Raw genomic sequence first — 70882 nt, forward strand, 5'->3', positions numbered from 1 at the left:
CAACTATCCCCTCTTCTTCAATGCCACTCAACTTTCTCCTTCTTCTACACTGAATATCCTTGGTCTGTCCTTTACTCATGATCTAAACTGAAAACTTCACACCTCATCTACTATAACAGCTTCTATGAAGTTAGACATTCTGAGGTGTTCCCATCAATTTTTCCTTAACCCTTCAATTGCTAACTCTGTACAAGGGTCTGATCCACCCATGTAATGGGGGGGGGGAGGACAATTTTATTTGATAGGGTAAAATCAAAAGATTTTTGTCTTATCAATTCCCTTCCTTTGACTGACTGTCTTCAGCCTCTTTCTTATTGCCGAAATGTTAAATCTTTTGCTATCTTCTACAGTTCTTTTCATGCTAACTGCTATTCTGATCTTGCTAACTGCATTCCTCACCACCTCCTGCAGCCTCACTGCACAAAGCTTTCTTCTTCCTCTTACCCCTACTCTGTCCAACTTTATAATGCAAGAATTAACCTGTACTCTCAACTTTTTTTTTTATTTATTTATTTATTTATTTTTTTTTTTATATACCATGTGGGCTTTTCACAGGAATTTATGGGCTAAAGGGGATACTTTTTAGGGTACCTCCTATCTCAAAGCTCACACGCTAGGAAACCGTTGCTCCGAGTGAGGAAGCCCAACCTACACTCAAACCGTGGACAGGATTCGAACCCGTGCGCTTGGAGACCCCAAAGCACGCATGGTTCCACTGTACCACTGGTAAACTCTGGAACTCAATACCTGCTTCTATATTTCCAACTTTCTATGACTTGCCTTCATTTAAGAGGAAAGCTGTAAGACATTTATTCCTATTATACTATATCTCTCTCAGACCTGCAAGGGGACTGGCAACTAAGTGGGGTTTTTTTTTCTTGGCCAACTTTTCCTTCTTACATAAAAAGCAATTTAATAATTTAACTAATTTATATATTTCTTTTTCTCTTCTCATTTTTTTTTTCAGAATATGCATCCATTTCTTATATAATTCATAGTTCACTTAGTAACTCTTACTCTCACAACTCTGATCTATACTAAAACTAGAATAACATACACAAAGCAGAGAGAGAGAGAGAGAGAGAGAGAGAGAGAGAGAGAGAGAGAGAGAGAGAGAGAGAGAGAGAGAGAGAGAGAGAGAGAGAGAGAGAGAGAGAGAGAGAGAGAGAGAGAGAGAGAGAGAGAGAGAGAGAGAGAGAGAGAGAGAGCACCATTAGAGATTTGTGAGCTGTTGAAGACAAAGGCCCATTAATATAAAGCTCAGGAAACAACAATGCCATGTTCCTCACCACCAACAGCCAGGTATGGGCGATACTTGAGTATGAGGTGGTGGTGGTGGTGGTGGTGGTGGTGGTGGTGGTGGTGGTGGTGGTGGTGGTGGTGGTGGTGGTGGTGGTGGTGGTGGTGGTGGTGGTGGTGGTGATGATGATGATGATGATGATGATGATGATGATGATGATGATGATGATGATGATGATGATGATGACAATAGTAGTAGTAGTAGTAGTAGTAGTAGTAGTAGTAGTAGTAGTAGTAGTAGCAGTAGCAGTAGCAGTAGCAGTAGCAGTAGTAGTAGTAGTAGTAGAAGAGATATGCAGTTAGGAAAGTACGGTGTTACACAAACTAAAGCATTATAAAGATAAAACAAAGCATTTCAAGGAACTTCTGGCTAAAAGAAAACATTTCTCCAATAGCATAAAAAAGGCAATGTACAAATTAAAAAACTTAGCAAAAGGCACTAGTTTCATACTTTCAAGAGCAATCTTATGGTTAGGATTGTTATCCACTGAAATCTCTTGACTTTTCAAAAGCAGCCGTGGTACAGTGGGACCATGCGCGCTTTGGGGTCCGAGGAGTCTCCAAGCGCACCGGTTCAAATCCTGTCCACGGTCCAAGTGCAGGTTGGGCTTCCTCACTCGGGGCAACGGTTTCCTAGCAGGTGGGCTTTGTGATAGGAGGTACCCTAAACAGTATCCCCTTTAGCCCATAAATTCCCATGAAAAGCCTCCATGGTAAAAAAAAATAAATAAATAAAATAAAAAGCCTAACAAGACCAAAACTAATCATTATATTGTCATATCTGCATAAACAAAAGAAATCAAAAAGAATAAATTACTGTTAATGTGATATTTCTACAAATTATAGCTCAGTAATAAAGGAATTTATGATAAAGCTAAATAATTAATGGTTATTTTTCAAAACACATGGGATACCGTCATGAAAAAGTTAATACAGTTCCCAGTGATAGGTGTTGTCGGTGGCACTCTGCAGGTGAAGTGGAAAGATACCGCCACAACATTCTGTCTTTTCATGACAACACAAAGGGGTTAAGCAGACGACAGTTAAACTTCCATTGAGAAAAAAAACTGAGCCATTTCTCTCTGTGAGGATCTCAGCCAGGTGTATAAGTAGATTAGATAGATAAAAGAGAATGTAGTGCATACTGAATAAATAAATATATAAAAAAATACGAAATAAAATGGGGGAAAAATGAGAAGACAATGAATTTGAATTTTCACACAGAAAAGTCAGAAACTAAGATCATAGTAGCATGGATGGTGGATTGCACATACAAATTTACGCAAGACTGAAATCCCAAGCCAAGACAAGACTCGTCTTCACACAAGTCAGAAGCACACAGGTGATGCACCATCCCTTCACTCTGTCCTTCCAAGTTTTCTTTTATAATACACTATAAATATTACTGCAGTATTCCTCTGAACCAACTGCAGAATGTGGAGTCACACTGCATCCCTCTTTTTTTTTCTATTTCTTTTGACAAATATTATGTTGACAGCAAAAAAATAAACAAATCATAAAAAATACTACAGCCAGAAGTTCCTCCTTTTTACATGATGCAGTACATGAAGGAGGTTACTAAGGAAATCAATCAGGTTATTAAACCTTAAACTGCAATAAACTAAGTATTACTATGTACTGTACTTACAATAAACATTCTCCAAACATTCTCCAGTCACTTCCAATTGTCACTTACCTACAGACAAACCCAGAAAAATTCAGTGCCATTAAATGCTAGAAAGAAAGATATTAGTGAATGTGTGTGCCTCTGTGGTTAGAGAGGCTGCTGCAGCCACTGCTGGCTCCCCTTCTCATGACAGCCTCTTCACACACCACCACACTGGCTGCCTTGCTCTATCTTAGGAAGACCTATAACCAAAATCTCATTAATGCTCACAGAAGACATGGTTCTCACTAGTATATCTTCAACCCGAACAAAGTGATTGATTCATTCTAAGTAAATGTGTGTCTTTTTACTTAAAATGAAATACTTCCTTTGTTAGGGCAATGCAGACAGTAAGAACCATATCATATGTCAGCTGTTTAGAAACAATGAAGCAGACATGATAAAATATGCAAGGATTTATTCAATCAATTTAAATGAATAAAATTATCAATAATATTTAAGTGAAGCTTTTCAATAACAATTTTTGTTCCCCTTACACAATGATGAACTTATTGCAAGTATTATTCTCATCCAGCAAGATTCCTTTCTTCCTTATCTTTTATTTCTTTCACACCCCTTTCCTTTTCTAAACATAATGATCAAGAAACAAAATTACCTTCTCAGACTTTCATTTGTAGATCTCTCTTCCAAGAATCATCAAAAATTTTTCTATTTTTACATATTCTCTTCTTCCTTCACATATTTCAGTGTTTATTCCACTTTGCAACAGGTTACCCTCCCATAGCCACACCATCCAGCCTAGACTGCCCTCTCATAACCACACCATCCTTCATGTCTTCTAAACTCTTTCCATTATTCAATTTTGCACAGGTATCCAAACCAGTCTTTTATTTTACATTTCACTACTCCCATTACCATTTAATTACTACTTCCACTCTACATACACCAGTTTCAATATACTGTGAAATTACTCAACCATCAACTTTATTCACACCTTTGCTATCCATCAGGCAACTCAACATCACAGCCTAGAGATCAGTGATATCTCTGAACATCTAAGTAATCATCTACTTTATAGTATACATGTAATGATTATATTAACCTCATTTACCCATTCTAAATATTCTTTCAACTACACTCATCCACGACCCATTACTACCAATTTGTTTGTTGCCATATTGGTCCAACTAAAAGTGAATAAATAAATAAACAAATAATAGGTGTGACTTTAAAACTTTTGACATTATTTATGTTTAAAATGGATTTTTTACTTACCTGATACATAATCTGAAAGAAATCAACTATCTAATAGGTTACACTATTTAAGAGGCAGAAAAATAATAATAAATATATAAATTAACCAATTACTAAAGAAACAAGTGGTACTGAATTTTGACCTGGAAAAGACAAACCAAGTATATACAGCAGGTGTGTGGCTGGGGAGTGTATTATCTGCATCTGTGCTGTAATAGGGGACAATGATGCTGTGCCTAACCTGAAATGCCAACAAATTAGTGAAGAAACTAGCTGTACAAAATACACTGTAAAATTGACTACAAAATTATTATCATACTTTAGCAAAAAAATAGCATTCACACAACACTTAAAAACTTAATTATTTCTACTGGTTCAGCTGTTCCACTATGTCTTTTTATGGTGAGTATTTCACAATCAAATAGCACGGCAGTGTATACCGTGGACAGTGGAGTCAACCTTCCGTGGTGGAAACACTTATTTTGTCCTTTTTTAGATGACTGATTTGTTCAAAGTAATTCCACCTGTATGGGAATAAAGTTTTTTTTTTTTTTTTTTTTTTGTCAATGAAATGTATAAAAAGTGAGAAGCCTGAACCATGATCCCCCAGCAGGCCGTGGCCAGCACACAAAGGTAGCACGGTGACAAGCTCTGAGCAGAGTGACATCTCATGCATAAAGCTACAGACACTAAAACTTCCTGGCACAACTTGATTTAACTAGCTGACCCCATTTCATTATATTCCGGTCTTAAATACAGAGAATGACCACAGCATCATGTGCTATTATGTCTCAAATATTCTCAAAGAACAAGATAGGCATAGGTGCCATTGTTTAGTAATGATTTGGTCTTTGATTGAGTCAAGTGTCTCATGATACTTTCTTGGGGTTCACACATTAATATTTTGTGATTATTGAACCCTCCACACAACTTCTTGTCAATATAATGGCCTATGCACATTGATTAGTATCAAATTAAGATTGAATTAATATTAGATCATGTTTTCATAACCACTCACAATGAATCATAAGCATTTCTATATTCTGGATGCCCATTTATTGAGAGGTATTTAATCTTCATATCATGTGGTTTAAGACAAGTTCCAACATGTTCATATTTAAGTTGTCCATGCCAAGAAGCAGAAGTCACCATTACTAAGAATGAATTATGAAGAGTTTGAGAGAGCAGACTACTAAACCACACAACTAAAACTCCATTTAAATGCTTTAGCATGCTTTAGTTAAGATGCTCCTAATAAGGGAATATTATCATTAATTTAAAATATTTCATGTGCATATTTTCTAAATAAACACCACTGAAATCAAATAAAAATGCTAAGAATGCCAGATTAGGTAACTGTGTGGCATGAATGTAATATGCATTAAGCAGTTATCTCTCTTAAGTTTAGTATCAACATTTAGAGCAATTAAATCTTAGGATTATGAACTACGAAGCTGTAACATTATACCAAGTTTTCTCATGACAAACTATTCCACTTTGGTATCTGCATCAGTATTCAGCCTGTGGGGATAAAATCCAGTGAAATTATTTGCATTTTCAAAACTCAAGGTAATCACTGACACTACTGAATTCATGTTTGGGGAGCTGATTTCAGCTTTATCCATCCATTCAAGTCACCTCTTATTTCCTCCCATTGTTCAGTCCTGTAAGGAATAAAATTTGGCCATCCGCAAATAAGTGACATTAACTTAATACCTATTAATTCATATACAGATGAATACAAGGACTAGTAGTGCATAAAGATGCCCACTTAGTGCATGGTGCCAAGAGATAGCAGAGTATTCTTACCTCTCATATACACCTAAATATTTTTGCTGCTCTCTCCTTCACTTTGGACTGAGGACCTGACATTTTCCTTTCTTAAAGTTTCATAAAAGAAGCTTTCAATAACCAAACAAGTACATTTGGAAGACTCGCTAGCTACATTAACAAATACTTTACCTGCACCAATGACACCTTTCATATTATTCTTTTTTTCTTTTTTTCTTTTAGTCCTTGTTTCTGATTGGGAGGTTGGGTGATGAATGGGGTCAGAACACTTGTTTATTTTATGTTTTATTGTACTTGGTTAGCTGCAAGCCTACCTGCTAGCAGCATTCACTTACTACAAAGGACAAACATTATATCATGACCAGGACCTTCCTACTTTGTAGAATATTCTCAGTATTGAGAATTTTGTCATAAAAAGGGTTGAATTCAATTATCCTTTGTCAGAGCTTTCAGTATGAAAAAATAATACTTCTATTTCATGAGACACTTTTCAGTGTTGAAAGAAATGAAAACCCTAGAACTGCAGCCTAAGGTCTATGATACAGGTATTTTGTTAAACACTAATCCACTTAGTACACACAAACTTATTTTTCTAATATGCCCAGAAATGTGAACAAATTATTAATGTGGCATCCAGAGCTAGTACAGACATTCTTCTTTGGACATTTATGAGGCCATCTCATCATCAGTTGTCACTTTCATGTCAATATTTTCCACAGCTTTGTCCCCTTCGTTTCTCTTTTAGCACTATATTAATGCATATGTGATATATTTCTCCATGACCTACCATTCTTTGTTGTAATGGCCAACTTTGCTGTCATTATCAACAATGGTGTATCATTGTACTTATTTAGTTTTGGGGGGCATCCTCTTATTAACTGTTTTTCTTCCCTTCTCATGTCACTTGACTCTTTTTTGCTATTCCACTGACTCCACTGTCTATGTGTGACTTTGTAGCAGCACAGCACCATCACAAGTCCCATTTCCAGACACCACTAGCAGATAGTACTTGCTCCCCACAAATGTCCAAAAACCTTGCCGTACGTACTTGGTTCCTGTACGCACTACTTGGCAGTGCTGGGTCTAGGTAAAGTGCCTCAGTACGTACCATTGTTGTAGCCTTGGGAGGTGTTGTATCCCCCTCCCCTGCTATCATAGTTGTCATAGCCACCTCCTCCTCCATAGCCTTGGTTATATCCAGAACCTGTAAGTACAATGTGTGACTCTGATAAACACAACAATGCTACACCTTTTCTTCCTACCATTAAATTTTAATTCATTTTAAAGCTAAAAATTCAGTTCCAGTGTCACTACCAACAATATCTAGTCTTTTCTATCCCACAAATAAACGTAAGCGATAATTATCTAGTTTAGGAAAAAAGAATATGTAGTTAGACATGGTGTACACTTGACCTGCAAACCATCAACCATTTTTCACTGCCACAGGGAAAGAATCAAGGTATACAATACAGCAAAGACAAGGCACCAGAATGTGTAAAAATTCAACTTAGTCCTTGGTCCCCTATAGAAAACAGATCAATAAACAGAAAGAGGGAGCTGTACTCACTAGATTTGTAGTCATAGCCATTACTGCTGTAGCTTGGTCCATTGTTGTAGTTTTGACTGTTGTAGCCGCCGCCGCCACCACCACCACCACCATAGTTTGAGTTGTAGCCTCCCCCATAGCCACTGCAACAAAAAGAAACATGTAAATATAAGATGATGTCTGCTACTTTCAACATATTAACAAATAAAAAGATGCATCAATTGCTAAATTGTTGAAAAACCCAAATAAATTACTTCCTAAATACAAATCAATGCAGAGATGAAGTACCTTGCTAAAAGAATGACCAAGTCTTCTTTTAATCACTTTCATAAACAATAATCAAACAATAACACTGATCAAAGCTAAAAATTAGCATGACAAGCCAAAAAATTAAAGATAATAAAGGAAGGATATTGGCATCTGCAAGTACATAAATGTACTATGTAAAAAGAAAACATTTCTCAGTCTTATTCTTATCACAGATTTAACACTTTCTATCTATGACAGGAATAGAAATGAACACTTGTATGTCTCTAGGCACTCAAGGAAATAATGGTGGCAATGTTGTTTCAATAAAGGCATTGTGTATCATTGTACATTATCAATTCAGTGATATTGGCACTGCAACACCACAGCCTGTTCGACTACAGGGTATCAAAGAGGTGTAGAAGCAAGCAGCAAAGGTTAAGGTGGTGCATTTCCCTAAAGATTAAAAAAAAAGAAAAGAAAAAATTCATACATTTAAGGAAAGATCAGAATGTTTTTAGGACATAACAGGAAATTTTTCTTTTAGTACTATATGTTTTTCCAGTGACTTCACTTTAAAGTTTGCTTCATATTATCACATGCTTATTATTAACAAATAGTTGGAATGATATAGAAAATATAAATCAACTATTTCTTTGTCAAGATCTTAGGCTGATATGTAGATAAGCTTATTGTTTTGACTTTACTGTCCATACTGTTTTCAAATTCTTCATGACTACAAAATATGATGAGAAGACTAAATTATTATAGGCTCAAATATTTTTATTAATATGGATCAAAACCAAATCTTTGAGCCTTTAGGGGATTCAAAAGTGAGGCAAGTCAGGTCTATACTACCTACCTGTTATAGCCACTCTCCCCATCCATCCTTGGCCGCTTCATGGGAGGGCCGCCGTGGGCACCACGTGAGGCCCTACAAAGAGATGGTAGCTAAGAGGTGATCCTACAGACAGTTCTTTCTCTTTCCCATAATGGTGGTAAATGATGCCTTCACCTTTGCTACAAGTCTTACACTGAACCCAATACAAAGTGTCATTGCTCAACATCATGATCCGAGTGTACATCAAAAAATTTCTTGTGGTCACCACCATGCAATGATTTGTATGAAAATATTTTCAAGAATACCACCAATGTGGCCCTCATCCATGGACCTCAACACATCTCTGCACTAGTTCCACCCAACATTATAAATGTAAACAATGCTTAAGCTAAAATTAAGGAAACAAAATGAAGCTACACAAAAATTGCTCTTTGATAACATTAAGGAGACCAACCAAGCTAATTTCCATTTTTGTTATTTAAGAACCAAACTGCAACATTTTTTTTTTTAAAGTTATCAAGTTCTTTTAGATGAGTCACAACCAGTTTCATTAAATCTAGCTCAGATTTTGCATATTTCGAGGAGTTTTTCTGATTTTCTTGAAAACTCGTGACAAGATACTTTGTTACTTTTCTGAGAAATTGCGATTTTTTTTTTTTTTTTTTTTTTTTTTTTTTGTGATCATGAAAACAAAATCCAAATTTTTTTCTCATCCAGATATTTCTTTGAAGCTAAAAAAAAAAAAAACTAAACACTCAATCACAATTCTGTCACCATTTTCTATGTATCTTAATTTCCTTTCTAATGACACCACTCATCAAAATGAACAAAAAATGGAGGAGAAATATGCCTTGATAGCACAATAAATTACTTTTGATGTGAGGTTTTGAAGTTTTATGGGACACTCAAGCGCTTTTCATCCATACGCTCCAACACAATAGTGGAATATCTAGGTGTCAAGTATTATTATGTATTTGTTCTGAGTTGTAGATGATTTTGAGCCATAATTGCAGTTGCAGTGACGGAAGACTTATTTTGTTGACATAGCTAGAACATTAAAACACACTTCATTTTTACAATAAGGACATGCCATACTGATCCATGTGGACCATTCATTGTTGCCAGGGACTTTTACAGTACATGCTTTGGAATGTATGTTGCCAACAGTGCCTCAAACTGCTGCACTGAAACTAAAACATTATCTCCAGTTAATTAAATTTCCTCATTGCTGTAAAAAATATGCAATATCTTCTTTTGCAAGTGGAAACAATGATGTTGAAAGCAGAGCCTGTAATAACACAGCAGCAGATACATAGAAGTAGCAGTGAAGGCAGCAGAGGTAGAAAACATAACTTGCATATGGAGTGGGAGGTATGGAAGGACAGACCAGCTGACATGCCATGAGGCTATAATGCTCACCCTCTTGTTCTCTGCTCTTGCTAACATCTGGCATACTTTTGCCAGTACCTCACTGCTTTGGGTAAAGTGAGATTTCCTCTTACCCATTGTGAAGAAAGAGAGCAAAAAGTAGAGTGTGAGTGAATGCTAAGTTGGTTCTAAAGTTGGTGAGAGCGAGAACATTGTTTATTGCTTCCCTCTCTCTAAGCACATACAACACAGAGACTCTTCCCCACCACACTGAGAACCTTCTTCCATACTCCACCATGAAGAAAACTGTTTCTTGATAACTTTAATTTTCTTTATGAATATTTTCTCCAACCATTTCTTACCTATAATGACCTTGAATGAGCAACTCAGTGTGAGCGGGGTCCACTGAATAGGTATTTAAATGGTACAGTATTAAAATGTGGATGACGAATCATCACGTGCATTGTGAAGGCCTAAGGATGCCATGCGATGCTTTTACCAATATTTCTTAAAAGATTTTCAACTTGGTTGGTCCCCTTATGACAGGTGTGATTATGGTAACAGTGTATCCTTTATAAAATTAAAAATACATATATTTCTGATATCAGATAAATTGGTACCTAGGAACTTAAACACTATTTAATCAGATAAATTTCCAATTCATAAACAGCATTTGGCCAAGAAACCACATCATCATTCCAAGCAACTGTGATTTTAAGAATTGCATTCCAATACATCAGTACTATATAATGATTAATTAATATAAAGATATCCTAGGTAACTATGCAATAATAACAGTATCAGTACAATACAATACCATGTTAAAAAGACAAAAATCACTGCCCATATGCAATTCCTTATTATAAATATTCAAGAAAGAATGAAAAATAGAGTTGATGAGATTCACAGCTATGCCTCCCATGGATTCCCTATTATGTCCATTACATCATCCATTCTGAACAAATGCAGCCTGGCCATACGCTGGGATCTCTAATGTAAACAGAAATCAGGAAAGCAAGTTACCTATCTCCCAAAAGTTACATACCTTCAAAACTCTAGAGAAAAAATATTACCATTGAAATTTAAAGAATGAAAATCATAATAAATGAGTTGCCAATAATTCAATAGTAATGCGAGTCATTCTATAAGACCAGTGACAGCTTGACAAAAAAAAAAAGGATCTCCTAGTAAAAAGGGTCAAGGTAATGGTAATATAGATCAAACAGGCTTTTCATGTGTCATATAAGCTAGAAGCAAAGAGCATTTATAAATACCTGTCTCTATTAGGCTATACACACATGACAGTTCTTTCAGGTGCTGATCCCTCTAACTTTCAGCATCTTGTACTTACCTTCAAGTCTGTCTCTAATACTGACAACAGCAAAGCAAACTCACCCCCTCTTCTGGAAGCCACCATCATATCCACCATTGCCGCCGCCACCGCGTCCTCTGGGGGCTCCACGGAAGCCTCCTCTGTAGCCACCGCCGTCTCCATAGCCACCACCCCCATAGCCACCACGTGGACCACCAGCACCACGGCCTCGGAAGCCACCTCGGGGTTGTCCGTAGGAATTCCCTCGCGGTGCTCCTCTGAAGTTTCCTCTAAATCCTCCACGATAACCTCCATCAGGCCCACCCCTGCAGCACATCAGTGAGAGATGCTTAGAAAACATGAGTACTGCCAAGATATGCATACAAACACAAATCTAGACCAAGTTTCCTGTCTTCTATCATCTCATATCTATCTTCCTATATATCAGTTTAGAAGTCCCCCCAACACACACACATTCACTTTTTTAAGCTATGTATGCACTGGTAGCAAGAAAGTGGATGAGTGAAAAATTTTCTACATGACAACCAGCACAGGTGGCCACACTGACAGCAGCTAGAGGATGGCTTCTAGCAGGTTGTAAGGCACAAAGGCAAGAAGGGTCAAAGGTTAACTTTTCATGAGTTTACTAGGTGGAAATATGTGACATAGTAGAGAAGTTTGTATATTATCTGCTGTATCTCACCTCTAACTAGATAGGATATTTTAGTTGGCAGTATTAGATTCAGTAGTAATTGTAGAACTCGGATATACAGTACGTACTTATAAAACTTCCAGTTTCATGGCAAACATGTATAGAGCTTTAGTGATGACCTTGTCTATCATGACCTTGAACTCACTGTCCAGTAAATCAGCTGATGTGAGTGGGGGAGGTCTGGGAAGAAGTTCTATAGAGGGAAGCTGGGAAGAAGTTCTATAGTCTATCAGAATTTAAATTTTGCAGTTAATATTCCAAATGGATACACGACACATCTTGATGTAGCCAAATAGTAATCAAACACTATTCAGAAAGTTTAACCATTGGTTTGGATATAGCAGCATTAAAAATAGGAGGGGAGGCTTCATCATCTAGAAAAACAAACAGCAAATTTTGTGATGAATTTAGTAGTTTACTGAAGAAGGATAGTGTTTGTCATGTCAAGTGTTAACAAATGTGAGTCACTATGTAGGTGGAACCCCACTGCCATGGCAACTCGCGTCTGAAATCGCTTCTAATGCAACCAGTAAAATTTATCTGATGTTGGTTCCTGCCCACTTTCTCGCTCCCAGTGTAGCTGTAGCCTGTTGGTTGATCCTCGGTGGAAAGGCACAGAGACCACACTATACTTGTATAATTAACACAACTAATATAAATGCAGCATTTCTGAAAAATTTATTATATTTTCTACACCTGAACTATGGAAATACTTTTAAAAACCATATTGTTCGAGTAATCAAGGAGACAAACAAAATCATAATCATTATCTACAGTCTTAGTTCACGTGCAGAGGACATGGGTGGGTCATCCTGTTTCAGCAATATGACAGTTGCTATTTCAAATAAGCTTAGGATCCAAACTTTTGTTGTAATAGCAAAGCACTCACATCCAGTGACCTGCCATAACATCTGCGTTAAACATCTTCACAACCTCACCTGCCCAAGCCTACCCCACAATCAAGTGCAAATGCTAAGTATGTGCACATCTCACTCACCTTCCACCCCTGAAGCCACCCCGACCTCGGAATCCACCTCTCATTGGTCCACTGTGCAGTAACACAAAACAAAAATGTTAAATATCTTTTCATATTCGTATGCTATTACTTCCTAGTATATATATGAAGGAGATTAGTTAACAAATATAATTCCGACACACAATACCTGAAATAATGCACATTTTGATCTAGATAACTTTCCTTCTCATGAATATTCAATATAATATGATTCACAGCATAAACTTAAGATAATCTGCTCATTTCTCTTTTTGTTTTCCTTTAAACATAGGTTATTTTGAGAAATTTTTCTTAGCTGTAAGATTCTCTACTTTAACCATATCTTGATTTACTTTATAAAACTGTAGAGACTTATTTCTAGTATCCACCTCAACTTTCTGCAAAATATCTTCTTGGGAAAAATGCTACAGCATTAGAAAGACCAATGTCCAACATTGTTCATCAGGGAAGCATTCTACTCAGGTCCTCTAGTTATGAGCAAAGTACTAAATATTGCACCAATGGGCTACAGATTTATCTATTACTTATTTATTTTCTTGAAATTGTTTCTCTTGAAAACACTTTCTCAAATTTAACAAAACTTGGAACTACACAAGAAATGTAAAATTTCTGGCCATTGTCACACAAAAACTTACGGAACTACTTGCTAAGGTTAAGTAAATACAAAACACCAACCAGCAAATAAGTATCTTGAAGTTATAGAATTAATTATATCTACAGATAAAATTTCAACCAATCTAAAGTAATCACAGAATAAGAATAACAAACAGGCAAAGGAATGAACCCAACCTACTCCTAGTTTCAGAAAGCTTCATTACTACTTGAACTCCTAATTATTCTACAAGCACTTAGTTAGCCTGAGCAAACCACAATATTTTTCAATACTCACCCTGAATTTGGAGAGTATCCTGGTCCTCCTCTACCTCGAAACCCTCTACCCCGGCCTCTGAATCCCCCACGCCCTCTGTAGCCATTGTCAGAACCTTGATATTCATCCTCGTCATCATCTCTGCCATTTCTCATATCCATTTTTGCTCTGAAAAGAAAGGAATTATCCTCACCTTACAAATACCTATATGAATTCTGGAACTCAGTGCAATTATTCTACTTGTTTTTAACTGTTTTTAACAAAAGTAATGATGCAGTACATTGTATGATTATAAAGTAATATGATGTACACTTCTTTTCTAGAGTAAAAGCATATATGTATGCATGTATGTACTGAGTGAGTGAATAATGGTGGAGATGGGTGGCACCATTCCACATAACACCCACCATAGAACTATCTATGAGCAATTCACTGCCTCTGATAGAAATTCATGTACAACAGACTATATATGATCATACTTTATTATGCACTTTAGTATGTATTATACTTGTCAGTACGATGATTATACTTGCCTTTATATGCAACTAAAAAGCAAAAATAACAAATAAATTCATAAACTTGTGTATGATCAAACCACAAATATTTTTATCTGTCAACATTTTCAAACACCAAGTTAACTGTAAAGATGAACAGCTAAACAATGCGCATATTGAGAATACTTACTATACCAAACATGTGTGGGGGCCTTATTTAGGGGTCACACATGGTTATGCTATAGTGACGTGATGCATCTATATACATGTAGCAGCCGCACTAATCAGCTGACTAATGGCAATGGTAGCCGGTGTCACAACGGTAGCAGAGTACAGTAGATGTAAATTCAAATAATAGGATTTTATAGTTGAGTTCCACTAGCAAGATGACTTGGGTGTACATTACATAAGATTACAAGGTGTGTTGCTGAAATCAATTGAGTGTTGAACTCAGTGATGCCAGTACCCTTAGAAGAGGGTAACCAACTACACCCACCCTGGACCATCCACTTCCTATTACGGTATATGGTTAATTTAAGTTAGTGTCCCTAAGAAGACACCTAACTGGAGGCAAACCCCCTTGGTTAAGCTACTTCAGGTTACTCGTCTTAAGGAAGGCAGGTGGTGTACAGGTGAGCCAAACAGACAATGGTGATAGTTATATGACGTCGTATACATAGATTTTAGTAAAGCGTTTGATAAGGTATCACATCAGAGGCTCTTGAGAAAGGTTAGGGCACACAGGATAGAGAGAAAAATATTAGGCTGTATCAAGAAGTGGTTAGGCAATAAGCAGCAAAAAGCTGTAATAAACAGCTCTAATTCCGAGTGGGGTGCAGCAGGGATCAGTTTTAGGACTTGTTATTTCTCATATACATTAATGATCTGAATAGTGGAATCAGTAGCGATATTAGTAAATTTGCAGATGACACAAAGGTTGGTATATTGATTAGGTCAGATTTGGATGCCATCGCCTTGCAGGCAGATTTAGATAAGATGAATGAATGGATAGACAGAGGGCAAATGCAGTTTAACATTAATAAATGCAAAGTACTGAGTGTAGCTAGAGGAAATCCACACAATAAATGAGGCCTCAGTAGGTTGAGATTTAAATCATAGTAAGCTCCAATCTCAGTCTAAGAAAATAATGCTTAAATGCTAGAAATAAGGTAAACTGGGTAAAAGAAGAACTCCCAAAGTAACATCAAAGTTATATTTGGTGCTGGTCAGGCCACATCTATTATGTTGTACAGTTCTGGTCCCACATTATAGGAAGGAAATAGGTCTATTAGAATCAGTACAAAGGAGTGTCTAAGAGGATACAGGGGATGAGGGTTATTCCCTATGAAGCAAGATTGAAGATGCTAAATTTACATTCATTAAGAGGGTACCCGATACAAGTATTTAAGTGGTACAGGGGTTATAACAAAGGGGACATGAGCAAAGTTCTTAGTATCAGTAGTCAGGATAGAACCAGAAATAAAGGGTTCAAGGTTAATAAATTCAGGTTTTGGGAAAGAAATGGGAAGTAATTGGTTCTCTTAACAGAGTGGTTGGTGAACAGAATGGACTCAGTAATCAAGTTGTTAGTGCTGAGTCAATAAGGAACTTTGAAAAAAAATTTGACAAATTTATGGATGAGGATGATCAGAGAGAGGCCTGATGGCCTCTTGCAGCACCCTTAGCTTTCCTCTGTTCGTATGTAAGCCACATCTCAGTTAGATTCAGTTGGATCAGTGTTCTCAAGGGACCATCCATGGGAGACAAAGCCCCTTCCTTATAACAGCTTAGATTAGGTTAGTGTCATTAAGGGCAGGTCACATATTCTGTCTATTAGTTTGGCTAGATAAAGTTGGTGGGGATGAAAAATTCCCCAGTGTTAAAAAAAAATAAACAGCAACTCATCCTTACACTTTTTCCATGAATGTCAAAATTTTGCTTTATTTGTACATATACTATGTCGTGTAAAAATACAATTTTACCCATTAATATAGTGTAGCAGCGTGGGCTGTAAGAAGTTCACAAAATTAGCCTAGTTAGTGACTTCAGACATTAGGATAGCATAGAGAGGATATGTGGGGGATATATATATATATATATATATATATATATATATATATATATATATATATATATATATATATATATATATATATATATATATATATATATATATATATATATATATATATATATATATATATGAGGAACAGCTGGCCAAGGGCAAAAAATATGAAAAAAAAGGCCCATTATGTTGCCAGTTCCTTAAGACATGGGAGTTAGCCAAAATTCAGGGACAAATGTCTCGACACCTCTCTCTTAAGTTAAGTCAAAGAAAGATATTCCATTTGCTTTTTTTTTTTTCTAAAAAGTGGTTTTCTTCTTAAACCTTAAGGTATTCCAAATCTGGCCTATACTAGCTCCCCCACTATAGAATCCCACTTTCCCTACAGGTAATACCCAAACTTGCTTGTCCTTGAGAGGGGTGGCATTAAATACCTAAGGTGCTGCTGTTGGAAGGATTTATCCAAATTCTAAAAATTCAATTAAAATTCTTTTATCCCTGCTTTTAATGAATCAACTCCTGTAACAAAACCAGATGAGAGAGAGAGAGAGAGAGAGAGAGAGAGAGAGAGAGAGAGAGAGAGAGATTGTGTATGCTATCGATTACTGAACTTTCAAATAACATCAGCGGCCACAAACATGCTTGCCGTCACTCTTTGAGAGAGAGAGAGAGAGAGAGAGAGAGAGAGAGAGAGAGAGAGAGAGAGAGAGAGAGAGTATACAAACAATGCAGGTAAGCACGAGGACACCTTTTCACACCTGCACCTGGCCACTTCCACCTAGACGCGCCCACTCACCGCTCTTCCCACGCCCCCACACCCATGCCCCGTGCCCCTGTTCCTACCACGTGCTCTAACAACAAAGCAAAGGGCCTGTAAACACACCTTAAATAGTACTGGAGATTTGCCGCCCTTCAAAATGGAGTCCCTGAAGTTGAGGGAGTGAAGGGAACTTTACAGTGCGAGCAGGACAGATCTCTCCCCGGCGAACTGTCCTTCTTCTAGTCCCCGTTTGCCACTATTTAGAGATTGACAGTCGCTTTTGTGATTATCTATGAGTTTTCCTTGCTATCCTAGACAAATTAAGTAGTTATATTGAATTTTCAGTGGTTTGATAATATGTAAGGAGAGTGATATGTTAAAAATAATGTTTAGGAGGATGCTATAAGTATTTTTCTTTCATTATCATGCAATTTTCAGTTCATAATTGATGACTGAATGGTTATCTTATTATTTTTCCAACAAATTAAACAGGAGCGAGGTGAAAAAGTCCCTGGTGCGAGTGTGTCCGTAGCGGCCGAGGCACGGGGGCGTCCCAAGCCTCGCACGGCGTCGCACGCATCGCTCCTTATTTCATTTTTATCGATTGATTACCTACGTCCTTCAACGTCAGACAGCCTGTGATTAAAATTATTAGAATCTGGAATAATTACGATACAATTTGATTTCACTTATTCAACCACTGTAATACTACATAAAAACATGATCTTTGAAATTTACAATGGCTATAGTCACGGTCCAGATATATACTTGTATTTATAATTTTTAAGCAACATCTGCAATAAGTATCCTTCCTCCAAGATAATTAATTACAGTGTTATAGCTGAAGAGTGCGTGCCTGGAAGTTATTAGGTAGACCATTCACTCCACAGTCCCACTTCCCTTGTTTCTTATCTGTCTATACATCTTTTTGTGACAAACGAGTCATTTCAGTAATACTAGCCTGTAACATGCAAGGTAGCGCCACGGATGTACTATGTCTAACGTCTATTACTATAGCCATGGTCCATATATATATATATATATATATATATATATATATATATATATATATATATATATATATATATATATATCTGGACCATGGCTATAGTAATAGACGTTAGACATAGTACATCCGTGGCGCTACCTTGCATGCTACAGGCTAGTATTACTGAAATGACTCGTTTGTCACAAAAAGATGTATAGACAGATAAGAAACAAGGGAAGTGGGACTGTGGAGTGAATGGTCTACCTAATAACTTCCAGGCACGCACTCTTCAGCTATAACACTGTAATTAATTATCTTGGAGGAAGGATACTTATTGCAGATGTTGCTTAAAAATTATAAATACAAGTCAGAGCAAGTACGGAATAAGTTCATTTCAATCTGTCGAGTCGATCATCCTGGCAACAAGCGGGGAACGGCGGAGCGCAACATGCAACAAATAGTAAACAATAAACGTGATGAGTGATGTGATGAGCAATATCGGTAATACTAATATCCCTGCCGTGTTTGCAACGTCATCTTACTCTACATTGCAAGACTTTTATAGACGGAATATTTATTTGATTAAATTTCAATTAGTTTTATTATATAACATGTATTTTTAGTTCTTCTTTACTTTATATTTTTTCCGCTCAATAATTACTATATAGTTGTTTTTTCGTCTAATTGTGTGTATAGCCTCTATTTATTTTTTTCCCATAAACCACATTTTGTAATTGAAAATGGTATAGATCTAACACGCACACACACACACACACCTTCTATCTTCTTTTCTTTTATCCAAACCAAAGAAAAAATTAGGGAGCACCCGTGTGATAATTCAAGCTTTTCACCTGGAGTTAGAAATCAGCTGACATCAACATTATCACTGCACCGCAACCACCACCACCAACCGCCGCCACTTCATCCTGTTGTGTGCCAGGTGCTCGTGGGAGTGTATGCGTTGCGTGGAAATATTGAGGTAAGAGTGACAGAAAAGACAGGCAAATGTAATAAGAGTGTAAGTCATAGGTGGATGTTATGCAAAGGAGTGAGAGAGAAAGAGTGTGTGTTGTCATAGTAAGGGAGATGTGCTGGTGAGCGGTGTATCCATTTCAGCTTCCCCCAGCAGCCACACCCCAGTACAGCAGGTTTATGAGAAGGTCTCTCTCAATATATAGTGTTCCGTGTTGTTATGAAAGTCGATGTGGCTGTGGTAAATACGGAACAGATTGAAGGACGGTGCATCGTCATTAATTTCTAGCCCTCTCAGATTCAGAAGTGACACCCTGCTGTCTCACCTCCAAGTGGTATTTTTCTGCTTAATGATGCCGGGTTGATGATGTAGAGAGTGAGGGAGAGTGGTGGTGTGTGGAAGGGAAGCAGCTGTAGTGCAAACATAGAACCAGTTGTTGTTTTTTTCAGATTGTATAAAAAAAGATGTCTTCAAAGCTTACATAAGTTAACAACTACATGTCACTAATTTAAGTACAATGACGCTTACGTATAATTGTATCCCATAATAACTGTATTTATTTTTGTTTGCAGTATTTCCTTTAAAGAGAGCTGAGGGAGGGAAATAAGAGGTGGCCACAAGTGAGTGGCCTTCATGCTGGGAACAAGGGGAGTTGTGCTCAGGGCAGGAGGGCGACAGTTCACCAGAGTACTAAGTGGACTAAACCCGAGTGAGGGCAGTCCAGACCAGTGCTCTGGGCCAATGGTAGCAACACGGAGCCTCTCGTCTGAAGCCCCACCCCAAGGCCCACGTGTCCCCCCAGCCTCAGGAGCCACCATGCCGGACACTGAAGCATCCTACCCAACACTGGAGAAGGTGCACCTTTCAGGAAAATGTTAATGCCACATTTAATCTTTATCCATCTTTATCTGAAACCATTCCTAAGGACTCCCTCAGACTATAACTATGGGTTCTTCTCCTGTTGGTGATCTAAGATGTTTAATCCTTTCTGCAGCAAGATCTTAATAAGCATAAAAAATAAAGAAAAGGAGAATTAAAGTATATAGGTAATAGATTTAGTTATTTTCAGCCAGTAGTATAATACTGAGAGATAACTGTAAAGCAAGAAGAAAAACCTCAGAATGGTTAATAATTAGAAAAGACCATGCTAAGTTGCTTGTAAAGTTTCAGTGTGGTTACTGCTTACTTGACCTGACCCTTTTTCCCATCTTGCCTTTAGCTGGGACTCATTGCGGCAGAGCATGTGCGCATCAAGGACCCAGCCAAGGTTGAGGAGTTGGTCAACACCATCATAAGTGGAGGCTTCTCAAGGCTGCAGGTAAGGAATACAGTGTTATGTGATCATTGTTTGTCAAGATGATGACGTTCGTAGTTAAGTTTGCACAAATATTTTTTTGATGGTTCACTTTTTGTGAATGCACAGTGGTACCCTGGAAAAAAGCAAAGGAAATCACAGTGTAGAAAATAACAAGGAAAACTTGATTTTATGCAGTTAGCACTCACACTTACATGGTAATTTCTAAAACTAAGAAAAGAAAAATGTGCGCATAAAATTTTATCAAGTTGGAATTATATGACTAAAATGAATTAGTAAATCATTGACACAGGTGTTCATCATTCCATAATTTCATAATGTCTCTTTTCAGTAAACATTCATTAAATTTTTCCCATATTCTAAACTTTTATAGATTTGTATGGTCTAGTTCTTATCTAATTCTGAGTCTTCCAATAACTCAACTTTATACTATAGATACTCTGAACATCATCTCAAAGTTCAAGAATAGAACATATGTACTTCACTCTCTTATCTCACTGGCCATCCATTATATATACAACATCATTGAGTTCTAAGTCTCTTCATTTCCTTGCCAATTTTATTATACAACATCTAAGTAACCAGTCAAAAAGCTACACTAATTCACTTATCATTTATTTCAACATTTCAGCTCTTGTCATGTGTGTTATGATATGAAAAAATGGTCTCCTTTTTTTGAATATCAAGGAATGGGAATATCAAGCTGACACAACACAGGATAGAAGTTTAGAGCAGTCAATCCCAAGTCTCTTCACTGTTTCTTGGCCATTTGTTTATTATTATTTTTTGTACAGTTGCAGGAAATATGGTGTCAGTGTTCTTCCAACCTGGCAATCAAGTACACAACTTTACTAATTCCTGTTTTCACTAACATTATAACATTCAGTCTACATCCTCAACCTGTTTCATCTTCTATTCTCAATTCAACATGTATTTATTCATTCTTTTCCATAATTCTTAGAAAAAAAAACTTTCCTTTAAAGTTTGAAGTTTAAGAATAATGATTTGGCATTTTTTGAGTATCTGCTTTCTAGTGACCCTGCTCTGTAATAGATAAATAAATAAATATATATATATATATATATATATATATATATATATATATATATATATATATATATATATATATATATCTTTCTTCTTGCTTTTGGGAAATTGATATTTAAGAAAACTTTTGAGAACCTCCTTCATCATTTCTTTTATCCATATTTTTATTACATACTAATTCAACAGGGTTCATAATTGCATGGGAATGTTAAATACAGAAGTTAACTCCTCCCAAAAGATCTTGCTAATGTGTACGGACATATAAGCAATGAAAAAAAAAAAAAAATCATTTTGATGGATGGCTGAGGCTCTCTCTCTCTCTCTCTCTCTCTCTCTCTCTCTCTCTCTCTCTCTCTCTCTCTCTCTCTCTCTCTCTCATTAAGCATTGAGGAATTTATTTTGAAAAGTTGGCTTGAGAAGCAGCATCTACAGATAGATATCCTACTGATAGATATTCATAAATATTTCCTTCAAGAGTTATGTTGCCTGTTGTATGATGATGTACATAATGAAACTACTAACTCTGATTATATGGAGATTGGTTGGTTGTAAAGGAGACATTGATTGTGAAGCTGCTGGGTGTTAGTGAGTGGTCACAACGTTATTTGTGACAAATGATGTTTGCTTGTGTAACTGTTTTTCACTGAATTAAATAAATTTTGGTCTACTGCTGTGCTTGCACTATTTGAGATCAGTTTTGCTCACACACTCAGGTATTTTTTTTTTTCTTTCAATGTTTTGCAGTAACATTACCCATGAATCACATCATTTGATCCTGCACTAACCAGGACTATTATAATTTGTTTTTGAGGAAAGAAACAATCCATGAATCTCACTTGAACCACAGGACAACTATGTGCAATAAACAAGATAGAGTTGGATGTAAAAGTATGTAAAATGTATGTAAAAGTATCGCTGTAATCAGATAGAAAATATAATGGGATGCAGTATTGGATTATGCATTCTGACATGTAATGTAAAAGGAAAAGAGTAATGCATCACATCCAGCACTTCATTGAAACACAGGAGAGTAGAAATGTACTTACATGTTTGACATTATCTGAGTGATCCTCCTTTCACTATCTGGTCATTCCTCCCTTTCACTGTCTTCACCTCAGTCCCCACTCCCACCAGTGTCTCACCACTAGTCTGCCCTCAGCTTGTGGTGGATTTTGACTTCACTCTCACCAGGGTTCACATGGGAGGACAGCGCTGCCACTGCTCTTGGGGTAAGTGGTCATCTCAAAGAGGGCAAGCCAAATATATAATGTATACACTTGCTTCTAAGTAACTTTGTAATTGAAAAATGATCTTGAAACAAAATTGTGTGACAAAATTTTTACCAACATTTTTTTTTTATTCTTTATTTTTACATAGAAAAGAAAGAAAATTAAGCTAAACTGTGTTGTTTGTTACACAGGAAGTCAGATTTGCATGGAAAGATGTTGCATCCCTACTAACCCTTAGTCCTAGTTTAGGAAAAGGCAGCATAGTCCTTGTCTTTTTAAAACTGTTATAATTATATGGTATGTATATATTCTCTTGTATATAATTCTTATTTTGAGCATAACGCTTGGAACAACTACTGTAGTGCTTCTTAATGCAAAGCTAGAGACACACACACACACACACACACTCACACATTTAATTCTTTGATAGACCAACATTTTCTCAATCCATGAACAGTGGTATCTTACCATAAATGTTTTATTCAGATTAATGTAAATAGTCTCTCTCTCTCTCTCTCTCTCTCTCTCTCTCTCTCTCTCTCTCTCTCAGTGGTATCCACTATCTTTGTATAGTGTAGTAAACTGTAGATGAATTAAGAGATGATACTTCACTAATATTAAACACCCTTGTATCTGCTATTGTTCCTTATAAAGGGAATGAAATAGTGAGCTTGTCTTGACTTATTCTCATAACTTGTATATTATAGCTATTACAATAATCAGGCAGACTAATGAATCTTCTCATCTATATTCTTACGAATGGCATAATGTTTGCTCCTTTGTGATCTTGTAAAATGATGCTCATTTAGGGAACCCTGAATAATATTGTGAATCGACCTTGCTGGTTATCCTGCACTCTTGTTTAGGATCCATTTCATCTCACCTTTATATCATCACATCATCTTCCTCACTTCTTCATTTGCATATCCACGTCCAGTCACACATTCTGTGTTTGTATGGATCTTACCTCATCCTCAGGCTCTGTAAGCATCTCTTCTTTAAAAACTGATTGAAGCCTGTTAATAATTATTTCATTATTAGCATCTTTAATGGCCCTCTGTTGTAGGGGGCGCGGCCTGGCCACACACCTCGGCCAGGTTGGAAGAACACCGCCACTGCATTTCCTCTGTGTTGTAAAAGGCAACTAAAAAGGGATGGAGTGATGGGGCTGGGGACTCCTCTTCCATTGTTTTTTTATTTTTAGGGGAAGGATCTAAGCCCAGCATATAGATACATTAAACCCAGTCAGGAAAATTTAGGTAAGTGAATTATTTGGAGAATTAGGTTTTTGTTAAATGAGATTTTATTGTGTACACACACACACACACACACACACACACACACACACACACACACACACACACACACACACACACACACATTCCATTAACCATAACAGTAACTATCTAAGTACATGCACCCCCCCACACACATGCAAATAGACTTGCTTTGGTGGTTTCATAGGATCAGAATTTTTGATAGAGCAGTTTGTCCAATGAGAAATTATTTAATGTTTTTAGTGTAAATCAAAATATACAAAAAATAATCTGATGTGTGGGAACATGTGATGCTAGGCAAACACTTTGACTAATTTCGGCCATAGTAATCTTCCTCCCCTACTGTACCTATCTGTCAAACTATATTTTGTATATGCAAATGAGAGACAGTGCATACTACTGTTTCCTAGCCAGCATGTGTACCACAGCTTCTCACTCATGGGTGTTGAGTGTACAGCCTCTCTGGGATGTTGCGTCATTAAGAGGCTGTACGTACCTACCTAAAATTGTCATTCCCTGGGATGCAGTATGAAACTTACATCCTATACTGTACTTGCAATGACATCTTTATGCGCACTGTTGTATACTGTACATGTATACTAATGTACATACATACATATATGACTTCTAGGAGCATATGTGGAATGAAGCTGAAGGATGAAATAGGAAAGAAAAGCCACTAGTAAAGTAACTAAAGAGAGGATGAATGTTGTAGGGAGAGAGAGACGGCAGGCAAAACTTCAACCACACAGTGAGGGAATGATTGAACTGTATAAGATGGAAATTTTTCTGCCACAGCAACTCATGTGAAGGAAGTGACTGGAGAGGGGACAAGAAATCTCATGCATAGATAGAATTGCAGATATTATGAAGAGGAATTTTAAATAAGAGTTATTTTTCTGTTGTTCTGTGAGATGGAAGCTTGTGAATCTAATGGAAATGTGAAAATTGTGATTGGGTTTAAAAACTAATTGATATACATTCTTTAATGTCAGTTTTTGTCAGTGCTTCCTATTGTTTAAGATTCATTCATCAGGATAACACACAACTTCCAGGTCATTGTGGACTATGACATGACATTGTGCAGGTATCACGTCAATGGAACACAAGCAGTATCTAGTTTTGGTGAGTGTTACTTGAGTCCTCAGTTTTGCACCCTATGGTATGGTACAGTCATGCTGGTAACATTTTGAGTCTCATATTTGTAACAAAGTTTCATACCAATTTATGGACAAAAGAAATGTACTGTATATATCTAAATCTCACATGTCCTGGATGTACTACTTGCAATGGTATTCAAATCAGTAGGTTTTCCTTGAAAGTCTGAATGAAACACATTTTGTACAAAGGCTTTTCAATTCAACCTAACAACTTTCAGCTTTAGTACCCTTAGGAATTTGTAATGAATGTAGACAAGACAAAATTATAATGGAAAATAATGTGACTTGGTAGGACTGGTTATGTATTTGTTCAGATTTTTTTTCCCTCCACCTATTCCTAATCCTGTCCAGAAAACATTGAATCTATAGGATAGTAGCCAGCAAAAATTGCCAACAGATTTTTTTTTATTTGGTTTAAGTAAAAGCTTCAGAAAAAACCTCTGTAGGATATTTTGCTGCAGTACTCATCATATCTTTCAATATTATTCATTCCTGTTTTGAATGTGAATGGATGTGAGTGGATGTAGTTTCTTCTTTACATTTATGTACACAATAATTCTACCTGGAGCTGCATCTTATCCTTTGGTTCCAAGTCTCAGACACTTGATACACATCAACATGTCAGGCACTTTGCTGTGTAGAGGTTGAGAATCTCTTCCAGTGTTTTCTGTGGTTTTCTTTCTGGCACTATACCTTCTACTCAAAAAACTTTCAACATACTTCACTTCATCATTCAGATTTTTTATGTCTGCAAGACCAAACCTGTGCAATTTGTCCATACCCATTGCTTTGCTGATGCTTTCAGGCTTAAGTCTGCCTTTTCATTCCACATTTGTTTCCTCATATGTCACAGTAGCATTGAATATCTAGTTCACCAGTACATTTCACCATGTTTACAATATCACTTTGAATGGCCCAAGTTTCAGTGCCATAAAACATTTATGTGCATTATTTTTTTTTTTCATGTATGCATTACTATTTATGATTATTAAACAACAATTTAATAAAATCATAAGGTAGTAGTACTACTGATAGTACTGAGATTATTATTTGTCTATCTGTATACTAGGCTGAAGGCCCATAATTGCAAATAGCCAAGACAAGGCACCCGCATACACACACACACGCACTCACACATGAATCCCAGCTTGGCAAGTACTTTCTTGATATAACCTAACTAATTTTTTGAGTACTTCATAATGTATTTGTTTGTTGACTTCCTGTGTAATTGTTGTAAAAGTAGCTTGACACTGGGAACAAAGTAGTGTAGAGCCTCATGCACCATCACCACTGCTCAGACTGTAGACGGTCATCTTTCATTGCCTTTGTTAGTCAAGAACTTAGTTACGTTCTTCAAGCAAAGGGATTAATTGGTTATTCTTTCTTATTTCTGTATTACTAAGTGTAGGTGTGTGAGGAAGTGCAGAAGGTTATCCATGTTTGATGATGTACGGGATGTGTTCTGATTAGGTGCATAACATGGATATTTGCTGAATTCACTAAACATTTCAAAATGCAACAGTGTTAGTATAATAAACACTAATTCATATTTGTTTGTGGTTGTTGTGTATGTTACTTTGATTTTCATGCCTTTTTATTTATTTATTTATTTTTTTTTAATTTATTATTATTTTAAGATATATTTATTCAGTTTTATGGGGATGAATGTGGTTAACAGTTTTAAATACATATGCATAAATTGATAAACTCCTGTATGTATATGATACATAAAAGCATGAATTTTGTTGTGAATGTATATGTGGTTGTAATTTGTTGATTTTATCATAATTTTTTTTTTATTACAATACTACTGCAGAATAGTTTGACTGAAAATAATGGTATTTTGAGTGTTTTGAATGTAGATATTTCTTAAATTCTGAGTTAGCCTCAAAAGAAGCAAATGATGAGGTGCACAGTTTAATAAAGAAGCATTTCAATGGATTACAGGGATCATGGACAACAGCCCAGACATGCCTGAGTATTACCGAGAAGAAGCTAACCAGCTGCTGGCCAAGTATTACCCGATTGAGGTGGACCCCAAGATGACAGAGGAGGAAAAGATTCCATACATGGTGGAATGGTACCAGAAGATTCATGACCTGCTTGTCAAGTGTTCCATAAAGCAGGCATCCATTGAGGGCATGGTGTCAGCCAGCAGCGCCAGATTAAGGTTAGGAAGCACATGTTATTGTGCGCGCCACAACTGGTTAATACTTAAAGTTCGCATAGTCAAGCAAAGTTCAGTAACTGAAATATTCAGTTTTTAACATGGAAAATCCCATTTTATTTATCATTCTTTTTGATGGTCATACAATACCACAAGTTTGAGTAAGTACGCAAATACATACTGTACAGGCAACCCCTGCTTAACAAATGGGTTACGTTCCTAAAAAAGCAAACCAATTTTAACAAGTTTGACCCGACATGAACTTTCATTGACTGTAAACAAAGCGAGAGTGCATCATAGTACAGTAAAAGATTTAATGAAAGTAAAAATTAAGAAGTTAAACATTTAAGCAGTTTAATTTAAGACTAAGTCATTATAATGTACACCTAACCCTCCGTTATTACACCCTTCCGTTATCGCGCACTAGAAGTAGTAGTACTACCCATATCCCATCCACACACTGACGAATGTTTAGATAGGAGGAGAAAGATGATGATCAAGAGGAGGAGGAGGAGCCAGCAGCCAATCATCGCTGTGTATTCACGTCACGTGATTTGAATAAGGGAACTGATTGGTTCCATTCACTCTGCTCACCACCACCCCTCAGTCTCACACGTGGTATTCTGTTGTTCAGAGCTGATTTTCATTCATTCCAGATTGTCATATGTTAATAAGCTACTCCAGTATTAATGGTAATAAATTTAGAGTAACAGGAAAATTTATTAGGAAATTTTTTGGGTTGAGGCACCAATTTATTTATTTCCTATTTATTCTTCACTTCCGTTATCGTGTTTTCTGCTATTACACGGTTTTCAGGCACCAATTTTGCGCAATAACAGATGGTTAGGTGTACACTAATGTATGTATGTAAGCAACTTTATAATGTTGATGATCTTAAATTTATGAAGGGAGGGAGAGTGGAGCGGGAAAGACGCTAGCTGGCAACCTGTGGAATGTAAACAAAGGGCACGCTGTGTCCACAAGAGGCGCTGGTGTATTCAAAAGCCTGTTGGCTTGCGTGATACAGCAGGGCTTTCAAACTTGGACAAAATTACCTGGATAAAATTTTGTTAAAGCAAGTTTGGTGTTCATTATACAAGCAGATGGTAGTAAAAGGAAACGTTCGTTGTAGCAAAATTTCATTGTGTGAATGTTCGTTAAGCGGGGGTTACCTGTACTAAGATAAACTTTGTAAGACATTGAATTAAAAAAAGCTACCACCAGTTTATGACTAGGCTCATTCAAGGCTCCTAATTCTGTGGCAGTCTTGTCTGGCATTCTTTGAATATTTATGAAATGGTCTAGCATTAGTTTGGAAGGAGGCATTAGTTGTTGAGAATGTATTGCTGTGCTACAGGGATGGATCAGAGGAGCTTTGCCAGAAGTTGCATCGTGCCGGGGTGCCTGTGCTGGTGTTGTCCGCTGGGATGGGGGATGTACTGGAGCAAGTTTTGAGGCATTTTAAAGTCTACACTGACAATGTCAAGGTTGTGTCCAATTTCTTTAAATACAATGACCAGGTGAGGAAAGATGCAATTTTCAGTGTATTTTAAAGATTACAGCTTGACCCACATATTTGCAAATTTCAACCCATCTACTATATTTCTACATTTAGTAAGTTTTTTCAATTTTGAATTATAGGCCTTGCTCAAACTCATTTTGTTGTGGAAATATACTGAATGTTTCTTTGCCTGTGTGCAATGTCTTCATTTAGACTGAGCCACAAGTTCTGAGATAGTAATTGTACCTTAGGGCATCATGGTGGGCTTCAAGGGCAGCTTGATTCACATGTTTAACAAGAATGAGGATGCCATTCATTCTTCTGACTACTTTGAGAAGCTACAAAACAGGACCAATGTGATACTGATGGGGGACTCCCTAGGGGACATCAAGATGGCCCTTGGGGTGCCCCAGCCCAGCAGCGTACTCAAGATTGGTTTCCTCAATGACAAGGTGAGCATAATTGTCAGCTATCTGAAGCAAGATTGTTGAGCCTCTCTTGGTTATACTTGGATGCATCTGATATTGTCAGAACTTCTAATATGTAACTTTATGGCATTCATGAAAGTGATATTATTGGTATCTTTGTCATTTCTCATTATGCTTTTAACATCTTAAGGACTTATGAAGCAGCAAGTACATGTATGTGTTAACATTTTCATTAATAATGAAAATACTCTTTAATTTACATGATGGAATATAATAGTACTCTTCTGAGATGATATTATAAATTGTTATTTACTTTATGACCTTGATTATGCCTGTTTCTGCTGCTGCTACTTGCTCATTAACAATTGTCTCCCAGACAAGCACACTGAGATTCTACACTTGACAGTGATATTACAAAAAGCATCTGTCATAGAGGTTCCTGCTCACCTTAGATTATCTCAACTTTCAGATTGTGGAACGTCTACCAGCCTTCATGGACAATTTTGACATTGTGCTTCTTGATGACCAGACTATGGATGTGGCTAACTCAATAGTTGATTTATTAAAGTAATTTCCAGTGCCTGCAGTCAACTGTTCCAAGAAAACAGTACAAGCCAGACAAGTAACAAAAAAAAAAAGAATAAATAAATAAATAAAAAAAAAAATCTATGCTGGAGGATTAACAAGTGGCTCAGCATTACCTAAGGGATATATATTCTTCATAACAATTTTAACTGTTATCAAGTTCTGAACATTTTTTGAAATTTTTGAATAAGTGTTTTATTTAGAAGGTATAGCATGTCGTGTTAGAGTGGTGAACACATTGGATAGGAATTGTTCTTTGTTGTATTTTGTTGTGAAAGGTTCAAGATTGGTATTGTGCCTCAGGAAGATACTGAGCCTGGTACATTGAAATCTTGCAAAAACTTTGCGGTTGTCCATCCTTCAGTCCATGCTGTAGGAAGCAGCTGATTAATTGTACCCAGTACCCGTAACAATTGGGTGCAGTGTATTTAGCAAGAATTTTTTTTTTTTATGCCACCAGTGGTGTGTCAGCTCTTATATGTAAAAAATATGTTACTATTTGTTTACTTGCCTTATTTTGTTAATTTGTTTGGTTTGGTTGTGCACTCTTTAGTTTAAGAAATGTCCATGTGGAGCCTGAGGAATTAATGGGAACAGAAATTACCTAAATCTTAGCATTGTAAAAAGAAAGACACTTTGAGAAGTGAACTGAGAGATGTAAAACAACCATGAAGTGTGCAATATCAGCTGCATGTGGCTTATATACTGTTTGATGTGATTAGACAACACAAACCATGTTCCAGATATATATATATATATATATATATATATATATATATATATATATATATATATATATATATATATATATATATATATATATATATATATATATATATATACACACTTTAACTGAAGTAATGGGAAACTTTCATCTGGAGATCTACCAAAGTCATCCCATTATCTACTAAAACATGGCAAAACAAATTGCACACAAATCTTTGTGGGCATCAACTACATCTGTAGCCAACAAAAGCTTCAAGACCATAGTCATCAGAGAATTGGTGAAGAGAAGTGTTGCACAATGAGACTCCTCAAAATCCTACAACCCACAACTGGCAGCTTCACCATGAAGATTCAAAAGTATGTACATGGACCAGACCAAGTTGTAAAATATGGATGATGATGCTATAAATTTGAACAAATACTTCCCGAGTTAGCATATGAAATGTAAAAAAAGAAAAGAAAAAATATATATATAGGATTCAAGGAGTGGTATTAAGCTTTTAGTAAGGTACATTTGATGTGAATAGGAAAGATGGTGAAAGCATTATCAGTGAACATGTTTAAGAAGGATTTGGCAAGTCTGCTAAAAATGAAGAAAGAAAATCTGGAATTGACTAAACCAACACCGAAAATCATAAGATGATTTGGTCATGCAAAGATGAAAATGAGAGGGCAGATCTTTATAAAGGTGAAATGGACACTTTGTGGTTGTGGGAGGAAAACCACTAGTGAGAGAAGAGAAGAGTGTTGGAATATTCTAGAAAGAGGAGAAATGGGGATCTTGGGGTGGATGGAATGTGCTAGTATTATTTATAGACAAGAACTTTTGTAGACTCTTCTAATCATTTTCATCCAATGAAAGGAAGTTTCAAGGAATGGGTGTTAGATTACACTAAAATTGATTTGATGCTCTTGTGTGCTTTGTACTGTATTAAGAATAAGAATCCAGAGAAAATTCATAAGTAAAGTTGTTCTTTATGTACAGTTTGCTACACTTCCCTTTTCTACTTGAGAGAAAGCTGTAAAAAATTTGTTCCGAGTAGTTTAATTTTTGTTAGCATAGGTAAGAAAACCATAAGGACAATGAGCACATTATTGTAGAGATCATTCATTTGGCTTACTTTTTCATATTCAGGATGAAAATAATAATGATTCAGAAATGATAACAGGAGAGCTTGAGGTGAAACTGATAAAACCTATTCCCTTTTGATTAACACCTCCCACTCCCACATCATCAGTCACCACTACATTGCTGTTCATCTCACCATGCTTACATTAGTCTGTTGGTCCACACTGGTCATGAGCCCAGTGAAATGTAACAAGTTACAGAAAGGCACTATCAGTATTCTTCTGATATTAACCTGTTTTGTGAGTAGCTGTTGCAAGCTTACCAACATTGAGGCATCCTAGTACTGCATTTCTTATGTGGTTGAAGAGAAATGCTGTTGATATCTATTTTGACTTCTCATTGCATGAAAGTTTAAATGAAATTAGGGAAAAAGCAGCCTAATTACTTTCTCTTTACCTCTCAACTTGAAAATAATGTCTTGCTATTACAGTCAGCTGTATTGTTGCTATACGTGACCCAGTGTGTCTGTCTCTGTGGGATGAGGAGCCCCACCAAGGTGTTATAACATTAACGTGGTAGCTTTAACTTTTTATTAATCCCTTCATGGCGGAGGATCCATATATACATACATACAGAGAGAGAGAGAGAGAGAGAGAGAGGAGGGGGAATGGGGAGTTATGTAAGAACTTTCTATACCACATACATTATATCTGACTGTAACAATGTCCATGGGTAGCAGGTTCATGGTAGAAAATGCAGTGCCCAAACTACCCTTACAGCACAAGTACTGAAGGCTTTGGAAAAGTAAATGTATGTAAAGATGCTCTTCTTTATGTAACAAAGAAACTGCACTCAAAGTATTGAACATTAAATTCCTGCAGTTTTTATATATTGTCCTCCAAATAGGACTTAGATCTTGGTCTACAAGTTTTACTGAAGTTCAGTATTGTTATCCATGCAGTCATGTTTGAATAAAACTTATTCTACATTTTAATTATTAATCATAACCTTGTGTGAAGTAGTATACTTAACCCAATATAGTTGAATGCAAATACTTTAGGTGGGGCAGGTGTGATCATTCCCTACCCAGCAAGTGTCACTTCATCCCAGCCAGACATACAAGTACTTGTACTACTATGCATGTATGCATTAAGGTAAAATGTATTAGATGAAGAGGTGTTAGATTTTGGGATAAATGTATATATGAAAATTAGACCACAACAAATGATAACAGTGTACTACTCAGCAACACTGACATCTCCATGGTTATTTTGTGGTCACCAGCTGAGGATGCCCACCCCTTGCAGACCTCACTCATTATTCTCTACTGGAGGAGAAAGGAAAGTAGTTCAGGACTAACTAGTGAGACATGCAAAAGTTTTCTTGCCAACATTACATAGTTCAAATTGTTAAAGATAATCTTTGCAACACATACACACACACACATTGTGTAGAACTATAGTCTGTCTACTTTAAAGTGGCTCTTGGATTCTTGCCTCAATGGGGTTCTAGAGGAATGCATGCTTGTCAGATCATGAGGAAAACTAAGCTGTCCTTGCGATGAGTATTGATCAACAGAAGGTATTATTCATGTAAAACCAATTATATCATCAATAAGCTACACTGTTTTGAATTTCCAGGAGCCACTTTAGAGTAGACAGACTATAGTACTTCCCACTTATTTAGGCACTTACTGATGTGGGGAGTGCTTCAGCAAGGTACTTTAAAGAAGGCCTGAGGAACTCTGTGTGTGTGTGTGTGTGTGTCACTGCTCACCATTACATATCATTTGAACTCGTTGAGATCATCAATAACTTCCAGCCAAAATTTTCTCAGCATATTCTTATGGGTGACAGAAGGCTTACTCCTGCATTTTTTTTTTCCATTTGTTCTAAGCACTATTTTTAACAGAAGTGTGAAAGAAAAGAACTGAACACAAGTCATACCATCTGTACATAATTTATTAACTTTATATATGGAGAATCTTCACTCTGTACAAACTCTGTAGAATTCCACACATACGGGGAAATTTCCACACCGAGTAATTACACCAAGACAATAAACACGTTGCTCTATTTCATGAATGGGTTGAATTGTAAGTTTGGAGAAAAATATACAAGGGACAGTTAATCACTTAGTCATATACACTAGCAAGAGCCAGCTCTGGCTTGTCATAGCCAAGTTCTTCAGGAGTATTGACACCAAGCTCCTTCAGGGTGGGCCCAATCTCCTGTGGGTGACAGTGTGTTACCAATCTTAACCACCAAAATCCTTGTAAAACTTATGACCTTATCAACACAGATTTAACAAGACTCAATTGTTGACATTCTCCTTCTTCCACCAAAGTAAATGTTAGAAGATTCAAATTGGAAAAAAAAAAATAAATAAATAAAATAGATAATAAATAAATAAATAAATAAATATATATATATATATATATATATATATATATATATATATATATATATATATATATATATATATACATATATAAACTGCCATCCTCACAGCAGAGTTTGAGTCATCACAAATTCCATGTAAATGATCAAATAAATGCTCATAGAATAGAGAATGCTAAGGTTGAAAATCCTCTATCAAGAAATATCCATATCTTCATGGTGAGAGTGTTATGCCACAAACTAGATTTCCAAAATGTTGCACTGTAACTATTTAATATCTGATAAAGAAGCAACATTATTTAATATTAAATACAAACTTTATATGAACTTAATTAGTACAAATGACACATCAATACTCATTAATTTCCTTACCAAGAATCAAGGGCAACACACTACATACCTGCAGGATGTATGGGTAGATCTCCTTCTGTTTGTTGCCACACTTCTCCTTGACGGCTTCCATGAAACGAACAGCCAGAGCATAGTCATTCACACGACGGCAGGCTTTCAAGGCAGCAATGATAATCTTGGGTTCAGGTACAAGGTCCATACCACACAAGTCATTCATGGCCTGCATCAAAAACAGTAACAAAGACTGTCAAGAATTTGAACTATTTGGTGAAAAGTGAGTGTCAAATGACTGAACCAATAGTAGTTATGATACAGATGCTACAAATATTTAATTGCATATGTCTGTAGTCAATCATGAAAACTTGTAGTATGTAGTGTGACTCATCATGAATGTGCCCCTTGTTTTCCTTGATAAGAATCAAATGGTTCAATAATAAGGCATGACTAAACACTCATTTTGGGAATCAACTGGAAGACTGCTTATATTTCAATTGGTACTAGTGATAAATTTTAAGGATAAAATATATAAAATACACAATATCTGTTTCTACACTCCCCTTCACAAAACTTTCTACAACAAACAAATGCTCTAAGAGCTGTCTTGATACTTTTCACAAATAAATGTCACAAAAGTGGTACCTACAACACATTTTGGCATTGTGGGCTAGAATTTACTGTTTCCAACTTATTAGTGAGGGAAACATGGTTTAATTTATTACTCTTATGAAATAAAAGTCATCTTATTAGCAAAAGTATTAAGACAAAGGACAAAGTATTTAACAGCAAAAGAAAGGAATGTTTCCAGTAAAGTATGTAAATCACACTATAAAGTTGTGAGGAGAGGATGTTACCAATGCTTTCTAAAATGATGAGGTCAGTTAAAAATTACAGGAGCATCAATGTTAAGAGACAGACAGATTAATACTATCTCACACACTTTGTCAGAAGGCTGGTAACTGGAGAAGAGATACTCCATCAAAGACATAATGGATTCCCGGGGGCACTGGTTAGCTGACCTTTGTGGTTCACTAAACAAAATCTCCACTATCGGTAAATCTATAGAACAGCAACTCCTTACATATTCTTTTCTATTACCCCCCTTCCCCCCAACAAGCTTGGGGGCACGTGGGGAATCGGGAGTTTTGGGGGGGGAGCCAAAATAGGTGAGATATGGCGATCCAAACAAATCTAAGGACAAAAAACCTAACCTAACCGGGGAGGCTGTGCCCCCAGACCCCCCCTACAACACTAACCTAACCCAACGTAACCTAACCTAGCCATGGGGGCACAGCCCCGCAACACTAACCTAACCCTAACATAAACCTAACCTACCATATCCTTGCTTTGGGGCAGCTTCCCTCCCCCCAGACTGGTTCTCTTATAGTTTCACACAATATGCCCTAACTCTACCAATACCCCTCCTCACAATACCTTAACGAAAGGTGAAGGTCCTGGCTGATCCTCTTCTCGATTGTACACAGACTTGCATCGCAGGAGCGATGATTTCCCAGTAATCAAATTAGCAACCTTTACAACTAATGTCACTGGTGGCCATGGCTCAACTGAGCACACAGATCTCTGTGCACCTGTCTGCCCAGCAGTGTCCCGCCTACGAATACATATAGCAAATTCCCATTGGTGCAGCTTGTGGTGTTAAGAGGTGGTGGCACGTCATTGGACAAAAGAACTATAGACACAAAAAGCATCCTATTCAGCAGTTACCCACAAACCCAGGATGTGAACAACAGACAGTCACTTCCTGTTACCCACAAACCCCAGATATATACAATAGACAATAGCAATGTTTACTATTTGGACTTAGACTCTGAGTGACGTCTCTAATTTCAGTGAGGCAATGTGACATAACCGTGTGTGACCCCCAAACAAGACCACAAGGTACGTGTTCTCCATTAACTACTCATCATTTTGTGTTATTATTGCAAGGATTAGAGAGGAGGTCCTGTTTTAAAGATTTACATACTTTTTTTTCCCAGTTCTGAATTGTAACAAAGAGATGAGTTGCCACTACTAGATACTGACATGCAAAACCACACTATCAAATTGCACTAATAGATCCCGACCTTGCGGATCTCCCAGCCATCAATGTCGTTCCTGGAGAAGTAAGCCTCGTACCGGGCATCCAGCTCAGCATCAGTCTCAGTGCTGTGTTTGGACACATTACGGCTCACTGTGGCTGTGGAGAAAGGAAAGAAACACCAAATTACTTTTCATATTGATTAGGATAAATGTCAAATGGCTCTAATCATGCTCACTGTTTTTACACACACTTTGATATTACAGTTTTCCCTCTTAATTGTAAAATATACTTACTGAGTGCCACATAACTGAACATGGAATTTAATTTAATAAAAGAATGTTACTCAGACCACACACTAAAATCTTTACATACACCTGAATGGATAAAGAGAGATCCAAGAGGGATTTGTGATCCAAAGGAAAACTTTTCCTTTTCTTTTTTTATATTAACACTTTTTTAACCCCACCTAAAAAATATCCAGGGTAAATTTTTACTTTATTGGACATCTCATGTCAGGAAATGAACAATTATCTTTTCCTGATAGATTTTGGTTTGTTCAGAATGAATTCCTAAACCATTCCACAGAAACAAGCCACTTTTTTTAAGAAACAGAATGAGACAGATATTGTTTCTTAGCCCCAAAAAATAAATAAGATGCTACTGCCAGTGCTCATCTAGTTGTTAAAACTGCTGTCTTCACCTGGATCTCGTTGCTAGCATCCTAACATAACTGCAAACTAAACATAACCTGATTGATAAATATGACACTTTAATGTGAAATCGTATATGTTTTGTTCTGAGGGCAGGACATGCAATAGTTAAAAAAAAAATCATTAGCAACGTTATAATAAATTTCGGAGATATGTATATGGAGATTCAAAACAATCAAGAAAAGGGCTCTATCTTATGAGAGAAGTAAAAAATTACTGCTGTTTCATGGGCAACAGTAAAATAATCCCACATCCCCTTGATGGGAATAGCAATATGAACGGAAAATCTAAATACTGCATGAATACAAATCTATCAAAGCAAATACTTAATGTAAAATAAATATACATATTCAATATAGTAAAAATAATAATAATAATAAAAACAAAACTACGTCTTTTGTACAAATAAAAGGAATTATTGAAATTTCAACCAATACACCACACGTAACTATACACATTCTCACGGTCTAGATCACACTTCTACGAGCATTTCTAACCTCATTTTACCCTATCGGAAAATGGAGTTAGGTTAAAATCCCACTTTCCCAGCAGGCTCCCAAGCTTGTTACACATAAGAAAAAGAAATATAAGATAAGGTATAATGGTTGAAACTGCAAATTTACCAATAAAAATAATGTAGTCTTCCACCGTGAGCTGGCCTAGCACAGCAGCCCCAACCAGCCTGCCTCTCCGCCGCCCACCTCACCGCGGGCGTCACGGCCCTCCAGCCGGAGTTAGGGCTCCACCTCAAACCGGTGACTCACTCCACGCTCAGTCCATCAACCTACCCCCAAGGCACTGCACTGCCCCACACAGGCTAGCGAGCACCAGGCGGCACACAGAGTGGCGATATTTTTCAGGTTCATCAAACTATCAAGATATCTGCATTTTGGGTCACGGCGCCGAGATAACTCCTCGCTTTACTTTCGGTAATTAAACCCTTCTGCTTCTCTAATAACTTCATAAAGTAACTCACCTGCTGGTACCCTGCTGGCAGTCTCCAGCAGGGAGGCCCGGGCGAGGCAGGAGGCTCTGGAGAGGGCTGAGCGGAGCATTTTCCGGGCAGTGAGGGCTCGGTGGCGGCAATGGAGGACCAGCTGGCGGTGGGAGGCAGCGGCTCTGTTCCTCAGAACCGCCAAGAATTATTTTTAGTCTTTATATGCAATCACTCATAAACTCGCAATATACACGTTCCAAGGTTCATATTAAATATAATAATCTTAATTATACAATTAATGGGTTCAAAAGTAAGATAAATTTAATTCAAAGACAGTGGGAAGTGATAGAGAAAAGTAATCACGTGATTTGCATTGTCGTGGTTTAATTGAGTAGTTGAACTCCATTACTTATGCACCATTCAGTTTACTAACTTATAATCTTATATTTTCACATAAGTAATCACCCCAAAATAAAGGAAATTAATAAATAAATTTGTTGCACATCACACAAAACATAAATGGAAGGTATTCTTGAATAAAGACAGGATGTGGTTTGATTATCATACTTTAGACAGATCAAGAGCATCCAGACTGGACACACAGACCATGTAATCAAAGCAAACATAATCAACCTTGAAATACGAGACGGATTGCGTCATTGGTTCTGCAAACCACCTGAGTTCCTCTCTGGAGGGGAGGGACGCAGGGAGGAACAGGAGGGGGAACCAAACCTACGTGCTTTGCACCACAACCGGAAAACTTGAAGTCTGTAAAAGCCGCAAAATATATAATGATATTTTCTAGAATGGTGAACGTTATCTAAAATGTTCGTATTAAACATAAACTCAGAATCGGAAACAAGGTATATCATTTATTCTTCTCGTGAAGTGCATATAGGAATATGACCTTCATTAGTTCTTTGCAAAACAACTCCCCTCCCTGTCCTTCCACACCACCCACCCACTCACTCTTATATATTTTGCTTCCCTTTTCTTAACTTGTAACCTAGGCCTATAAGTATGATTTATTAGTGTCAATCTTATTAGTAGCTTAAATCTATGTTATCAGTTACTTTGCCTCCACAATATTAGAAATCCACCCATGTCTCTGCACCTTCCTGAATTGTTTGTCTGCAGTCTTATTGATCTATGTAGACTGAACACGAAACTGCCTGTCTGTCTACCTATCGGATTCTATATACTTATATATACATCAGTCAATCAATCAATTAATCAATCTGTCTGTCTGTCTGTCTGTCTGTTTGTCTGTCTATTTGTCTGTTTGTCTGTCTATCTGTCTGTTTGTCTGTTTGTCTGTCTATTTGTCTAAATTTATTCATCTACTTATCTATTTATCTATCTATTTATCTATCTATCTACCTATAATATTTATCTATCTATCTATCTCTATCTATATGTCTATTCATCTGTCTGTCTGTCTGTCTGTTTGTTTGTTTGTCTTTCTACCTATCTATCTATCTATCTATCTATCTATTTATCTATCTACTTATATACAATCATCCAACTATATATCTATTTACTTATCTGTATGCGTATATCCGTCTATCTATCATACATACATACACATATCCAATCACCTATTTATATGTCTATCTGTAAGGAGAGAAAGAGAAAAATATAACGAACAAAACACCGGGAAGAGGGAGAGAATGGGAACACATAGTAAAAGTTAACATTCAAGACTCAAAGCGGGCTCACTCTTACCGAAGAGTTCCGTGAAACCATAAAAGTGTAATAATGGAAGCAACAATTTATAACGCCCTGGTAGTAAATAGTCTGTTGGCATCCTTATCTTCTTTCCAATAAGTCTCTCAACTTTACACCTTTTGCCAGTATGTTTGGTTTGCTGCACCGCCTTAGTTCAACAGTGACTCAATCAATAAAGGTGGCGTCACACAGGACAAATTTCCTCCACTTTTGTTGGCTGTTGGACAAAACGAGCAACGAGCAACGAGCAACATGATTTGAGATGTCGGAAAGAATGGAAAATTTTTGTATTACTAGAGCTGGTGGAAGTGTTTAGAATCGAATGATTGTCGTGCTCCGGGCTAAAAACAACGTAAATTTAATTATAAACTATTGTACTTTATATGACAAATCGTCAAAGAAAAATGAAGTACATATTAAGTGATTGTGTGTTTGAGATTTAATTGTCTTGTGTGCGAACATACAAAGTACATGGTACATGCATAGATTAGAAGATCAATTTTGATATTCAAGCAATTCCAAAGTAGATTTCTTGAAGCACTTCAGAGTTGGATCTCTTCAACAGAAGGTGGATTTCTTTAAGATCCTTAAACTTTGGAAAAAATCCAAGTGTAATCCACTTTAAGGAATTCTTGTGTTTCAGCAAGTGAGCAAGCTTAGTGTTTCGGGAGGGGCGGGGGTCAGATTATACAGGCGTGTGGATCTGTGGATTTGAATTGTATCCTCAACCAATACATTTTGAATTCTTCCATAACCCGGCACTTGAGCAGAGTTTTCACAATATTATTTCTATTAAATATTATTATTATTATTATTATTATTATTATTATTATTATTATTATTATTATTATTATCATTATTATTATTATCATTATTGTTATTATTACTATCGTTATTAATTTTCTTTGGTTGGAGTTGGCTCATTAAACGGCTTCCCTTGTAAGAAAAATAAATGGTTTTCAAATAAATAGAAAATGGAAGTGTGTTCCAGAGATTAGAATTCATATATATATTAATTAATTTACAGCATTACCTGTTAAATTTCTCAACAGGTTGACCTTTTTTTTTTTTTTATGCGGAAGGATGTACTGCTGTTAGTTGGCAACGTCTAGCGGCGAGCTTCTCTTTAAAACAAACGATTGGATTACCACCAATTAGATTACCACGCCACGGTGTATGGTGAGCAAAATCTTCCTTGGTGTCAGTTTCCAAGGGACGAGATGAAGTGACCAGCGAGTATAACCCTTCTGCTTCAGCAAGGTCACGGACGAGTTTTGGCATCGACCGGGGTGACGCAGCAACGGCAGGACAGCCCCGTGGTTTCCAGCAGTGGGTCCGCGAGAGTGAGAGAAGGGAGGAGGGAAAAATAAGGTGGCTGTGATGAGATGGAAAATTTAAATATGGATGCTAAAATGGTAGGATAAGAGAGGCTGGATTATTAGGTTTGGAGGACTGGGAAGCGGTGAGATGATAGAAGAGTATATAAACACCTTATATTATACCACACAAATTGATAGTGAATTTATGCTTTCTATGGTGTGTGTGTGTGTGTGTGTGTGTGTGTGTGTGTGTGTGTGTGTGTGTGTGTGTGTGTGTGTGTTTCACTGTTTGATCTGCTGCAGTCTCTGACGAGACAGCCAGACGTTACCCTACGGAACGAGCTCAGAGCTCATTGTTTCCGATCTTCGGATAGGCCTGAGACCAGGCACACACCACACACCGGGACAAGGTCACAACTCCTCGATTTACATCCCGTACCTACTCACTGCTAGGTGAACAGGGGCTACACGTGAAAGGAGACACACCCAAATATCTCCACCCGGCCGGGGAATCGAACCCCGGTCCTCTGGCTTGTGTGTGTGTGTGTGTGTGTGTGTGTGTGTGTGTGTGTGTGTGTGTGTGTGTGTGTGTGTGTGTGGTAGTCTTGACATTGACATCCCCCGCTCATGCTCGGATGTTTCGAGGTACCTGCATGTCTTGCCTTGCCTCTTGGAAGTGTGGAGCGCAACAAGAATATACAGTAGTATGTTTTAACGTACCACTCACTCACTGCACTGTTACGATGCGTCTAGCAAACTGCGACTCAATTCCAAGTGTGTAAGTTTCCAATGAAAAGCCAGACTAACAAAATTAATTAAGTGATAAATCATATAGTCGTGCTGAAAACTGGCAGAAAAAAAAAAAAAACTGTACAACAAAGGAAACAAAGATACCGTTTGCTATGACACATAAAGTAAATAAAAGGAACTACTAAATAAAACTTTTCTCTTTTCTGGAATGATCTTTGAGGAGAAACATACGTTACTCATCAACCTGTCATTACAAAAAGAAACAAAAAGAAGGATAAAATACATTCGCTCTTCCGCAAGAAAAAAAAAACTTAATTAACGAACAAATACTTCACTTTTTCTTCAATACATAATACTTACCATCAACCTACCGGAGTCACTTCCTGCATGCGTGTTGCTAACAGGGACGAGGAAGAGTTTCACCTCTCTACGAATTAAGGTTTTCAGGTCTGCGAGGGATTTTTAACGCGGGCACTTGTACAAACTGACCCCATTACCGATCCTGCAGCGCTGGGATTCCTCTGCTGAGGGTCAAGTGTGTTGAGATAATGCTACGAATTCTAAAGCACTTCTGCACCTCTTCGCTGCTACTTTTCGCTACTTTACCCGTATTTTTATCAATCCTAGTTTATTTTTATGGTTCTACTGACAGACTATCAGGCTTTACAGTATCAACAGAAGAAACACTCTTGAGAACCTGGTTAATCATCTCTATGACCTTTGGAAGTATGAAGCCGGAGTGAGAGAGAGAGAGAGAGAGAGAGAGAGAGAGAGAGAGAGAGAGAGAGAGAGAGAGAGAGAGAGAGATCACAGCGTTTCAGAATACAAGTAATGGCAAGAGGCGAGGCGAACAAACAGGAATTAAAGAACAGCTATTCTCTCTAGCTGTAAGTTTCTGAGTACGTATGTAACACTTCATACACGACAAGGCTTCTCAAGGCCTACTAATAGCTTGTTTGATGTGTACGTAAGGGAAAAAAGAGGAGAGCTAGAGAAGTGTATCGAGAGGGAAAATAAATGAACGGGAAACAAAATAAAGAAAGGAAGAGGAATGGATTAAAATAAACGAAGGAACTGGACGAAGGTAAAAGAAGAAGATGAAGTAGGACACGAAAGGATGAAAACAGGATAACAGGATGAGAAGAAGGAGAGAAAAGGAGCAAACAGCTGACAAAGAGAGACACAAAAACTGATAGAAGACAAAAGAAAAAGAAGAAAAAAGAAGAAGAAAGAAGTGAATGAAAGACAAAACAAAGGGAGGAAGTGGGATAGATTAAGATAGAAAAAAAAAGATGGACAGAGAGAGGAGACGAGAGAGACGAAGAAGGATGGAAATAAAGACACAGAGAGAACAAAGGGATGAGTAGGGTGAGGGGCGTGAATGAAAGGACAAAAGGGAGTGAATAGATGGCAAAGGGAGGAGAATGGAGAAAAGAAGGACCTGGGGAGGGAAATGAAGAAGGATTGGAGGAGGAGCTAGGAGAAGAAAGAGGAGGAAAAGGTGGTGGTGAGATGCAAAGGTGATGGAGGGAGGTATTAGGAAGGGAGGAGGGTTGATGAAGGTATCTGGGAGGGAGGGAGTGGAGGGATGGAGGGAGGTCAGTCTAGAAGAGTTGAATAGCCTGATGTTTAACGTTCACACACAAAAAGGTATTCTCAGGGTAAACAGTTCCATCCCTCGCATCCCGGTTCTGTCTGTCTCTCTGTCTCTCTGTCTGCCTCTCTCTCTCTCTTGCTCATTTTTTTTTTCTCTTCTCCTCTCCCCCTCTCCCTCTCCCTCTCCCTCTCTCTCTCTATGTGGGATTATTGTTTTAACAGTTACTATTTTTTTTCTTCGAGGTGCAAGTGTATTTTTAGGCCGTGACTATGTACTGTTAGTGTTCTTTTGGATATCTTTTTAGCCTCTCATGTTCCTGCACTTTTCTTTGTTCATTATTAATTTTTTTTAATTTTACAGTACAAGGATAACTGTAATGGTGCGGGAAATCAAGCTATTGTTATTATTATCATTAACATTATCATTATTATTATTATTATTATAGTAGTATTATTAGTATTATCATCAGTAGTAGTAGTAGTAGTAGTAGTAGTACTTCCCCTCTCTCTCTCTCTCTCTCTCTCTCTCTCTCTCTCTCTCTCTCTCTCTCTCTCAATATAGTAGCGCCTTTGTTGAATATATATTTGAGAGAGAGAGAGAGAGAGAGAGAGAGAGAGAGAGAGAGAGAGAGAGAGACGGAAGGAGAGGAGAGGTGCATGGTAAAGATTGCTAAACGTGAGAAAAGGAATAGTGTAAGAATAAAGCAAGGAAGATTAACTGACGGAGTGCGTGATGATCGTGTTTACGTCTGTGTGAGTGTGTGTGTGTGTGTGTATGTGTATTTTTCCTTTAATTAACGGGACTAAGAGAAGAGAGAGAGAGAGAGAGAGAGAGAGAGAGAGAGAGAGAGAGAGAGAGAGAGAGACGAACACTATTGACCAGGAAGACAATTCGGAAAGGGGAAGGTGGATGAACACTAGCGCTCTCTCTCTCTCTCTCTCTCTCTCTCTCTCTCTCCATTATATATGTAAGGCTATGAAGACTATTTCAATGCTTTTGTTCGTAAGGACTTGGCAGTTTCTTCGTTAAATGTTCAGCAGTTGAATCTACCATGTTAGAAACTCGACAACTATTTTTGTACTTTTGACGATTTTTAGGGAATTTTTGTAAGGTCAAAATTCTTACTGTGTATTTGCTTCTCGTTCTTTTAAAGTTTCAAAGTGACTTGATTTCTGTGCATCGTGTCGCTGGGTTGGGAGCTTCAGAAGCAAGACTCAAGCTTAGCAGAGGACCTTCCCGAGTCATGCAGGAGTCGGTGGAAACTACCGCGAAGAGGGTCAGCTCCCGGGGCCGAGGGAACACCCCGGGCAGTGTCCACAGTTAGCCACACACTTCCCACTCCACACACACTCGTGGCCGCCCGTGTACACACTTGGGAGGGGACGCCGCCATACAAGGCGCCCACCGGCGTTGTTAGCGTCTGGAAGTCTTTTGCCAAACGAGGTCAAGCGTTATCAGGTAATCTTACTGCGCGTCCATTGTGCTTTGAATTCCGGGTAAGTGTACTGGCAACACATCGCCAGGTCCATGTATCATGTGTTTCCTGCACGAGAGTCAACACTAAGATTAAGATTGATGAGGCGCCTCTCTGTGTTCTGTGGCCACGGATGAAGAACAACTTTAATTAGCCAACAATATTACAATATTACAACACGTTCTATATATATATATATATATATATATATATATATATATATATATATATATATATATATATATATATATATATATATATATATATATATATATATATATATATATATATATATATATATATATATATATATATATATATATATATATATATATATATATGAGTTTCTTTTCAGCATTTATACATTCAAAAGTGTATAAGAACGAAATTATTTCATCATTTGAAACGTAGGCGCTTCTCAAGGATGGAGTTGATGAGCATGACATTACGAGTAAGACAGTCTGGGAACGTGTGTCAGCAGTTCCCGGAACACATCATGATGGAGGCACCAGGCTGGCGAGACCAGCACGCACGAAGCCCAGCAAGTAAACGTTCTGCTGGTTGGGTTCGTGTGGGGGTGAGCGTCCCATGTAGTGTGTGCGCGGGACGGCGCAGCGCGGCGCTAAAGGCCCTGTGGCGCCTCCATTATCGCCCCGCCTTCCCTGCAGAGTATTTATAAGTGTGAAGAATAACAGCTATTTCAGATGAAAACTTCAATAACGTTATTTTTTTCAACACGTGTCAAGAAGCAGAGAACGCGGTGGAGGAAAATATGGATGGGTGGTGTGGCGAGAAGAGGAGAGTCCAGTCATGGTGTGTGCTGGCCGGCCGTGCCGCGCATCCCTCATTGGTTCATACTCAACCAATAGGCGGATAACGTTTTGTTTACATTTTTTTTTTCAGCTGCTGCCCAATGTTCAAGACTTATTTTGGGAGTTTTCACGTGTATTTGGTGGACGAATGCTGGCGTATCTTCCGAGGCATCAGTATCAAGCATAATGCAAAATATCAGCCACCATCCGCGGGAATGAATAAAATAATTTGGCCTCAGAGTAATCAGTAATGATTAACGAGTCGCTGATCCATTGCTGTGTGTGTGTGTGTGTGTGTGTGTGTGTGTGTACCTAGGAGGGGGGGCGTGCGAGTGGCAGCGGCGGGGTCAGTGGCCCGGGGAGCGGGTACATAAGGAGGAACAAACATGTCCTGAAGAGACACCTGCTGGAGCCACCACCGTCACCACACTCCGCGTCTCCAGCAGGGAGAGCCACCACTCTTCAAGACCCGCACAGCGACACACGCCGCTGGGTGCTGTCAAGACTACAAGTCTGCGGTCGCATTAGGCATTGTTGCTTTTGCCAATGCTGTGTTAACAGTGAATGGACGCGTGGACAGATACATAACTGACGGTGAATGTTTTGTGACATTATTTCTGGGAAAATATTTGAATGTTTTGATTGGCAGACTTGAAAGTAAATATATTCGCAGTCCTATTGACGTGACGCGGTGCTGCTTCCCTAGTTGTGCTACTCCAGCAATGAAGCCTCAACGACTTTAACACACTCGAGGCAACGAAAACATCAAGAAGGAAGTGGAGTACTTATTTTGGTGGTCGCCACAGCTGAGGGTCTGCGGTGATGGGCATGTGGCTGGGGCTGGTGCGGGTGGCGGTGGTGGTGGCGGCGGTATTAGTGCTCTGCGTGGCCTCTCCGATGCCACTGGAAGAAGAGGAGGACGACTATGGTTTCTATGAGGACGACTACGACTACAGCGAATATGATGGAGATCAGGTGAGTTTGCTGCCATGGTATGATTTATAGAATGAGCCTCAGAACGTATGAAGTCTGTCAAAACTTTAACAAAAAATTTCGCCGATGATATAAAACAATAATAAAAATAATATGAAATTAGACATCAATCATATCTTTAAATATTTTCATGTGGTAACAAAAACTGCCTTCATGTAAATTGTCACTAACATTCGTACCTGTGTGTTATTGTTGTTACCAATGACTCAACAAGCAGGCGTCATGAGGGGTGGTGGGGCAGCAGCAACATACCATACTCTTACTAAAGCACCGTCCCTCTCCACCTCAGACTCGCAGTGGCCTGTGCATGCCGGGCTGTCCTCGTGACGGCGCCATGCTGGTGGACAGATCTTCGTGTCGCCACTACTTCGTCTGCAAGAAGCTGCGTGGGGAGCTGGTGCTGGCGCGGTGCTCTTGCCCTTCCGCTACGCCTGTCTTCAACCGCTACAGTCGCAAGTGCTCGGTGAGGGCCCGCTGCCGCCTCTCGTGCCCCTCGCAGCAGCATGTCTACTCTAACTGGACTCAGCTCGCCCTGGGAGGCCACGAGTGCCACGTCGCCGAGCTGCCTCCGCCCCTGCAGCCCGCCACCACCACCACCACCACTAAGCCTTCCACCACTACGACAACTTCTAAGCCGCCTACTACTCCCTCTACTACCACTACTACAACTACTCCTACCACTCCTTCCACTACCACTACTACACCTACTCCTTCCACCACTCCTTCCACTACAACTACTCCTTCTACCACTCCTTCCACTACCACTACAACCACAACAACAACTCCTTCTACCACTCCTTCCACCACACCTACCACCACCACTGAAACAACCACTCCTTCCACTACTGCTGAACCGTCCACCACCTCCACCACCACTACCACCACCACCACCACCACCACCACTGAGGAGGAGGAGGAGGAGGAGGAGGAGGAGGAGGAGGAGGAGGAGGAGGAGGAGGAGGAGGAAGAGGAGGTGACAGAATTAACCACAGATGAACCTTCCGCTGAGACTACCACACCACCCTCCACTTCTACCACACCGGAGCCATGCAACGATACGACCACACCCTCCACCACCTCGCCATCTACCACAGGGGCCCCGGAGGTTACTCTTTCCACCACAACCACTACCACAGTTCCAGACTCCACCGCTAGTGATACCTGCACCCCCCCCATTGTCCAGTCACCGGCCACTCTCCCTGCTACCATCCAGTCACCAGTCACCAAACCTGCTCATACTAATACTCTGATTACGACGAAACCAGCAACCGTTTCCTTACCAGTCACCAAACCTGCTACAATTCAGTCACCAGTCCAGTCACCAGTTTCCCTCCCTGCCACCATCCAGTCACCAGTCCCTCTCCCTGCTGCTACTAATACTCTGATTACTACCAAACCTGCCACAATTTACTCTTCAGTCACCAAGCCAGCCACTCTCCAGCCACCAGTCCTTCTCCCTGCTGCTACTAATACTCTCATCACAACGAAACCTGCCATCATCGAGGCACCAATCACTATCCCTGCCGTCATTCAGTCACCAGTCACCAAGCCTGTCGCTACTAATACTCTGATTACAACTAAACCGGCCACCATTCACTCACCAGTCACTCTTCCTGCCGTCCTCCAGTCATCAGTCACTAATACTTTGATCACAAGCAAACCCGTTACCATTCTGTCACCAGTTACTATCCCTGCTACCATCCAGTCACCAATCACCAAACCTGCTCTGATTATAACCAAGCCAGCTACCATTCAGTCACCAATCACCAAACCTGCTCTGATTACAACCAAGCCAGCTACCATTCAGTCACCAGTCACCATACCAGCTACAATCCAGTCACCAGTGTCTCTTCCTGCCACCATCCAGTCACCAGTCCCTCTCCCTGCCACCATCCAGTCACCAGTGCCTCTTCCTGCCACCATCCAGTCACCAGTCCCTCTCCCTGCCACCATCCAGTCACCAGTGCCTCTTCCTGCCACCATCCAGTCACCAGTCCCTCTCCCTGCCACCATCCAGTCACCAGTGCCCCTCCCTGCCACCATCCAGTCACCAGTCCCTCTCCCTGCCACCATCCAGTCACCAGTCCCTCTCCCTGCCACCATCCAGTCACCAGTCCCTCTCCCTGCCACCATCCAGTCACCAGTCCCTCTCCCTGCCACCATCCAGTCACCAGTCCCTCTCCCTGCCACCATCCAGTCACCAGTGCCCCTCCCTGCCACCATCGCACAGCCATCACACGTCCCTGCCGCCCTTGAGCCCACCGCCACGCTCCCTGCTGCCATAGTCACCACACGCCCCTCGACTGCAGGGATGCCAGCACTCACGCCCTCCGCCGACACCAGCGCCATCTCGTCTGCCGCGGACATGGTGGCAGCAGACACCGCGTCAGCCTCTGCAGTGGCCGCCTTACCCTTCAGACCAGGCATCCTATCCAACCTGTTCTCGATCCAGTTACCCAATATACCAAACAAGCAAGTTGCAATCGTCTACCCCACCATTGGTTTGCCCACCTTCACTACCACAACTATCGTCAAGGCCCCCATCGAGATTCCTCCCTTCCCCAAACCCACGATCATCCTCCCTCTTCAGCCCCCGACCACCATAACGAAGCAAACCATCACCATCCCGCCGCTAATCAGCACCCTCACCTTGCCTGTGATCCAACCAAACATCGGTTTCACCACCAAGCCCTTGACTCTCAGCTTCACCTCCGCTCTCTTCAACAAGTTCTCTTCATTCACCAACTTCGACTCCACCTCTCGGGATTCCACTTCCGCTGCCACTAATGCCGCCGCCACTTCGGTAACTACCCCTCACGACACTTCATCAATACTCCCCCCTCTCCCTCTCCCTCCCACTCGCCCTTACAGCTGCGATACCGTGATCTGTCCTACTGCTGGCTTGCGGATCCCAAACCCCACTAACTGCAATCGGTATTATAAGTGCGTTGCTCAGGATGGCAAGCTGGTGGCCCGTCCGTTCATCTGTCCAGCCAGCGTGCCAGTCTTCAGTCCCACGCTGCAACTGTGCATCAGGGGCGTCAAGTGTAAGGTGCGCTGCGGGAACCAGGATACCGTGGCTGACTCAGACTCAAATGAAACAACATCAGGATCACCACAAGACGTCTCAACAGCAGCAGAAAACTTTGAAACCACTTCAGCTGGAGATGTGGAGTCTACCAGCGCTGCCAAGCCGCCGCCAGCCACCTCCACCACCACTACCACTACCACGTCCGGCACCACCACAACTGCTGCTACTACCACTACCACCGATACCACAACACATCCCCCATTGCCAGCCTGCCTCATATCGTGCACTGAGCCTAGTAAGAAAGTAGCCGACCCTCGTAATTGTAGATTCTTTTACATTTGTAACTTTAAGGAAGATTCACAGCCTGATCCCATACGCATGAAGTGCCCCAGCTCCCGGCCAACCTTTGACTCCGCTGCTGGTGAGTGCGTCAAGCGGGCCCCCTGCTTGCCTCGCTGCCCTGCCTTCGCTACAATCATCGTGTCTCAGAATGAAACCACGAACCTCACTACACAAGACGACCCAACAACAACGATAACAGCAGTCACCTCCATCACGAACACAGCTGATGCCTTGCCGTCCCTTCCTCCACCGCCGTCCTCTTCGATAGATTGCCAGCCAGTCTGCTTAGTTCCCGATTCCTGGTTGGCAGATCCAACAGACTGCCGCTACTTCTACGTCTGTCACTTCCTGAGAGATGTGATTCCAGAGCCTAAACGCATTAGATGCCCATCAAATCGACCAGTCTTCGATCAGACCCTGGGCAGATGTAGTGCAGGCGGCGTTTGTAAAGTCTTCTGTAATGAATCAACTCCTATTTCTATCCCTGATATGTCGCCAGAACCTTCGTGTCACCCTAAGTGCCTCATCCCTAACACTAGGGTGCCAGATCCCTCCGACTGCAAGCACTACTATGTGTGCATGCTGATGGGCACACTCACACCTCAACCCATCCGCTCCAGGTGCCCCGACGCCAAACCGTTCTTTGACAGCAGCAAGAACATCTGTGTGGAAAAGACAGAGTGTAAACTGCCTTGTCCTCTGACAGACGCCACCATTCCCTCTCCACTCGAGAGTCCTGGTGTGGCCAACGACCCGTGCTCCCCTCGCTGTGTGGAGTCGCAGACCATTGTGCCTGATCCCCGGGACTGTGGCCACTACTATGTGTGTGATGGGTCTCCTATCACAGCCACCAAAATGAAGTGTCCCTCCCATCAGCCGTACTTCGACACCGCCACCACCAGCTGCTCTCAAGTAAACACCTGCAAAAACACCTGCGGCCAAAATTCTACGGTTACTAGTTCATCAAGCGTCTCCACTTCACCTTCTGAGACCACGACAACCACCACGACTGTACGACCAGGATCATGCAGGCCACGATGCAGCGCCCACAACACCATCGTGCACGACCCGCTAGACTGCCACCACTATTACGTGTGCATGGTGGTGGACGGCAAGCACCACCTCAGCCGCGTCAAGTGCCCCAAGGAGCGCCCCGTCTTTGACTTGTCATCCTACAGCTGCCAGAGAACTGCACCCTGCATCCTTACATGTGCTGACAATGTTATCACGGACCCTCCTACCACAGATGTAGCTGCTGTCACTATCCCTCCCAGTAGCACTGCGGCAGGAGGCTCAACCATTATTCCAGCCAGCGACCAAAACCCCGGCATCACACAAGATTCAGACAGCAGCGTCATCCAAAGTCCTGGCAGTCCCATCAACGTTAGCGACACCTCGGGCAGCGCGGCATGTGAACCTGTGCACTGCTCCAAGGCTGGAGTCCTGCTAGCCGACCTCTCAAACTGTAACCGCTACTATGCTTGCGTCTATGTGGACAGTTTAGCACCACGACCCGTTCACGCTACGTGCCCAAAACGCACTCCAATCTTCCATTTCAGCAAGAAACGGTGTGTGGCTGAGGCAGAGTGTTACCAGCCTTGTCCCAACCAGAGCGTAGCAGTCACACTTCCCGCCGCTAGCGATACTTCCGTAACGGCTGGCAACACTCCGTCACCAGAGCAGCCAGCCGTGGAGGTGGACGCGTGTGCGCCGCAGTGTGGGAAGCTGGGAGGGCTGGTTGCTGACCCAAGGGACTGCCGGTTTTACTATATATGTTCAGGCCCGTACAGGAGTCAAGATCCCGTGCGTGTTCAGTGTCCTTTTGACCGGCCTGTGTTTGACCGCGAAACTTTGCAATGTAGCGGCGGGGCTACCTGCGCGGCGACCTGCCCCTCCAGCAGCACACCCGGGCAGGAAGGCTCCGACGTGGTTATCAGCGAATGTACTCACGCAGGCCACTTCGCCAAGAGCCACACCTGCCAGTCGCTGTACACACACTGTTATGAAAAGGATGACAGACTGGTGAAGGCCACCAAGAAATGCCCTCCAGGCCTCGTTTTTAATACAGTCTCCACCTATCCATACTGCGTTCCTCCCGAAGACTGTCCCTACGACCCAGCCATCAAAGGTCCCTCCATCAATGGCACCACCTGCCGTCACCCAGGCAGCTTCCCTCGCTGTCACACCTGCTGTTCAGACTTCCTGCGGTGCGAGGCCACCGGCGACGAGTTCTGGCCAGTGGAAGCACAGTGCCCCGGAGGTCTGGTGTTCAACACTGACCCTCGCTACCCAGTGTGTGTGCGGCCACAAGATTGTTCCCGCAACGAGCCAGCCAGCGACCATTGCGACAAGGAGGGGTACTACCCGGCGTGTCAACAGGGCTGTTGCAAAGACTACTACTTCTGCACAGATGATGGTCATCTCCTGCACCGCTCTTGTCCTCACTCGCTGCTCTTCAACCCAGACTCTTCACAATGTGTCCTGCCTTGGAAGTGCCCTAACATTTCCCCGTCAGGTCCCCTTCCGTGACGGGCGGGTTCTCTCTCCACTCGTCTATTGCCTGCAGTTATTATGCGCTGTTGCATAAGAAATATTGGATGAACTATTGACAGTTACTTCATGTGTGTGTTAACTGTACCTTATAAGGCTTAAATTAACGGCATTATATTGTTGTTGTTGTTGTTATTGTTTTCATGATGTGAACATTTTTAATAAAGTTAATTTATTATTTTGAAATTGATATATTATGCTTCGCTGGAGTAAGAATTTATGAAATACACTTGAAAAACTCAGCAGGTGGGTACTCGACATGACAAACTAACCATTTCGTGTGGATGTGTAGGGTGTAGGCACAATGTGACCTGCCTTGGAAGTGCCCTAATATTTCCCCGTCAGGCCCCTTTCCGTGACGGGCGGGTTGTCCCTTCACTCGTCCATCACACACCACACACCACACACCAACAACATGCAATAAAACGTGTCACTCAATTTTTCATAATCACCACAAGTGGCTTCATGACGTTGTCTCTTGCTTCTTGACCTGTCTGATATCACTCAGTCATCACATCATCAGCAACATACAAGGCATGTTCAGTCACTCGGAGTAGTACGATGGCGCAGGTCACCACAACGCTGACTCAGGCCAGAAAGCATGACCTCCCGTCAAATACCCAGCCACTTCCATCTGGCATCGGCGAAGCTCTTATCGTAAAGCCATTAATTAGTCCATGATCTTTTTAATCTGCAAGCATGAGATTCAATGGGCTTTGTAGCATCACTACTTCAAGCAGCTCAGCATGCATGGAATTTCATCTACTCCATGCTTTGCTCCATCTCGGCACAGTAATAAAACTAAATCGAATAAAGTTGATATTCCCAAGAAAGAAAATGGATAGATACCGTAAATAGGTAACTACACACCTCCGCAGACAGACTGGTAGATGACGCATAATACAACGTATGTCTCTGAATGAAAAAAAAATAAATAAATAAAAATAAAAAAATAAAAAATCCATCCGGCCGTGCCAACTTTGATTGCAGAGGAGGACTATGGGGCAGCAATTAACATGCGCGGAGGTGCTGGGTGCAGGACTGAATACTGGACACAGCCACGGAACGACGTTCTTTAGGACATGGATTAAGAAGAAAGTAATCAAAGAGAAACCTACATTAGAAAAATGAATAAACAAATAAAAAAGAAAACCAGCAAAGGCTAAACCCAGGAAAATGATGAACAGAGCAGTGCCGTGATCTACCACTTACACACGTAGTGGCAGCAGATGCTGGCAACCTCACGGGCTCCAATACTTACTTTGATGTAATGCTATTTTTTTTTTTTTTTTTTCATGTTGAACCCCTTCAGTACCGGGATACATTTTTACATTGAGTTTTGTGTATGATTAGACGATTTTACCAACATTAGGGAGGGTTTATGGAGGTCAGAAGATTAATGGCCAGTCTTCACTATTTGAATCACCACAAGTTTCTGAAGCTGTATAGAATCACCAAATAGTAAGCAGAATGAATAAGAAAACATGTAAAGGTACTTAAGAGGTTAAGTTCAAAGTGAAGTGTTGCTACTTTGCGTGTCTGAGTCGAATATCTATCAGAACTTTCTGTAAGCAGTGTGGTTGGGTTGTGTGGAGTAAGTCCATCAGGGCAGTGGCTGCTTACTGTGGCCATGGTTTTCCCTCATACCACTGCTCTGCACCATGACACTACAATGCCAGACTGACATCCCTATGAGACAAGATGCGTTTTGCACACAACTTGACCTACAACCAAGAAGGCCTAAGTTCATTTAAGGCTCAGATGCAGCAGAGCAGGGCACAACTTTCACTGTACAGCCACCTATCAAGCAGCAAAAAGGCACAGAGTGTAAGCCATGGATTGTGACCTTGCTGTTATGGTGCATGGAGTGCAAGTGGTTTCAGTTCCATCCACAGATTGGTTACTATGAGCAATGAACTCTTTCCATAGGGGAATGGCAGGTTGTATTGAAGAACCACCAAATGACCATGTGTGAAAAACACACATGAACACTGAAATCCATCTCAGTCCCTTTGTCTCTAGGAGTGGGAGATGAGACCACTGATTCTTACCAACTACACACTAAGAGAAAGACTGACTGGATAAATCAAATTACAAACCTAAGAAAATCGTACAAATTTATTATTTACATCTGAAAAGACTGTACAAAGAATGTGATTTGATGTGAAATTATTCTAAAAAAAGAAATCTAAAACAGACAAGAAAGTGCCAAAGGACATCACCAGCTTATATAGAAAATGTGTAAGCAGGCTGCAAAAGAGGACAACCAGTAGGAAAATTTGTACTACATGGTCAGCTTGTAGGGCTGACAGACCTTTCTTGGACTCCTACGCAGGACTTGGCCTGAACTGTCACCTGTCTTTTGTTGTGCTGGTGCCACATTCCCTCCAACCTGTGAGGCATCTCCAAGAAGGCTCCCACTCCTGCCAGCATTACTGTGGCCAAGAGACTGTTTATTCATGTAGATGTGTTGCACTGGTGAACTTGATAAGCCAAGGTTAAGCTGTCTCTTGGTTCGCCGAACTTTCATCGGAATAACAATATCACTATTGATGTTGTTCTTTGTGGGTTCTGGGGAATCTACACTACTCCCAGGGCTGGGCAGAGGTGAATTTCTTCCCTGGTTAATTTTGTCCTTCCTTGGAAAGAGCTTCCTTGGTGAGACACCCTCGTACATGGCTGGGGCAATTGTCCGCATCCTCTTTCCTGAAGAGTTCTTGACGTTAGACACCACAGAGGTTGGGGTTAACTTGCGCTTTTTAGCAGTGGGTTTTTCTACTGTAGTAGTGATTGCCTCCTCCTGAGTAACCTTTTTGGGTGTTCTAGAGCTGGTTTTCTTTGGTACTTGGCTCACATTCTTTTTGTTGGTATGTACCACTGATATGACATTATTGGAATCTGTACAAGAAAGCTGGGCTGTATGGCCAGGGCTAGGCCCAAAACTTGCTGACCTTCTTTGACCAGGAGCATCAGCAGTCTCTACGATGGGCATGGATAGAGCTGTACTAGTTAGTGACACTGGAGATACTTTACCTTTCATGAAGTAAGTCTTGCTGATGGAAGAACTTGCATCTAAAGGACTGATTTTCTGTTTTAATTGGAAAGTCTTACCAATAAGTGAATCTGATGGAGTACTAGCTTTCTGATTTTCAGGATTCTTGTTTAGAGACAACTCATTGTTTGTTTGAGGGGTGGAAGTAAGTGACACTGGAGAAATTTTACTCTTCACGATATAAGTCTTGCTGATAGAGCAATTTGCATCTAAAGGACTGATTTTCTTCTTTAAAAGGAAAGTTTTATTAATAAACGAATCTGAGGGAGTATTAGCTTTCTGTTTTTCAGGATTCTTGTTCAGAGACAAATTACTGTTTGTTTGAGGGATGGAAATGTTATGCTTTGTCCCTGACATGCCTCCAGACTGCTGTGGTGACCACCTGAGGGAGGTCTGCATGTCACTGTTGCCTAGATCTACCTGGCTGGTCTTGTGGTCTTCACCAGCAGGTTCAAAGAGGCTGTGAAGATTACCACTCTTTTCTGGTGAAGTAAGGCAAACATCCTGAAACTGCTTCTCTGTTCTGGCAGAGGGGGATGCATGGAGTCTTTTGGCCTTTGGTGTTCTGCTTTGGTCATCTTTACTTACAGACTTCTTACATGGTGACTTTTTGCAAGGAGACTTTCTTGGTGTCTTCTTGAAAGTTCCCATGGTGCTTGAAGACTCATTCAGTTCTGTCATGTGAGTTCTACTGGAAGTTTTTCTAGGTGTCTTTTTTGGTGTCTTACACCCAAGCTTGGTAGGAGAAACTAGCTTGATGGGAGAGGCTGTCTCACTGGTAGCACCCATCACTGCCTCACTGGATTCTTGGTCACATGACTGAAGCACCGATGCCACATGATCAACAGACTCAGAATTTTTTTCAGCTCCAGACAAGGCATTATCAAGATCCTTCACTCTATCCAAAGCTGCATCCTCCATTTCTGAGTCAGAACTTGAGTCGCTGCTACTGCTGCTGCTACTGCTGCCACTACTACTGCTACTACTGCTACTACTATTGTTACATTCACTACATTCACAGTCACTGTCAGAGTCAGAATCATCAGATTTATTAGCCTCGGATTCTGTGATGGGTTTGGTTTCACTTGGTAAATCTTCAACTGCATCATCTTTGTGTTCTCTTGTGAAATACTGATCATTACTGGAGGTGATTCCACAATTATTTTCAACCACCCTTTCAGTGTGCTCATCAGTTTCACTACCAGTATTTTCAATGTCCAGCTCTGAGTCTTCTTCATTATCACTGGAGCTCAACTGGTCCTGCTCATCCATGTCAGCCTCATTGGTGTTGGTTTGGCAGATTGCTGTGTCCCTGATGTCCTTCTGCTCAGTGTTGGAGGGATGTGTGGTGCAGACAGCTGGGTGGAGAGGTGCATCCTGCCTCTCAGTGCCTGTACTGCTGTCAGAGGTGTTGGAACTTGATGATATGTTTTGAGATTCACACTTCACTGGAGACTTGGACTCACTGGAGGCACTAGAACTTGATGACACATTTTGTGAATCACACTTGAATGGAGATTTGGATTCACTTGAGGTACTAGAATATGACAATGCACTTTCTGAGCCACACCTCACTGGAGACCTTGACTCACTTGTGTCTTTGTGGTACTGTTGGGAAGTCTTCTCTCTAACCTCAGTAGTGACCTCCTTGTGTGTCTGCATGGCAACATCAGAATGTTCAGTGATCATACTGTGCTCCTTCCCACCCAAGACCTTGTCATGAGGGCTGACCTGTTCAGTTTTGTTCATTAATTGAGTCTTCCTTTTACTAATCTGTGTATTACTATTGAGAGCTTTTTCTTTTGTTTCCAAATTATGTAAATTTTTAAGCTGTGTCCTTTTAAATTTTTCATTATTGACTTCATCCTCATCACAACTGTCATTGTCACTATTTATTACATAATTAAGATTCTTTCTTCTTTCTTTTGCTTCATGAATCTCATTATCATCACATCCATCATCTTCACTATCAGCTATATATTTCAGGAGAGATGTCTCTGAGTCATCACTGCCACTGGTGATATCACAGGGAAAGTTTTCATTGTGTTGCTTCACCATCAAGTCTATGGTGTCATCACTCATTGAGGAAATGGAAGACACAGACAAGTCTGGAGGAAGATGACTTTTTACTTTGGGGTGCATGAGTTGAAACATGTCTCCTGGGAAGAAAGTGGCATTATCATCCACTGCACTACAGTTCTCCCTATTATGGTCTTGATCCTTTTTTCTGTTCTCTGATGGGTACTCTAATGTTCTTCTTCTATTCCTTCTGGTCTTCGTACCTTGGTGCTGAACTGCATCCTGCGCTGGTGATGTCATCCTGGGTGGTGAGGATTGGGTCTGGCCATACTGCTGCTTCTCTGACTTACCTCCCTTTTTGCTAGATCTGGGATTATTTTGCTCTTCAATGCCACATGCTGTGTACTGTGCCTTCTCTGGACTAATTTCATTGTCTAGTGTTCTATCTGATATGACTATTTTGGAAGCTGTTTTTTTCTGTTCGTAATGTTCCTTGTCAGTATCAAGTGAAATGTCTGGTTTATCTGTCTCACATGATTTGCCAGCCAGTTTGTCTCTGCTATCTACACAGGCATTGTGTTTACTTGCCTTGAGTTCTTTGGTCTGCAGAATCTCTTCTTTATCTTCCATGTTACTGTTATGTTCCTTTTGTTTCAATGGTTGCCTTTTGATGTCATCATTCTTGTTGACTGTGTTACACTTATTTTTCTTGTGATTCTTTACAGGTTTACCAATATAGACATCTTTTTCCTCTCCCTCTTCTTCATCTTCATCTAATTCTCCTTCCTCCTTTTCACTGTCCTGTTCCACATACTTGGAAGGAGACTGTGTCAGAATACTGCGTAATAACTTGCTGTCAACAGGCACACTGCTCACTGACTTTTTCTGAGGCTCTGGGGTCTTGGATGCATGGTGTGCTCTGCCTTGCCAATCCGGCTCTCTCATGAGTTCATCAGCAATATGGGGCTGGTTCTTTAGTTTTGAGCTTGTCCTTCTTGTTCTCTCTGTCTCTGGGGTTGATGGGTGCCACCTTGGCGGTCTTGTCATGTTTTCCTCATCACTATTGGGTGGGAGAGTAAGGCGACTCTTTACAGACACCCTCCTCTTTTTGCTGGCTGGCTCTTCCTTGTCTTCTCTGGGTTCTCTTTTCCGAGGTGAACTCCTTTCACCTTTCTTTCTGGGAGACCAGTCCTTTTTTCCACAAACTTCTGATTCACTCCTCTCTCTTTTCCTACTCTTCCTCAGTCTAGGTGGACTTTTTCTGTTCTGGGACGACAGCACATTTGGACTGTGTGATTCTCTCTTTCTGCTGTGCTCCTCTGCATTTTTCCTCCTGTCCTTATCCTTTGGCCCTAAATTACTGCTCTGATCCTTGGAATGTTTTGACTCTTGCCTTTCACCTTTTCTACTCTGCAGCTCTTGCTTTTCTGTTCTTTTATGTGACTCCTGCCTTTCCATTCTTTTACTCTGCTGTTCTTGCCTTTCCACTCTTTTACTCTGTGGCTCTTGCCTTTCTCCTCTTTTACTCTGTGGCTCTTGTTTCTTTGTTCTCTTGTTGTGGAGCCTCTCTTCCCTGGCCATCAAAGGACTCACACCCTCCTCATTTCCCTGCTGCCTCCTACTACTGCTACTTGAGAACAGCTTCCTTATTCTGCCCCCAGCAGGCTTCAACAGACTACCTTTCTGGGGCGATGGACTGTGTGATGGACTCCGGCTGCAATATTCCTTCTCTCCTGTTTTGGGAGTGTGTGCATCTCTTCTTGATTGTCTGTTTACACTTTTTGTTGCTGTGTCTGTGTCATCCAGGCCACCATTATTTCCGTGAAGTTTGGTCTTAGGTGTGTCCCGGCCTCTTTCCCTTGCAGACCTTCGAGGGGAGCTGGTACTTTCTGTCGTGTTCACTTTTGTCTCCAGGTCACGAACTCTTTGTGTCTTTTCATTTAGTTCCTTTGATTCTGTCTGTTTTTTCAGTTTTCTTTCTTTCTCCACTCTACTCTCCTTATGGTCATTCTTACTATTGCTTCCATACTTGAGCTTTTGATCATGTACAGAGTTTCTTTCTTCTTCTTCTTCTTCATCTTCCTTTTCACAGCCATCTTCATACAATAATTCCTCCTCTAATAAAAAGAGGCCATCCTCATTGTAGTTCGTTCCCAGTAGACTTTGCAAGATGTCATTGTCATTGTCCTGGTCATCAATACTACTCATGGAGTCTTGAGGGGCGACTTCTCTTTCTTTCCTGACATGAGCCTGACACTTATCATTCCTACTATGTGTAATGTCGGTGCCATCCCCTTCTCCAACTTCCTTATTTTGTATTAAACTCGTCCTCTTTTCTTTGACACTTTCATCCGGGTTATTTTTAGGAATATTCTTTATCTTCTTTTCACCTTTTGCATCTCTCACTTGCTTGCCATCACTTTGTTCCTGCTGCTTGGTATCATCCAAAGCTTCATGTTCTATCAACACATTTTCCATTCCAAGATTTTGAACTGAGCTCTTGTCTAATATATCAAATCCAACATCTTCATCCTCATCACCACTGCTTCTTATTTCTTCATCTAAAACAGGGGTGGGAGTCCTAGTAGGCATTCTTCCATCATTTTCCTTCTGCTGCAATGAGCCTCTTTCAGTTGTGTCACTAGATATTTCTTTATCATTAGTTTCATCTGAGGCAGGTTTCTTCTTGGTATTCTCTCTGCTTGTAGTCATTCCTTTCCTTTCATCTGTGTTCTGTGTTAAAGGTATAGCATCTTGTCTTTCCTCGGAGTTGGTTTCTTGTTCTGACTTACCAGATTTCTGTCTCATATCCAAGGAAGTTTTCTTGCTTTCATTTTTCTTTTCTGAATTTGTTTTCTCTTTCGTTTGGTCCTCCATATTCTGGGTATCTAAATCCTTGCGTTTTCTTGCTTCTGGCTTTACCTTTTTAGTTCGATCTTTGGTTTGGTGTTTCCCGTGCTTTACCTCACACACTGAACTACTGTCTTCAACACTCCCTAATGTTGTCTGGCTGGTGTCTCCACTCTTGCTTTCAGTCTGCACATCTACTTCTGAGGCATTTTTCAAGGACTTCCTCTTTTTTTCCTTTCGTACTGATTTTTGTTTCACTTTCTCACTGCCATCTCCTGATCTCTGAGTTTGATGGGCAGTTTTCCTTGATTCTCTCCTCTTTGGATACTCCTTGACAGTAACTGCATCTGTGTCTTCTGAATCACCTTCGTGGTCACTATTTAGTCCTTGTTTCAGTGTATTTTCACAATCACCTACTTGTACATTGTTCATTTGAAGTTTTTGTACATTCTTAACCTTAGTATGCAAATCTGTCACTTTCTTGCCACAGTCTACATTCTTATCTTTGTTTTCAAGCTTCCTCTCGGTATGGCGATCATTTGGTGTCTCTAGACTTTCTGAGATTCCCCCATGAATCTCAAAACCTTGATCTTCTTTATTTTCTTCAATGTCAATTAATTTATCATCATCCTCACTTAAATCTTCATCACCAAAGAGACTCCAAAGATGCTTATTTTTCTCTTGCTTCTTGCTTCTTATATTATTCCCTTTACTATTGAATATACTTCTGAGTTTAGCCAAGCATAAAATTGCACCATCCATTTCCTTACTATCAATATCTTTCCACTCTGATGCTTTTATCTCATTATCAAGTTCTGTTGCATTCTTTGTGACATCATCATCATCATCATCATCTGCACTTTGAACTTGTCCTTTAGAATAGCTTTTTTCAACCTGCTTTACATTATCTTCCTGAATCTCTTGACAGTGTTCTCTGATTGTTTTTGTGAGTTTACTTTCTTTTTCTTTGTCACTGTTTTCTTTATTTACAGAGGACTGCTTCTTTTTCAATCTTTTGGTATCCTTTTCCAATGATGGTCCATCAGTCTGTTTATCATTTCCATCCAGATCTTGTTTGATTTCACCTTCATCAGACTTGCTAGTAACCTTGTCCTCACTTTGAGCTTTGGATTCTGCAGATATTGCTTTCCTCACATTGTCAGGAAGACTGGTGGTGGCGGCTGTTTTGGTTTTCTCTTGTGACCCTGTGTGTCTATGAGCAGGTGTGGTCTCTACTGGTGTCTTTGGCATAGTTTTGTGTACATCTGGACCTGATGGAGAGGATAAAGTCTGCTCCTGCTCTATTGGTGGATGGGGCTTTCCTACTTTTTTAAGCTTATTCTTCATCCTCAGGCCAAATAGCGTTTTACTTAACATATCTTCTTCAAAATTTGAAGGAACTCCTGCTTCATCTCTGCTCTGTTTGGCAGGAGGAGCTGAATCTTTGGACAAATGTGCAGGCAAGCTTTCTTGCTTCATGGTGGTGGTGTGTGGAGCATCAGCAGATTCACTGCTGGAGCAAACTTGGAAGCTTGAGGATATCCTGTCTTTCACAGATTCATCCTGAGGTTCCTCAATTGGCCTCTTTTTGTCCATACACTCATCATTCAACTCCACAGCCTTTTTCACACGAAGCATCTTTCTCACTGGTGGAGTCTGAGTGTCGGGCACAGCATCTTTAGAGAGACCTCTCTTAACATCTGAGCATTCATCTTGTGGGTGTATATCAGTGGAAGCATTGACATTTTCCTCTTCATTGGTAATAGTTCTTCTTATACCCAATCTTGAAAACACGCTCTTTCTTGAACCTCTGCTTCTATTTTCATCTTTCTCCTCTGCAATATTCTTATTTCTCTCATTTTCAATATCTGTTCTTCTCTTATCCAAATCGTTTCTTCCAAGGCGGTTCCAAATAGACTTTGTCATCTCATGTTTTGACCTTGCATCTTCCCTTCCCTCCTCTTCTCTTGAGAACAGACATTTCTGGGACTTGAAAGAGGCTCTAGTCTTGCTCCAAGTTTTGAGTTTCTCTTCTGAGTGGGTGACTGTCTCCCCCTTCTTCCCTAGTAGATTCTTGAGTGTCATTGCTTCACTGTCGGAAGAGGGACTGAGACGCACACCTCTAGTAGCCTGCCTCACTCTCTGGCCGACGCTTTCAGTCCTCCCTGGCGTTCTTGTGCCTCTTGAGCATGTACACTCCCTCATCTCTTCTTTCTCCTCATTTAGGCTCTGTAACATAATCCTAAATAAGGCCAATGCCTTTAACCATTTGCTTATATTTCTATGCTTCATTCCCTTTAAGAATTTAAATAAATAATCACTATATCAATGCTTTTCATCACTCACTATCTCTTCCTTTCTTTTATCCATTGTTCACCTTCACACATGATTAATCTGTTACTTCTGTGGAAACCAATTTCATCCCATAGAGAAATCAAAGTTTATGAGTGCTGTTATTCTTTCAGTATAAAACAACAAAGCCATTTATCTTGCAGTTCCACCTGACTGTGAAGTTAGTAGTGCTGATTTCTACTTGCCCGTAATGCAACAACTCAAATTAATAAAAGTGTGAATTATCAGATATTGATGTTATCCAATAGTGTCTATACTTGCCCTTCCAAATCACATGTAACTGTTTTTAGTCTTATTACACCATTGCTTAGTAAAGACATGCTATATATGAAATGATGAATACCTAGCTAACTTTTGATACATAGCTATAGCTCTGAACATCTTTATTTGCCTCAGCTGAGACTGGTGTTGCTATTCAAGCACCCAGAGGAGCAGATGAGGCAATCAAACTCCACTCCACATGAATGCCTCAGTCACCCACAAGGCAACTAGATGATCTAACAAACCTAACCACCACCACCACCACCAATATTACTACTATTATTAACGTGCCATCTTCTCTTAGTCATGTTACCATTTCTGTCTACATACAGTTAAACTTTCTATACCAATTTCAATTATAAAGATGTTCCCTTCCTCAGTATCTATATCCATCAGACATGTCAAAATAATTACTGCATTATACTTCACATCTTTTCCACATCACAAAAGCCCCTCTTCCCTGACCATACTACACATGATTCCCTTCCCCTGAACTGCTGCCACCCTAATCTTTCAACTAATGACTGTTTTAGGTTTCACAAAATAAAAACAAATTTCAAGGCTAGATAAAGACATGAAATAAATTGGCTAATCACAAAACATGATTATATATACACACAATCATTCAAATGTTTTGGAGTGGCATTATGAAAGTTGTTTTCCTTCTACAACACAATTTATAGGAAGAAAAATTAAACTTATCAACTGAGTATTTTCCAAAGCTATCCCACCTATCTTTCTGTCATTATGAAAATATTTTCCTATTAGAACAGATAATTTGTAAGAAAAAAGAAAATTTATCATCTGAGAATTTCTGAAGTCATCCTACTTCCTCCCGTCACAGAAAACAAGAGAAAACTAACATTTACGAAATCCTTGAGTTCATCTTTGTTGTACGCAGCAATGTGTGAGACAACACGGTCCAGCTCGTCCTTGGGCACCTGGCGCAAGGCTCGGCGGAAGATGATGGCTTCCTTCCTGCAATGGCAATCCAGAGTGAGCTTCAGGATCCAAGAGTGCGAGTCAGGTAAGACTAAGGTCTCTGCTGGTGCTATTTCTTACTCTATACACTCATTCATTTAGTTTATTTGATTATACATTTTCTAACAGCATAATGGGGTAGTTTTCAAAGTGCATAGAAATAGGAAATTAAAGTGACAAAAATCATACAAAAAAGAACAATAGCTGATGTCTTTCTATCTTTTATCGCTATTTTCATGCTAACTATTCTACTGACCTTACTAACTGCATGCCTCCCCTCCTCTTGTAGCCACACTGCACAAGGCTTTCTTCTTCCTCTCATTCCTATTCTGTCCAACTCTCTAATGCAAAAGAGTTAACCAGTACTCTCAATCATTCATATCTTTATCAGGTAAATTCTGGAACTCTCTGACTGCTTCTGTATTTGTCTTCCTACAACTTGACTTCTTTTAAGAAGGAGGTATCAAGACATTAGTTCCTTAATTTTGGCTCTTTACCTTTTTTTAAATATTTTGTTGCCCTTGATTGGCTTTTCTCCTGCATAAAAAAAAAAAAATAATAATTAATTAATAAATGGTCATGTACACACTTACTCTCTCTTCAGTGTGGTGACCTCAGTGGTCTTCTGACGTAGCTGAGATACTGAAGTCTTCCACAGAGAGGACATGTTGTTTAGAAGGGTCTCATTGTCCTTCTCCAACCCCAAACATCGCTGCTGTGAGCTGTGGAGACTCTCTTGCAGTTGTTCATGCTCTGTCTTCAGCTTCTTGATCTCTCGGAGGAGCTACATAAGGGGTACAATTAGTGTCAGTGCTATGGTTGTTGGTGCTGAACAAGAATACCTCATGAAATTATTACCATTTCACAAAACACATCACTCACAATGACTAAACTACTGCTACTTCTATTATGGCGTGGCTTTCACTGATCTGTCAGGTGAATGACATACATTCTATACACCAATGCTTATTCCAAAGATTGACAGCCTCATTTCATCTGAATTATTACAGTATCTAATAAAGATAACCTACAATAGGTATTAAAGCCATCCATACCAGAATATACACCAGATATAACAAGGCACCTTGGAAACTAAGGTGATCCTACTCTATCTCATTCCTTTAAGCATCTCTCTCTCTCTTTCTGAATAAGTAACTTTTGGTCAGTCTTTCTTTCATGTAAAAGCATAATCCAAAATATTTTTCTATTCTTGGATAATTGAATGAAAGTGCTAGTGCTGTGCAGCATCAATGGAAGAGGAGCTAGTACTATAAGTAATTGCAATTAATTCTTGTAAATAACATAAACAGGTATGAATGTACAGCACACCTAGTTCTCATTACATGCAGACTCTGAATAAACAGATTCATGTTTATGTGCCAAGCCAAGTATTTACACTAAGCAAGAAAATCCACATTTACATGGAAGTTCATTGGTGAGCAAATTGTTGCCAAAAAAGTGTGTTAAAAATCTTTTACAAAGTACTTTTTTCTTTTCATATATTCTTTCCACATTATACATCAGTGTGTTCTAGTGTTGTTTTAGTTCAGTGTTATGCATAAAAAGTGCTGAGCTAAACATTTGATTGTTGGGGGAGAAGGAAACATTGTGTGGAACATAGCTACCTGCAATTAATGCAAAGATCAGCTTCACACCAAGTGGATTCACACTAAGTGAGGGATTTGCAAAATGTAACCCTACATACACTAAGAACTAAATGTATCAATACATCCAAACAAATTAAACAAAAACTCACCTCATCTCTGTCCTGACCTACAAGAAAGTCTTCAAACAAGTCAAGCTGATTATTCTCTGTTTCCTTCTTAGTTTTCTTGGGAATTCTATATGATTTTGTTTTCGATGTGGTGGATGCATGTCCCACATTCATATAATCTGCAGCAGTGGACCGTTTGGAAACTTGAGCCATCATCATTATGTTCTGTACCACATCGGATGAGGCTACACTGACGGGTACAGATCTGGGTGGTGTGTGTGACTCCTCTGCTACTGTGGCCACTTTCCTCACATTCTTTCCATCACTTGGATTTCCCTCTTGTACTTCTAAAACCTTTCCCTTCCCTTCCACTTTATCTTCTGATGCAGCACTTTTGTAATCCCCCTGAGATGAAGGTGTTTTCTCTCTGCTGCTGCTCAGGCTCTGATCACTTTCATTCTTTCCATCCTTTGTTAAAGAATGCTGATCCTTGGAGACATCATTATTTTTGGCAGACAAGTCATTTTCCCTGCTCTCAAGAGGGTGTTTTGAGTTCTTTATCACACGTGAGAGAACAAACTGTAGGTCTTTGTTCAGACTTGCACTTAACTGTAAAGCTGTGGGGTTGTCATTCAAAGAATCTGTCTCCTTTTCCTTTTTGATCTGAATTGCCTCATGCTTGATGTGGTGACTTTTGCTCTTTTTCTTAGAGTGGCTCTCAACACTCTTTCTAGTGCAATCTCTTGCCTGTTTCTTCTTTGCCTTCTTTTGAGTGTTAACAGAACTGCCATCTTGCACTTCATTTTCTTCACTCTCACAGACAGATACAGAATTATTGACTAGAGTCTTGGATTTCACTTCTTTCCTGGCATAATCCTCAGTCTGTGACGAGTTGTGACCCAAGGCATTACTGTCACTAGCAGGCATTGGTTTACCATCAATGAGTTTATTTGTGGGTTGTTCATTATGGCAATCTTCTTTTCCTTGGTTCTGTGAGGAGACACCATCTTGGAGAACTGAGTTTTCCCGAGCCTTAGAACTTGTCCTGCTGCTGGATAATTGTTTCTCCTCTTCTGCAATCCCAATTAACTCTTGAAATATGTCAGCATCATCCACATTTTCAGCTTCCGCATTCCCAGCAGCAAGATCATCTAAGTCACCATAGATGTCACTCAATTCCGAGGTGGCATCAGAATCTGCATCCCACAACGACTCAGCACCAGGACTCACTGGGTCTTCCATGCTGCCACCGATTTGACTGGCCAATGGAGAATTTGCCTCAGCCCTGAGAAATGGTCTGTTCGTTAAAATTAATACTTAACTTGCTACTTAACTTTAGTATTGCTAGTTACTGACTGCCTCTCCTACACTTATATTTTTCCTTTACACCACTGTCTTTATTAAGAACTTCTGAATTTCAATTGTGGAGGATTACAAGAGAGAGAGAGAGAGAGAGAGAGAGAGAGAGAGAGAGAGAGAGAGAGAGAGAGAGAGAGAGAGAGAGAGAGAGAGAGAGAGAGAGAGAGAGAGAGAGAGAGAGAGAGAGAGAGAGTGTAAGGGTGAACAAGAGACCAAGCTCACCTCTATCTCACAATGTCCTCTTCCCCACCATATTCTTGCATGCTCCTCAAACCTGACCAGCATGGGAGGATGCAGTGCGTGGGTTCCCTTAAACAATTAGTGGACAGATGCTTCTTGATTTTGAGATAGAAAACACACTGCCAGGCTGTTAACATGAAAAAAATAAAGGAAATTATTTCATTATAAGATGGCTATAATCTGTCTCAGTATGCATTACTCCTGCCTCTCTGTTCTCCAGGATGTCAGGTAATTCCAAGTGCAGAGAAACCCATCATATTCAAAATCACATCACAATTCCCTGCTTAAAGGTCACTACAGAAAGGTAATTACTATTTATGTAGTGTTGTGGAGGAAATTCTCAAGACCATGTATGCATGATCTGTTCATCGCAATAAACATGTTCACTGGCTGTAAAGTTATTATAAAAAAGTAACTACTGGGTATGTATGTAGTGTTATGGAGGACATTTATACGATGTGTGCATGAGCTGCCTTGTGGTGCCCATATACTGTAGGCGATGGAAGAGAAGCCGTTTACCATCTAGTCCTGCATGAAAAACATTCTGAAGTGATTGCAATAAATAGTAAGAATGATATCAGGAAACACATGCACAATGAAATTTACAAACGAGTTACACATCTTGAAAACTGTGCAGTATAAAGGTACGTTTTGCATGCAGCGATTGTTGCGATGATTGCTGGTAGACCATTTTGCATGCAGTGATGGCGTCAATGTTTGTGCGATTGTTGAGGAGAGAGCATCACGTGGCGTGAGTGAAAATGGCTTTGAGTTAAAAAAAAGAAGGCTTTTAATTAAATATCTTTTAGCTGAAGAGATTGAAGACGAAGAACTAATATTCGAAATGTATGGGAAGAAAAGAGCTAAAACACATGTTATGTTTGAATTGAGGAGTGAAGAGGGAATGTTTTCCAACTTTTTCTGCAACTTCTGCTCAGATGTTGTCCTTTACCCCTTGGTCCTTATATTTGGCATGTGAGAGCTGCCACAACGAAGGATGTTTTGCAATTTTCTCCATAAGTATATCATCATCTTTGGAAGAAAAACTGGGAGCCATGATGACACAAACCCTCACACCACAAATAATCGCTAGCGACTGCGATTATATTCACCCCCTAGCCGTGCAACTATTTGGAGCCAGCGATGATCGCTCGTTGCAAAACAGCCCTATAGGAATACATGTAATGAGTACTCAGTGATGATCGCTGGGCGATCATCGCTGAGCAATGATCGCAACAATCACTGCATGCAAAACGTACCTTAACTCAAATTAAAACACAGGATCAACTGTAGCCTTTAAAATTTCTCTACTTAACATATCTTATTCTAGCCAACATTTGAAGCTTTATTTCCACATCCTGCAATTGTCATATCTCAAAATTGCCAATTTTAGTCTTTTGGCCAGAACATAGAATGCTCTAATGGTCAAATGGTTAAAAGAATTGGAAATAATAGCAGGAATCTCCATAGTCATTTAAAGAAAAACTGTATTTCAAACTAACACATGTACATATATTTCAATACACATTATGTTTGCAAATCTATGTTTCAACTATCAAAGTATTTGTTGTGTAAAGACCTATATGACAAAATGAATAAAGACTGAGTGTCTTTAACATGTGATTTATCAAAATAGTGGTGTTGGTTTGTACTTACCTTGAACAATATTGAAACAATACTAGAATACTGTAACACAACATGGTATAATGTTGTAAATGTCTTGTAACGGGATAACTGAGATACTAATTGCAATCATAGAGATAAGGTTGGGGTCAGCATGGCTTCTGTCATTGGTCAGAAGTATCACTGATAACAGTTGTGGGGAAACACGGTTATCTAAACAATAGCAGGTCCTCACGGATCAGCTAAGTTCTGCCTATATGGTGATGAATACTCACTGTACGGCACATGTGATGTGACAAGTCGTTATGTTACAGCAACATTGCTCCTGCTGTGCCGTATCATAAATTCCAAATCTATGCCAATGAGGCTCACTTGGAGGAACGCAATGTAATGCACGCAATGCACGTATTTGTGTGTTGGCACGTGGATACTGTGAATGCATCCCTTCGTCACAGTAATTAGTCCCATGGTGCTTATCTTACTCATCTTTGTATTACTGACTACTATTATTGTTCCACCAGATGCAAATCAATTGACATATTAACATGTTATCAAATAAGGCTTTACTGTACATGGAGCCACTAATTCAAATGGCCTGTGTAATTTGGAATTAGAGCACATGCAATCCTTCACAGGGGTATGAAAGGCAGCTGCAAGGGAGCTCACACATCAATTCTAACTTTACAGTAGCATCAGACAAGTGTACAGATTTCAATCAGGGTCTAATGACTTTCTTCCTGTGCTACAGTGGGAAACCCTGGGATTTGTACATCTTATTCTTGTGAGTACTTCTAAATCATTCTTATTGGTGTGATGTGCTTGTGCAGTATTAGGTTAGATTAGTATCCATAACAAGGCTCCTTGCGGAATGAACTGCTCTGCTTAATTTGTTTGATTGGGTGATGTTACATTAGGATGAAGCAGAGCTTTCCACACAGCTGCTTTAGTTTAGTTCTTTCGGGGTTGTCCAGGAACTTAAGATCAGGTTAGTATGAGATATTCAATGAACGTAATAAGTGAAATTTATAAGCTATTTTAACTTAAACCTAACCTAACACTCAGACAAAAACACACTCATTCCAAAATCACTCCAATGTTATGACACGCGATTTCCTCTTCCTTGTTAAAATGTCTATTATGTTAATCCCTACACTTGTGCCTGACAGTAGCTCATTCCCCCGGCAAATCCCCCTCGGCCCGCCGCCACACCTGTGCTGCCGTCACTGTGCAGGACCAGGCCAATGCTCAGCTGCAGGGTAGTGGCACCGAACTGTGCAATGACCCCAAGCACTCACCATAGCGCAGCACAACCACCTGAAGGCCACCAAGCACCCGCCACAGCCTTTGCCTCACTCGCATGTAAACAAACTTGACAAAACGAGAAAGCGCGCGAAAAAAGGCAAATGACCGTCGAGATGCGCTGCCTCCTGTCACCTGTCTGGCACGTGACCACATGCATGCTTCAGGTACTTATCTATATAGTACGTAGTGTTGAAATATATAGTAATCTGTCTCATTGTGTTAAAACCTAAATACAGTTGATTGATAATCACTAAATGTGATAAGTGAGGGGAAGCGAACGTACGTGATATTTTTTAATCAAAATGAAAACTGTCTAAAGATAGTGTATCATGAAGAGCGATTATTGACGACAGTGAAGTTCCTAGTCTATATATATATATATATATATATATATATATATATATATATATATATATATATATATATATATATATA

General features: G+C 39.8%; 7 protein-coding genes across 15 annotated transcripts in view; 3 read left to right on the top strand and 4 right to left on the bottom strand.

The window, feature by feature from the left end:
- LOC123511587 overlaps positions 1 to 1926 on the bottom strand; it is a 7686-nt gene extending 5760 nt beyond the window's left edge. The window contains exon 1 of the mRNA XM_045267608.1: positions 1751 to 1926. The gene's annotated coding sequence lies outside the window, so the exon portion shown is untranslated. The remainder of the gene's footprint in view (positions 1 to 1750) is intronic.
- A 4317-nt stretch (positions 1927 to 6243) lies between these two features.
- On the bottom strand, positions 6244 to 17472 carry LOC123511403 (glycine-rich cell wall structural protein 2-like). Of its 4 annotated transcripts, XM_045267248.1 has the most exons (7): positions 17322 to 17471; positions 13901 to 14047; positions 12994 to 13044; positions 11368 to 11610; positions 8626 to 8697; positions 7539 to 7660; positions 6244 to 7175 (listed from the first exon to the last, which is right to left on the bottom strand). In XM_045267248.1, the coding sequence occupies exons 2-7, from the start codon at positions 14038 to 14040 to the stop codon at positions 7069 to 7071; spliced, it is 735 nt and encodes a 244-aa protein (XP_045123183.1). In that variant the 5' UTR covers positions 14041 to 14047; positions 17322 to 17471; the 3' UTR covers positions 6244 to 7068. The 4 variants fall into 4 exon arrangements, with proteins under 4 accessions (XP_045123183.1, XP_045123184.1, XP_045123186.1 ...); XM_045267251.1 differs by lacking the exon at positions 8626 to 8697 and having other exon boundaries at positions 6870 to 7175; positions 17322 to 17472; XM_045267250.1 differs by lacking the exon at positions 12994 to 13044 and having other exon boundaries at positions 6870 to 7175.
- Positions 17473 to 18421: 949 nt separating this feature from the next.
- Positions 18422 to 30569, top strand: LOC123511251 (cytosolic 5'-nucleotidase 3-like). Of its 6 annotated transcripts, none has more exons than XM_045266968.1 (9): positions 18422 to 18687; positions 18996 to 19165; positions 19732 to 20014; positions 20379 to 20477; positions 22681 to 22750; positions 27135 to 27357; positions 28712 to 28874; positions 29107 to 29307; positions 29753 to 30569. In XM_045266968.1, the coding sequence occupies exons 3-9, from the start codon at positions 19793 to 19795 to the stop codon at positions 29852 to 29854; spliced, it is 1080 nt and encodes a 359-aa protein (XP_045122903.1). In that variant the 5' UTR covers positions 18422 to 18687; positions 18996 to 19165; positions 19732 to 19792; the 3' UTR covers positions 29855 to 30569. The 6 variants fall into 6 exon arrangements, with proteins under 6 accessions (XP_045122903.1, XP_045122905.1, XP_045122904.1 ...); XM_045266970.1 differs by having other exon boundaries at positions 18422 to 18489; XM_045266969.1 differs by having other exon boundaries at positions 18422 to 19165.
- Positions 30570 to 33597: 3028 nt separating this feature from the next.
- LOC123511253 (cytochrome c oxidase subunit 5A, mitochondrial-like) lies at positions 33598 to 38298 on the bottom strand. The gene is made up of 4 exons (XM_045266975.1): positions 38138 to 38298; positions 36495 to 36607; positions 34463 to 34633; positions 33598 to 33893 (listed from the first exon to the last, which is right to left on the bottom strand). Exons 1-4 carry the CDS (start codon positions 38214 to 38216, stop codon positions 33798 to 33800), a joined length of 459 nt encoding a protein of 152 aa, XP_045122910.1. The 5' UTR covers positions 38217 to 38298; the 3' UTR covers positions 33598 to 33797.
- Positions 38299 to 45890: 7592 nt separating this feature from the next.
- LOC123511610 (mucin-2-like) lies at positions 45891 to 50109 on the top strand. Its single transcript, XM_045267635.1, has 3 exons — positions 45891 to 46753; positions 47061 to 49940; positions 50071 to 50109. Exons 1-3 carry the CDS (start codon positions 46601 to 46603, stop codon positions 50107 to 50109), a joined length of 3072 nt encoding a protein of 1023 aa, XP_045123570.1. The 5' UTR covers positions 45891 to 46600.
- A 71-nt stretch (positions 50110 to 50180) lies between these two features.
- LOC123511611 lies at positions 50181 to 52880 on the top strand. The gene has a single exon (XM_045267636.1). It carries the CDS (start codon positions 50181 to 50183, stop codon positions 52671 to 52673), a length of 2493 nt encoding a protein of 830 aa, XP_045123571.1. The 3' UTR covers positions 52674 to 52880.
- Positions 52881 to 54794: 1914 nt separating this feature from the next.
- On the bottom strand, positions 54795 to 70569 carry LOC123511386. The gene is made up of 6 exons (XM_045267221.1): positions 70441 to 70569; positions 67505 to 67649; positions 65966 to 67208; positions 64803 to 64993; positions 64092 to 64206; positions 54795 to 62844 (listed from the first exon to the last, which is right to left on the bottom strand). The coding sequence occupies exons 3-6, from the start codon at positions 67163 to 67165 to the stop codon at positions 54979 to 54981; spliced, it is 9372 nt and encodes a 3123-aa protein (XP_045123156.1). The 5' UTR covers positions 67166 to 67208; positions 67505 to 67649; positions 70441 to 70569; the 3' UTR covers positions 54795 to 54978.
- Between the last annotated feature and the right edge of the window lie 313 nt (positions 70570 to 70882).

Source organism: Portunus trituberculatus, chromosome 31 (assembly GCF_017591435.1).
Source record: "Portunus trituberculatus isolate SZX2019 chromosome 31, ASM1759143v1, whole genome shotgun sequence".
NCBI lineage: Eukaryota > Metazoa > Arthropoda > Malacostraca > Decapoda > Portunidae > Portunus > Portunus trituberculatus.

Bases quoted from the DNA above. Each gene is read 5' to 3' on its own strand.
- LOC123511253 (XM_045266975.1), bottom strand. From the start codon at position 38,216: ATGCTCCGCTCAGCCCTCTCCAGAGCCTCCTGCCTCGCCCGGGCCTCC. The intron at 36,608-38,137 runs GTGAGTTACTTT...CTTTCTCCACAG, and splicing joins TGCCAGCAGGGTACCAGCAG to CCACAGTGAGCCGTAATGTG. The intron at 34,634-36,494 runs GTCGGGATCTAT...TTTTTGATGCAG, and splicing joins ATGGCTGGGAGATCCGCAAG to GCCATGAATGACTTGTGTGG.
- LOC123511386 (XM_045267221.1), bottom strand. From the start codon at position 67,165: ATGGAAGACCCAGTGAGTCCTGGTGCTGAGTCGTTGTGGGATGCAGAT. The intron at 64,994-65,965 runs GTGAGTTTTTGT...CCCCTTATGTAG, and splicing joins TAGGTCAGGACAGAGATGAG to CTCCTCCGAGAGATCAAGAA. The intron at 64,207-64,802 runs GTAAGTGTGTAC...TTGCCATTGCAG, and splicing joins GTCACCACACTGAAGAGAGA to GAAGGAAGCCATCATCTTCC.
- LOC123511610 (XM_045267635.1), top strand. From the start codon at position 46,601: ATGGGCATGTGGCTGGGGCTGGTGCGGGTGGCGGTGGTGGTGGCGGCG. The intron at 46,754-47,060 runs GTGAGTTTGCTG...TCTCCACCTCAG, and splicing joins GCGAATATGATGGAGATCAG to ACTCGCAGTGGCCTGTGCAT. The intron at 49,941-50,070 runs GTGGAGTCTACC...CCCCATTGCCAG, and splicing joins AAACCACTTCAGCTGGAGAT to CCTGCCTCATATCGTGCACT.
- LOC123511403 (XM_045267248.1), bottom strand. From the start codon at position 14,040: ATGGATATGAGAAATGGCAGAGATGATGACGAGGATGAATATCAAGGT. The intron at 11,611-12,993 runs GTGAGTGAGATG...GATGTGCTGCAG, and splicing joins GGTGGCTTCAGGGGTGGAAG to GGGTGGGCCTGATGGAGGTT. The intron at 7,176-7,538 runs GTGAGTACAGCT...TTGTACTTACAG, and splicing joins TGGCTATGACTACAAATCTA to GTTCTGGATATAACCAAGGC.
- LOC123511251 (XM_045266969.1), top strand. From the start codon at position 19,793: ATGCTGGGAACAAGGGGAGTTGTGCTCAGGGCAGGAGGGCGACAGTTC. The intron at 20,015-20,378 runs GTGCACCTTTCA...TCTTGCCTTTAG, and splicing joins CCTACCCAACACTGGAGAAG to CTGGGACTCATTGCGGCAGA. The intron at 29,308-29,752 runs GTGAGCATAATT...CTCAACTTTCAG, and splicing joins TTGGTTTCCTCAATGACAAG to ATTGTGGAACGTCTACCAGC.
- LOC123511611 (XM_045267636.1), top strand. From the start codon at position 50,181: ATGAAGTGCCCCAGCTCCCGGCCAACCTTTGACTCCGCTGCTGGTGAG.